At 32.7% G+C, this 71,138-nt stretch overlaps 5 protein-coding genes across 14 annotated transcripts; 3 read left to right on the forward strand and 2 right to left on the reverse strand.

Annotated features, from left to right (window-relative positions):
- The first annotated feature begins 1,565 nt into the window (after positions 1-1,565).
- On the forward strand, positions 1,566-10,361 carry LOC108203119 (chaperone protein dnaJ GFA2, mitochondrial). The gene is made up of 18 exons (XM_017371868.2): positions 1,566-1,793; positions 2,140-2,233; positions 2,335-2,409; positions 3,294-3,379; positions 3,492-3,575; positions 3,670-3,708; positions 5,066-5,176; positions 5,311-5,361; positions 5,442-5,529; positions 5,627-5,691; positions 5,765-5,839; positions 6,821-6,893; positions 7,962-8,053; positions 8,168-8,239; positions 9,028-9,084; positions 9,167-9,215; positions 9,486-9,552; positions 9,891-10,361. Exons 1-18 carry the CDS (start codon positions 1,704-1,706, stop codon positions 9,997-9,999), a joined length of 1,377 nt encoding a protein of 458 aa, XP_017227357.1. The 5' UTR covers positions 1,566-1,703; the 3' UTR covers positions 10,000-10,361.
- Positions 10,362-14,197: 3,836 nt separating this feature from the next.
- Positions 14,198-15,039, reverse strand: LOC108202991 (probable protein phosphatase 2C 49; the record flags this gene model as incomplete). The annotated part of the gene is made up of 1 exon (XM_017371665.2): positions 14,198-15,039. A coding segment is annotated over one exon (612 nt), but the record flags the coding sequence as incomplete, so codon positions are not given.
- Positions 15,040-18,219: 3,180 nt separating this feature from the next.
- Positions 18,220-22,504, forward strand: LOC108202990 (shaggy-related protein kinase alpha). 2 transcript variants are annotated; one of them, XM_017371664.2, is made up of 13 exons: positions 18,220-18,490; positions 19,370-19,540; positions 19,649-19,741; positions 19,834-19,893; positions 20,029-20,301; positions 20,545-20,619; positions 20,880-20,936; positions 21,019-21,159; positions 21,252-21,302; positions 21,555-21,650; positions 21,731-21,814; positions 22,040-22,142; positions 22,236-22,504. In XM_017371664.2, exons 2-13 carry the CDS (start codon positions 19,427-19,429, stop codon positions 22,316-22,318), a joined length of 1,230 nt encoding a protein of 409 aa, XP_017227153.1. In that variant the 5' UTR covers positions 18,220-18,490; positions 19,370-19,426; the 3' UTR covers positions 22,319-22,504. The 2 variants fall into 2 exon arrangements, with proteins under 2 accessions (XP_017227153.1, XP_063940797.1); XM_064084727.1 differs by lacking the exon at positions 18,220-18,490 and having other exon boundaries at positions 19,400-19,540; positions 19,821-19,893.
- Positions 22,505-23,201: 697 nt separating this feature from the next.
- Positions 23,202-37,028, forward strand: LOC108202403 (polygalacturonase At1g48100-like). Of its 9 annotated transcripts, none has more exons than XR_010287214.1 (6): positions 23,371-26,327; positions 26,429-26,569; positions 26,654-26,690; positions 35,301-35,812; positions 36,469-36,541; positions 36,717-37,028. XR_010287214.1 is itself a non-coding variant. In XM_064083954.1 (4 exons), exons 2-4 carry the CDS (start codon positions 26,454-26,456, stop codon positions 35,867-35,869), a joined length of 282 nt encoding a protein of 93 aa, XP_063940024.1. In that variant the 5' UTR covers positions 23,371-26,327; positions 26,429-26,453; the 3' UTR covers positions 35,870-37,028. The 9 variants fall into 9 exon arrangements, 1 of the variants encoding a protein (XP_063940024.1); XR_010287215.1 differs by having other exon boundaries at positions 35,301-35,359; positions 35,741-35,812; positions 36,469-37,028; XR_010287210.1 differs by adding an exon at positions 23,202-23,359 and having other exon boundaries at positions 23,564-26,327; positions 35,301-37,028.
- A 1,641-nt stretch (positions 37,029-38,669) lies between these two features.
- Positions 38,670-52,407, reverse strand: LOC108202453 (clustered mitochondria protein). Its single transcript, XM_017370838.2, has 29 exons — positions 52,256-52,407; positions 50,666-50,932; positions 49,719-49,783; positions 49,303-49,492; positions 48,456-48,596; positions 48,223-48,379; positions 47,906-48,099; positions 47,719-47,820; positions 46,958-47,093; positions 46,745-46,873; positions 45,934-46,303; positions 45,586-45,690; positions 45,271-45,389; positions 44,839-44,947; positions 44,523-44,717; positions 44,260-44,391; positions 44,005-44,175; positions 43,755-43,841; positions 43,042-43,176; positions 42,688-42,825; positions 42,539-42,607; positions 41,500-41,658; positions 41,257-41,313; positions 41,104-41,144; positions 40,531-40,650; positions 40,117-40,426; positions 39,922-40,029; positions 39,758-39,829; positions 38,670-39,477 (listed from the first exon to the last, which is right to left on the reverse strand). Exons 2-29 carry the CDS (start codon positions 50,922-50,924, stop codon positions 39,016-39,018), a joined length of 4,332 nt encoding a protein of 1,443 aa, XP_017226327.2. The 5' UTR covers positions 50,925-50,932; positions 52,256-52,407; the 3' UTR covers positions 38,670-39,015.
- Positions 52,408-71,138: the final 18,731 nt, after the last annotated feature.

Below are 71,138 nucleotides of genomic sequence, written 5' to 3' on the forward strand. Positions count from 1 at the left end.
TAAATGCATGGAACTAAATTTTAAGATATAATTAACTAAATATCCAAGATTAACTTTTATATTTTTTATTAGATTATAATTATTTTTGAATAATGTTGAAATGTTTTCTCTTTTAATAAATTTTATTTATGTGAATATTATTGTTGGCAAAAAAATATTTTTAATTTTTTTTATATCACCAACTTTTTTAAATTTTTTACTTTTGAATCTTTTTAAAAGGATAATTCCGAGGGATGCCAAAAAAGTTGAGGAGGAGGGAAGATGTAGATGTAGAAGCAGCCAACAACAGGGTACAAATCTTCAAAGATTCAATAGTAGAAGGCATTTGCAAAATTAAAAAAGTTAGTAATATAAAAAAATTAAAAATATTTTTTTGCCAACAATAATATTCACATAAATAAATTTTATTAAAAGAGAAAACATTTCAATATAATTCAAAAATAATTATAATCTAATAAAAAATATAAAAGTTAATCTTGGATGTTCAGTTAATTATATCTTAATATTTAGTTCCATGCATTTATTTAGATAATTATATTATAAAACTAATTTAATAAAAAGATTGCATACTTTATTTCCATATAAATTTTAAATGATGTGGCCTGCCACATGTCAAACCCTACCGCCAATCTGTCATTCCGTCTAAACTTCCGTTACTTTTTTTAACGGCAGTGATGAGTTTGATACCATTAAGCGAGTTTAGTGAGTCACTTGAGACCCCGTGGAGATCAGTGATGAAGTTGATACCATTTGTCGATTTCAGTGATGAGTTTGATAATTAACTCCTTAAAAAACAAACTTATACCTTATCTCGTGTGAATTTATCTAAGTTAAAATAAAATTTCAAATTAACAATCAAAAGGATACTCTATGTTCAAAATAAATTCAAATATAAAAATAACTAGATATAAATAGTTAATTATAATAATACTTTTATTACAAGTTAGATTATTCATCAAAAATCAACTTGTTTTCTGTTTATTTCTAAAGATCTACCTAATCAGAATAAAATAAAAATTTCTAACATAATACATCGATTCCTGATTCGGAGGGAACTCAAAGGATGTATTCATTTATAAAATCCGGTTGTATTCAATTCATATTTTAAAAATTTATCACACGTTATTTAATTGAAATTTAAAAATATGTTACGCTTAAAAAGTCAAATGATATTTTATTGTGATTATTAAAAATATATTTAAATTTGTTGATAATTAAATGCTAATTATTTTTTTGAACTTCATATAATGATTAGTTTTGTGGGATTGTCGGCACATTCTAAGTTTTTTGAGATTTCACGGATATTCATGAAATTTGAAAGTATTGTACTTAAATTCTAAATAATATATATCAACTGTGTGATATTTTATCTAAAATATGAATAAAATCCAAATTATATATAATTTATTAAAATTCATAAATTATGTATAATTTATTAAAACCTTAATTAAATATACTTCTGATTTTTTTTAATATTTTACATGATTATGTGTTTTTTTATAAAATTGGCGGAACACAAAAACAGAAAAGGAAAACCAAGAATATGATAAAGGTACTAGTAGCTTCCAATCAAACGGGAGTCTCTCCATTGTTAAAGCCAAAAAAATTATATACACACAAAATCCTGTATCTATAAATCGACTCCTGCGAGTTGAATAAAATCAGGGTTTTTCTAGGGTTTTTAAAATCTTGTGCCCCCAAAAATGGCTTCTTCCAATGGCGTGAAGCTTCTCCGATTGCTCTCTCGTCACTCTCTCCGCTCAAGATTGCTCCACGATCCTTCCTCAATCGCCGTAATTTTTAGACCCTTTTCTTGATTTTTTTTAATTCCTAATTTAAGATGTTTCTGTGTTAAAGTTTTGATTTTCACCTATCTTTATTGTGTATTTATGTGAAAGTTTGGATTCTTACTCATCTTTGTTGTGTATCTGTGTGAAAGTTTGCATTTGTACTCATCTTTATTGTGTATATACTGAATATAAGGATGTGTGATAGTGTGTGAGTGTGAAAGTTTTGATTCTTACTAATCTTTATCATGTGTGTGATTTTGGTTGCCTGTTTTCTTGCGTAATTGTGTGTATGTGCGTAGAAGTATGAATTTTTTGTTTTAGGGGTGATTCTTTATTTGTGTGTTTACAGATATATGAGTCGTTTCTGAAAGGGGCTACTAGAAACTTTGGTACAGTGATTGGCGGGCACTCCAGGAATGTTACTAATTCACACATCATCAATGGTAGTTAATGTGATTTTGATTTGACTGTATTGTTTTGTACTATTTATGTGTTGTTTACTGAAAAGTTGTATTTTTTCATTGTCATTTTTTTTGTAAAATAGTTGGTCATACGAACTGTTTGAGTCTTGGAGTAGTGAAAGCCAATCTTGGGGGATTGAGATCAATTCATGGAACAAGTAAGTTACTTTTGTTTCCCATTTTATGGTATTTGTCTTTAAGATCACACAGGATGGAAGTAAGATCACACCGGATCAATTTATCAGAATGGTTTTTTAAAGATGCATACTCCCCTTGCAAGACTGTCCAATATGTGCAAAAAGTCATAACCTCTGTAACAATCAGTAACATTTTCTTTGGTTGAAATGGTAATTAGCACAAAACATACATTTAACTTTACTTTAGTAAAGTCTGGATTTGCCTTCATAAAGCTTGAAGCTTGATCTCAAAGTTGTTATAGATATTAACATTTTAAGATAATGGTCTAAAATCTAACTTAATTAATAAGAGATTCACAATGAACCTGATTTCCTGTAGACGAGGAGAAGCGTGATGCACAATTCTATAAATTTTGAACAACTTCATCCTGTTATATCTGGGACGAGGCCAATATATCATTACGTAAAATATGTCATAATAAAGCCTAATAGTAAAATATCTGGAAAACTGAAGCATTTATGATGCTATGTATTTCTTAATTGGTAATTTTGGACCTTGCTAAAAGTGTTTAGGAAAAAACAAAGAACTGTAAAATCTGAAAAAGAATGCAGGGGATATCTGCTTGTGTGTATGTGTGACCACACGTGTCTGAAGTTTTGGGCGTAGATGAGGGTTATAAATAGCATGAGGATCGATAGCATTATAACTTAAAAAAGAGCTTGAAATTTATGTTAAAAGTCGAGTCCTAGGTTCTCTTCCGATAAAGAATCTGACATCAGACCCTAATAAATATTATGAGTCCTAGTTTTGTTTCCAACTGGAACACTTGTATCTTTGACTTGGGAGAGTGTGCATTTTTTAAACTTCTATAGGACTATTATTAATATATGTCATGTTTTATCAGCATCGATGGCATCAAAAGATTTTTATGAGACACTTGGTGTGACAAAGAATGCAACGCCATCTGATATCAAGAAAGCTTACTATGGAGTATGTATCTCAGTATTTATTACTACTTTCCTTGTCTTGTGCCCTCGTATGCTCACCTATATTATATCTTCTGCCTACTTACTGAAATCTTTGAACTGAAATTATTATCCAGCAAGCAAAGAAGTTACATCCAGATACAAACAAAGATGATCCTGAAGCTGAAAAGAAATTTCAGGAAGTCCAGAAAGCATATGAGGTTAGGTTACTTTGTAAGTTGATTTGGACAAGAATTAGTGAATAAATATGATGTTAATATGACCAAATTCACTATATATGATTTTTTATGACAGGTTCTGAAAGATGAAGATAAACGCGCACAATATGATCAGGTGTCAAATTTGTTAGTTTTAGTAATTAAGGCCATATTTTTTGCTTATGAGGGCATTGAATGTATTTATTTGGTAGTAGTGATGATTATTTTGCCAAAAATGAAAATTTGATTACAATAAGATTATTTACTGAAGATTTAGTGTTGATATTTTACATATAGCTTTTAAATATATTATGTTTCCAACAGTGCACTGAAGTAAGTTATATATAACTCCACACATTCACACATAGAATCTGTTTTTATTTGTATAGCATTCAAGAATTAGGTCTAGTGCTTGGATTGATTTATTTGGTCTAAATAATTAAAATTGTGGGAAAATAGGGAGAGTTGGAAAGTGCTTTTCCAGAGATTGTTAACTCTGTACCTGATTGTAGAGTCAGCCTAAAGTGTTTCCATATTTAGAACTTATCTTATTATGTGGCTTTGAATGTGCAAACCCAATTTTACTACTGCTCAACAAACACACGTCTTCATATACTCTATCTCTGTTTTTTTGTTTTGTTTTTCTTATGCTTCCAAGTAGAATTATTCTCTATTTAATTTTTTTATCAGCTGTTTGATGTCTTTCTTTCTGCCTTAGCTCTTGCATTATGCATTGTTGTGACAATGGTTTCATGTCCTATGCTCTTATATCTGAATAGTGAATCTTGATGTTCATTAAAATGTCTGCAATTGCTCAGTACCTTAAATATTGCTTCCTTTTCCTTGGGTTCTTATCTCTTCGAAACACATGAACATATATAGGTAGTAGTACTTAATCTTTGGGTTGGTTAGGCGATGAAATAAAATATTGGATCAAACATGTTTATATGTTCATTCATATAATTTTAAGTTTAAAATCATCTAGTTCTCAATTGTGTAAAATATTGCATAAGCCCTGAAATTCCGTTCCTTCATTCTGGTATCAACTCCACTATACAGCCCTCTCTGGCATTAGTGACTGCCACTATTTTTCTGTGCAGGCATAATGCTTAAGTAGTTGATGCTATTTTGCTGAAGAGACTAGTTGACTATATGTATATATATAGCAGCATGAAGTATTTGTGTGAAACTATTTGCTATACAATGTGTGTGTATCTTCATTCATCTGAGATTTTGTGTAATATATGTGTGTGCTTGTTTGTGTATAGACAAATTTGCTACCTACAATGATTTTTGTTGTTCACAACTAACTTAGCAAGCAATTCTCGTTGTTCTATTAGCAGTAAATTAAATTTTTTTTGGGTGGTCTTATGTGAAAGGGTTTACTTACCATTGTAAATGAATTCTCTGTTAAAATCCTATATATTTGATTTAAATGTGATTTCTGGGCGGTTTTATTTGAACCATGACCACTAATATGATCAATATTGTAGCTTGGTCATGAAAATTATATAAGATTTGGTGAGGGTGGTGGTGGTGACCCAGATCAAGGAGGTTGGGGCCAAGGATTCCCATTCGGCGGTAGTCCATTTGGTGCTGAGGATGTAAGTACATATTCCCATATTGGTATTCACTTCAATTATTTGTTGTTCATCTGTTCCGAAAATAATATTCCTCATGAACTAACTAAATACTTTATTGGCCAATTGTCAAATTATAACCTGCAAATGGAAATCAGATCTTCAGTAAAATATTCGGCAACAGAGACTTTGGCGGCAGGGATGTTAAGGTTTGACTTTTTCTCTCAGCTTTTTAGGTCTTTTAATCATTGATATGATTATAGTACTTAAAATTTTATTGGTGTCCTAGGTTTCGCTTGAACTATCATTTATGGAAGCAGTACAGGGTTGCACAAAAACTGTTTTGTTCCAAACAGAGTTGCCTTGTGACGCTTGCGGTACATTTTTTGTCGCTTCTCATTCTCTTAGCCAGTATACTACATTTATGGCATACAATCTGATCTTTCTTGCTAACATTGTTGTGGCTTAAATTAGGCGGGTCTGGCGTTCCTCCAGGAACCAAACCCGAGACATGTCGGCGGTGTAGAGGGGCGGGGATGGTAAGCTTCCTTCTAGAATGGTTCCTTGTCCATGTCTTATGTTTGTAACATGTCTTGACTGTTTCATATGCAGACAAATCAGCAAAGTGGTCCATTCAGGATCCAGGTTACTTGTAGTCAGTGTGGTGGGAGTGGCAAATATGTGAAGGTATAATCCAATGCTTTGTAAATTATGCATACTTGGTCCTTTTTCTTTTTGTATATGTGCAACATTGGTACGTTTTAATTGTATTCTCTACTGGTAACTACTACTTTGTAGTACGAATATGCAGTTTTTACTTGCCTAATCATTTAGTAGAAAGGGTTGTAAGCAACATTTTTTTTTTAAAGATTCAGCTGAGGTTAATTTTGAAATAAGTACAATGCTTCATGTTTGAGCTTTTAATTCTATAGACTATATATTGATCTAACAGTTGACACTTCTAGGCGAACACCATATAAGTTGATAAATAATATAGGCTGTGAATGTCCTTCTAAAGTATATGTACCTTTGGCATAATCGGCCAGCGACCATTGTGTTAAATATTTGGGACCAATGAAAGCTGCAAACCACTTGTTTGTATTCGGATACTTATGTCACCTGTTCCCTGTCTTGTAATTTAGTAGTTAGTTTTTTGTTTTGTCAATTATGTTATTTCTTCTTGTTAATCTATGTGTGTGTGTGTGTGTGTGTGTGTGTAGGCAATTACTCAAATACAAACTAAAATACAAACAAAGAGAAACCATCTCTAAATGACCTCATCCACCCTCTATATGTCATCTCCCACCTAGGGCCCACCCTTGCCCCCACTCAATCCACCCCGAGCCACAAGAGCGTCGCCAAGGCTCCGGACAGGTCTTGGATAGGCTCCAGACAGCCCTTAGAGCCAAAACTTGGCCCCATCATGATCCCACTAGGCCCCACCCCGACCCTACTAGGCCCCACTTAGGACCCATCTAGGCCCACCTCGGGGTCCATCCTTGGCCCCAAAACCCTTCTCATTCTGCGTAGTTGCATTGGTTTGTATTTGGTTTGTATTTTAGTGGTTTGTATTGAAGTAGGACTTTATATATATATATATAATGTCTCATTATCAAGGCTGAGTAGATGATGGGGACTGACATCTTACATGCATTGGGCATTATGCAGAGCTTATGCAAATCTTGCAATGGTCAGCGAGTGGTGAGAGGACCAAAGTCTGTCAAATTGGATATCATGCCGGGTATGTTAGGAAGTTGTGAAAAATGAACTCATTATGTGTATTTCCCTGTTTGATTACATAATTTGGAATCCAATTTGTACTTTTTCATTCTGTAACCGATTCCTTTGGAATACTATTATGTGTTGTGGAAAGAACGTAAAAATCTTCACTCTATTAATTTTGTATTTGATTCCATTAGGCTACCACGTTGTGTCGTGGAAAGAGCACTACCGTAAACTATAATGAACAATATTTGAAGCAAGAAATAATTCTGTCTATAATGAAACAATATATTCAGCAAGAAATAATTTTGTCTTGATATTGATAAAAGAAAACGGAGCCCCATATAAGGCCCACTATGTCTTTAAAAAAATTATCGTAGGAGGCTATATATTACCATTACCTATCATTTAGATGCATATCAGACTGCTACACTCATGTGACTTGTTGGATTATTTTTACTGGTATTAGCTCTTTCTTGGTTTCTCAACTCCATGAATTCCACACACTTCTCTAGATTGTGCCTAATGTGGTCCTTCTAACAGTGGGAGACTGCATTTAGCTATATATATTATTATATTTTCTCCTCCCGCGTCTACATGTTCTTTTTGAATAAATTACTCATATTATGAAAATGTTAGTTATATAAATTTTTCCTATATCTACCGTTACTTATTACATAGAAAATTGAGAACTCACATAAATTTGTTTCAAGAGAAGGGCAGGACATGTATTAAGTGACAAATTTTATTTTGAAAAGAGACATGTAAAAGGGGAATGAGATCTAGTGGTCATTGTCTGTTAAAAGTGTGCAGTGTGACTGTTTTCTCTTGCCTTAATTAATTGTGGTCATCATTTCATTTTCTTCATCTGATTTTGTGTAGAACTTGTATAGTTTCTTTGTTTCTTATAAATAAGTCGAATCATTGAAGGCAATAAGAGCACATTACAGATTAAATAATGATGGTGATTTATTACCTGTCTGGACTCTTTGGCATAGGTTCCTTTGCAGGAAAATATAAAGAAGACTTAGCTTAAATTAGTTCAATACATGCAAAAGAATTAATATTAGTGGGTTTGCATTAACAGGAGTAGATGAAAGTGAAACCATGAAAGTAGCCAGAAGTGGTGGAGCGGATCCTGATGGTAATCAACATGGTGATCTCTATGTTACGTTTAAGGTATTTTCGATAATTTCTTGTCTTCATTGGTGACATCTACTTTAATGATATGCCATTTTGCCACTTTTTGTAGTTTAAATTCTGATAAACTCTAATTCTTATTGTGAACTCTAGGTCCGAGAAGACCCTATCTTCAGAAGAGAAGGTCCTGACATTCATGTTGATGCCATTTTAAGTATTACTCAGGTATTTACTATTCCATTTTCTTTGTTTGACATTCTTGCAACGGTGGGCAACACATAACTTAGTACCTTTACCCTTATCAAGGTATTGACTATTTATGTATGAAGTTCTCATTAAAGTTTTTGTAGGAAATTAGTATGAATACATTATTATTTGGATACTTACAATGAATAATGATTTGAGAAAAAAGAAACAATTTAGTGATTCTGCAACTTAAAGTTAAATGAATGTAGCCAAATGATTATGACTTCAAACAAAAAAGTTTATTTACTGGAATGTTGATATTACACTGACGGGGGATGCTAAAGAGTTATATGCATTTAAGTATTTATTTAATATTTTGATCAATCAGACAATTTTGTGCTATATACTGTATATTAGAGAAATGCAGATATTAAAATATTTAATACTTGTAAAAGAATCTTTAGAGGTTTTTTTGTTAAAAAAAATATTTGCAGGTTCCATGAATAAATTCTATGTCATCTCTTACATCTAGAACTCTAGTTTGCTCGATCATTCTGGACAAAATCGTTGGAAGAATATGATTGGAGAAAGATAATCCAATGCAAAGATAGCTTTAGATAATTAAGTTGATAACTAAGTATTTCAACCTCTAGCTGATGCAGGTCCATTGAAAAAACCGAGTGACTGGACTGCTTGGATTTATTTATAAATGTATTAATGTGTCAGGCCTATAACCTATTGTTGTTGTAGGTGTTTTGTTTTATGACTTATATTGTTTTAGGGTATCAATATTTAAGTGACTTCGTTTTCTGTTTACTGTTATGAAGGCTATCTTGGGTGGAACGATCCAGGTTCCTACTCTAACAGGAGATGTTGTTCTTAAGGTTTGTTAGAGCTATACTAATAATTTAGACTACTAATTGCTGCACTGAAGTGGCTTGACCAATTCCTGTTTTCTATTCACAGGTTCGTCCTGGAACTCAACCTGGTCAGAAGGTTGTTTTGAAAAAGAAAGGTAACATATGTTCACTTGTATGTTTAGATCTCGAACAAACCATAATAGTGTTGAACCTTAGTTATGTATGTCTGATGTGTATGTGTTCTATACCCAATATGCAGAATAATGAACCCTAGATGGATCGTAGTCATTAAATAAAAATGATATATTCAGTATATTGAACCTTAGTCGTTCCAAATTGATCCAAACCCTAGTTATAATATTAGTTAGTCTCTGCATTTGTTCTGTAACTTTCTGACTTAAATGTTTTTGAATATATTTCTGCAGGGATCAAAACAAGAAACTCTTTCTCATTCGGAGATCAGTTTGTGCATTTCAATGTCACCATCCCGATGTACGTTCTTATGCTCTCTCTTTTAGTTTGTAGTAGAGGGTAGTTTGTGATCCCAAGTCCCCGACTGCCTGCCTATCTCTTCCCCCATTTTAAATAATCAAGGAAAGTGAATTGCCTTTTGAGGTGAATTCTGTATGTCTTTGTATACATTTGATGGGTCATGGATGATATTGGTAAGAATCCACATACATGTATAGGGAAACAGCAGTAAGTTGGTTTATAGCATCTTGCCTCGGTATTTCAAGCCGCAAGGGCTTTCACCTAGCTATGTGCTTGAAAGAATATAAAAATATGGCATTACAAAAGACTCAGTGAATTTTGTTTTATATTGTTTTTAGGAATTTGACCCAGAGGCAGCGTGAATTGATTGAGGAGTTCTCAAAAGAAGAGCATGGAGAAGATGATAAAAGGGATGAGAAAAGGAATGCAGCTGGCGCATCAGGTTAACAAAGCTTTATATATCTTGCTCTGCTTCATTATACTACCTAGCCGAAGCAGAAGTAAAAGCAATTTTTTGGGGATATCGGAAGCAAATATATTCCTCACACCCAACATGGAGAGTTTTGTAGGAGTAAGATTCATGCATTGTAACCTTTTCCTTCTGTTCTGAGAGGTATGTGTAATGACTTTTATTAATCAAAAGATAATTTATATAAATTGCTAGTACCGGAGAATGGCAAGTCTTATATAATAGGTGATTCTGTACATAAACTAGTGTTAAGCTTTATTGTAACACGAATAACTGAGGTCACATTTAAGGACTCAATGCCATTCCTTTCTATTACGGTAAGCCATTGGTCTGTTTGTTCTATCAGAATACCATTTGCTTGACCTCAGAATGACCTCACGTTTGTTTCAAGTTGAATTGAACCATCCGATCAAGAACTAGGAATGCACATAATAAATCTGCATTTGAAGGGTGTCTGTCGATCCAGGGGCTTGTTTCTAGTCCCATACTTTTGTAGAAATACTGGTCGGATAATGTAGATGCAGCATAATAGGTGAGCAGATTGTACATATATATTACAGCGGATTAGCAATTTCTGATACTGTATGACACTACCTACTCTGAGTTTGTTGGAAATGTCTTCTTTACAAAGGAGAATAACATCTAAGGTTATCAATCTATATGAACTTTGCAGTATACACTCGTACTATTTGCTCTGCTGCACCTTGGAAAGCAATATAATCCACAATAACTGTGGATGATCAGGGAAAGTATAAACTAAACGTGTCAATGCTTCCACAGCGGATACATCAAGGCAAAAACTCTAGTTACACTTGCACATTATAACCGGTATATTCGAGCGGCTAACTAACAATTTAATGTTTAAGAGTGCAGTTAAAAATCGCTGGTTAAAAATGTATTATAGAAATTAGATAATTGATTGCTGGTTAAAAGTGTATTATAGAAATTAGATAATTTTTTTTTTGTCAGGATAGAATTTAGATAATTGTTTGGTAATTTTTTTTTTTGATATTTGTGTATTTTGAATTATAATATAAAAATTAATGTTCGGTAAAACATGGAGAGTTTTGACAGTTTTACACAAAAGTTGAAAAAAGTATTTTTTTTTCCAGAAATATGAGTTAATCTGCTTTTCTTAAAAACACTTTATGAGCTAAAAACTGTCGTTCTGAAATAGTTTTTTTTCTGATGAACACGAATTTTTATTGAATTAAGACTCACCATAAAATATTCTTAATATCAACAGGAACATCTCTACTGTCGACTACTCGACTTGGATATGAATGCGACTTATGAATGCGACTCTCGAGCTAATGTCTGAGTAGTTATATTTGTAGACCGCTTAATAAAAAACGATGTTGTGTTTATCTCTCTTAACAGATCTCGACATTCCTACACTATCATGTCAAAAGGGAACTGTATACGAATCTTACTTCTGATGGCATGTATCATCAGTACTTGATATGAATATGACTCTCGAGCTAATGTCTGAGTACTTGATACGAATATTTAAAAATTAAAATTAAATAAAAATTTAAAATTATATACCTTTTAAAAATATGATGATTGCTTTTTTTAAATGTTAGGAATATGAGAAAAGGGTTTAATATGTTTCATTTAGTGCAATAAACATGTGAAACATGCTAATTTAATTATTTACGATTATTCAATTTATTATTTATATTTTTATTATATTTTGATTATCTAATGCACAATAATTAAGAAAAATACAATATTGATGAAATGAATATAAATTCTATATCGCACATATAAAATTAAGTAAAATGTTAATATGCATAATTAATAATTCATAATATTACAGTATATATACTATACATTTAATTTATAATATATATATATATATATATATATATATAAAATATTTTGTGTCAGATTATTTTCGGGTTTTGAATTCGGATCGGGAAACATCTTACGTTAAGATATCCAAATGTGTTCAATATTAAAAAAGGACATACTTCCTTGGAATATTTTAAACTTTCCCCCCCTAAAACTTAGCAAACATAATAATTGGATACATTATAAAAATAAAAGAAATTAGCAAAAATACTGTTTTTCTAAATTTTTTTAAATTTTTATTGTTTTCTGAAAATATTTGCAAAAATACTTGTAAATTATCCGACTTATGATCCGATTCGATTCGAAACCGATAAAATTAAATGAATTATGATATGGATTTAGTTAGATCCGATCCAAATCCGATCCGTTAACAGGTTTAAGCCTGGCTCACAATCTCTCGCATTCAAGATAGATAGGGTTTTCTTTTCTCTCTTGTTTTGAGAGTCGACTCCCGTATTAGGGTTCCAGCCGTCAAATCTTCACTTCCAGTTCCAGATCTTCATCTTCTCATCAATTAACCTCTTCGCTCTCTCATCCCATCTATTATTTTACTAGTTTTTCAATAAAACCAAGATCTAATCTTGTTGAGTACCTTTTATCATGGTTGTTAGTGTGTGCCCATCCTTTTGGGATGTCAGTGTGTGCCCATCATTTTTGGATGTCAGTGTAATATATTTTGGTATTCTTATGTGTCTTGATATGTCTTTCGATTATCATTCTGAAAAGAAATTATACGATGTTTTGGGTGGGAGATCTGTAAGACTTGCATCGATCTTGGAACGATGGTGGATACCGCAAGAGCTCACCTTTCACCATAAATATTTGTTCATGTTTTGGGGACGTTTAGTGCTCTAGGATCAGTTGATTTGACTGATAGTTCTGAGCATTGAGTTACAGATGATGCTTATGTGAAGTTCAATTACAATGCTACTAGTTTCATAACTGATATAGGTTGGATTGCTCGAGATATCATTGTAATACTTTTTAGATCAAACAATATGAATATTCTATGTGTTAAGCGATCTGAAAACAAAATAAATATTTGTTTAGTTCGTTTTTTGTTTCACAATTAGATTGTAGTTGAGGGTTTGTCCCGGTTGGGTTTGCGTTTCGTATTAATAAAATCATTTGTTTGTCCAGAAAAAAAGCCCGGCTGTTAGTTTAAACATTTGCCCCAATCATAGATGTACACTTAAAATTCTTTTCTATACAAAATTGCAAAAAGAGTTGACATAAAAATAGAATTGATGTGAGAATTGCTTTAATTATTATTAACAGTTGTAATTGTTAGAATACAATATGATCTTGCTAAGCCGTCCGTCCTCCTAACACCTCTAGGTTTCAGAAAAATTGGTCACTTAATAGTAATAAATTTATAACTAAAAATAGCCTAAATTCTGACATCTTCAATGACAGAGTTACATAAAAATAAATGTAGCATACTTTAATTCGTATCGTTCACCAAAACCTCGTGCTCTGAGTTTTATTCAACTTGGACTTTTTTGAATTCTTGAGTTAAGTAGATACTCCTTCCGTTTCAAATTAGATGTTCACTTTAAAAAAAACATACAGTTTAAGAAAAGTGGTTGTTCACAAATTAATTGTATTAAATGATCAAAATATATGGAGTAAGATTGATCTAGGAAATATAAACAGGAGATATGTGGAGTAGAATTGACTTTGGAAATATGATTTTGTATTGAAAGTTGAAGTGGACAAGTAATTTGAAACAAATTTTTTTTTTTGAAAGTGGACATATAAATTGAAACGGAGAGAGTATATAACTGCAGATCCAAGAGCCCTCTTTTTTCATATTTCAGCAACCCCATCAAATTCAATGTCTAAGCCAAGGTAAGTACTATGTGTTTCGATATGTCGATTTAGTTAAAAAAATTTGCATTTTATTTGCAGGTTGGAGGGCAAGGTAGCACTTGTCACCGGTGGCAGGTGCAGCTAGTGGAATCGGTGAGCAGACGGTTGGATTATTGGCTGAAAATGGAGCTCATGTGGTTATTGTAGACGATGTTGAAGATGATGAACTAGGCCATCAAGTTGTTGCATTCCGAAAAGGTGAATTATCATGATTGTGATGTTAGAGATGAAGAACAAGTGGTGCAACATTTTTCACTTTGGCAGCAGAGTAGTAGCCTGAACTGATGCGCATTTTACTAGCTAGTAGATACCACAGATATACGTTATGAAAAAGATAGTTCAATATTTGTATTAGATTCCTATCACTATCCCAGTAGATCCAGTTTCTCTTTTCTCATTCTCTACTAACAAATTCAAGAATAACCATCAAATATAAGTAGCTAAACGTCAAATAAAATTAGAATCAGAAAACATAATAGTACACAACAGATCTTAATAATATTGATCGAGTACACCACCACCGCAAGCTCGCCAATTTATGTACAACCACCCTCAAATAATATCGCTAACACTACAACATTCCCTACAAAACTGCCAGCTCACAACTGCTGCTTCTGCTAATAATGAAGCAATCAGAAACAGCACAAAATACATTTGGAACGAGTTCGACTGAAAATTCACTGATTGACACCGCCATCCAACAAGTTCCTTAAGCTACAGAGGGCTTCTGCAGAAAGGCTACAACATTTTAATCTTCTCTGAGGTGTTGGTGATGCTTCCCTGTGATCGAGGGAAGTAAAACAAACAATGATCACAGTGAGATTATCAAAAGTGTTAAGACGCAGAGCCTCCATGACCAGGTCTCTAGCACACTGCCCGGGGTCATCATGACGCCTCAAGCCCCGGCGCACAAGGCTGATTGCCTGCTGACTTGACATTACATCCCAAATTCCATCACAAGCTATAATGAGGAACTCATCATCCTCGGTCAGAACAATCTGCCGGACATCTGGCTCTGCAATGAGAGGCGACGGGTTGCCCCGTGACAATTTCAGGTCCCAATCACCCAAAGCCCGAGTTACTGATAGTACGCCATTGAGATAACCATCATCAATAAACCCGCCCAGCTCTTCAACTCGTTTCCTTTCTGATGCATAACTTGGTCTGTGGTCCTGAGACATGTCAATAGCCTCCCCTTTTCGGCACAGAACTGCTCTACAATCTCCAGCATTGGCAACCAATAGACGACTGCAGAAGAGGGAATTAGTGTTATATTCTGATATAGCAAGTCACTGTTGGTCAAAGTCAGGTTAGAGAGAGAGCGTACAATGAAGGACATGACATGGACAAATGGTCTCATGCATAGGCAAATCATTAATTTTTTTTTAAAAAATAAGCTATTATGAAACAATGAGCCTAGAAATTTTGGTTAATGTATTTACTGAAAGAGACATGTCTTGCAGGTATTACCTTCATGTCTACGTTAAGAGACACAAGTCAAAATATTAAGCTTTTGATTCTAATCACGATTAGAATCAGCTTATTCTTACTGAGAAAAAAATGATAAATCAACTTCCGATTTTTAAGCCTGAGCGGATGCTAGGAAAATATTGCATAATCTCAGCTTCTGGAGATTTCATAACCTATAAGGTAAGGATTTTTGTCAAGTTATCCACATTAAAATCAGTTAAATCTCTTACAAAGTATAATTGCAAGAAAGAAAACAATAAAGCACCTAGAGTGATAGCTAAACAAACCAACAGTTTTCCTATTGACACAATACGAAGCTTTCACAATTTGGAGAGTAATCCTAAACTGGGATAGGAGTAGCGATTCCAGGATGGACATATACCCCTCAACATTATTATTGATATTCATATTCAATCACGTGTATAATTGCATTAACTCTGGATATATCATAACTAGGAGAAGGAAACTAGAAGCAAAATTTGCAATTATCCATCATTTCAAGCGAGGGACTACCACTGGAATATTATGCTTTCTTCGACTCATTAGGCACCGATTATGCTCTTTAAAGCAACACTACAGTAAGATTAATGTAGAAATACCAAGGCATAAGTTTGTTCTGGTAACAACACCTTAATTTATTTACTTTTTATTTTTGAGAAAAGACCATAATTATTTATTAATTCTATCAAACAATAAATTTGCATTTATTCAGAATTTACTACACATATCCCAAAGATAATAAAGCGCCTCAAACACTCCCACCAAGCACACCAATACTGGATCTCCAGCTGCCCCCCCCCCCCCCCCGCCCCCCCCCCTCAAATCCTACACTTGACAGCTACTTACCCCGCTCTCAAATCCTACACTTGACAGCTACTTAAATGTGATATCTCACAAGACCTCATCCTATAACCTTATCCCACACTTGACATCTACTTGAATGTGAAATTTCATCCGACCTCATCGTGTAACTCCAAAAACCATTCGACCTTCTTGAGCAATAAAAGTATTACTTAAAAATGAAGAACCTAAAGATTTAATCCATTTAAGCACCCAGATAGTCATATTCCTTGAATAAGAATACCCAACATAATTTTAAAGAAAAGTCACAAAAAGAAATATGAAAAAGGTCATGTAGAGGTAAATGCAGTTAGCAAACAATTATAGAATGTTAAAAAAATTAGGTTTGTGTTTTTTACTACATTGCAAATATTAAAACCGGTAACTTCAACAAGAAACAATGACGGCTTGATATGAACACCTATAGAGAAGAAGGAGCCACTAATATCTACCGTATGTAAGATAAAACCAAAGACTCCATTTTTATCGATTGAACAATTTATGAGTGAATCCTATAGTATCACAAAACATTTGCAAATCACTTAGAAGAGACAAAAACAGAAAAACGAACCGTGACGACACACAGACACAAACTTCAAAGACAAAGCCAAACAGCACTCAAGAATATAACACTGTATTTACCCCATCTACTAACTACAAGTTTTAAGGTTTGGAGAAAGTTGATAACTTAAGGAATTCATGTAATGCAGGTATTTGTAGGAAGTTCAGCCCTCATCGCCCTGACATTCTCAAATTATATTTTTGAACCCTAGCATTGAGCTACTCCTTGGAACCACATACTGGAATGGGCTTCTAGTTGAGGTGCATATCAACATATGCAGATAACAAATATTAAACCCCCACCCCTCCCCTAAATTTTGGGAGACTTGGTCAACTAAAGCTGCATGAGACATCTGGTCAGTATCCAAGCTCTCGATTTATTATTTTTTTCATAATTTTTTTTTGCTGAACTATCAATTATCCAAGGTCTCAATTGCTACCACAAAAGTGCGTCAAATTTTTCTCGCAACTTCACACAAATATCTACAGTTTTATTTTATGTTATTTTTTTTTAAAGAAGAAAATCTCTCACACAATCCAACACTTGGATACAAATATAAAAATTAATGTTATCGATAAAGAGAATCCTGCAAATCGTATTTTTAATAATGAAAACTTCTCTTTCAAAAAAAAAAATAATGAAAACTTCAAGTTCTTTTAGAAATTATACAAAAATTTATTTTTCAAATAAGAAAAGTCTACACTTAATAAAGGATCAAATATGATTAACTAATAATATTAGTATTCTAAAAATCCCTGATTTAATCGATTAATCCTCGATTAATCCTCTACAATGTATCTCGCCAATTCAATTTTTAAAATCCGATTCTCATAAATTTTTCTCTATTGGAGTATATATATAATTTATTAAAATTAAAATACTATTTTCTTTTAAATATGAGTAATAATAGAATTTATGATATAATAAATATGTATTTGGTAATAAATATCTATAATCACAAGAATATATTAAATTATATTTTATTATTAAAATATATTCGATTTTCACTCTCATTAATCCTTATGATTAATCCTAATTTTCGATTTATCTTAAATCGGTATCCAATCAATTAGTTTCAAATTTCAATTTTTATGATTTTTATAACCCGGATAAACCAGTAAGCCATTCAGATCATCCACACCCTCTTGTTAATGACTAATCAATCAATCGAAAATTAAACAAAAATGATTAGTTTGTGTATTAATCAATATCTTAAAATCATAAAATAAATATTATTTATTCATTTAATGTATTAATTTACACAAATATGAATTGATTAGAATAAGCCCGAGTGATAAAGATATATCTCTGTCGTCCTAGGTGGATCCTCGCTAGTCTCAAAATTTATTTGAATATAGATACTCTTTTTCTTTTTGAGTAAAATATAGATATTTTTTGTAAGGTTATAAATCAACTTCCCGTCAGAAAAAAAAAGTTATAAATCAACTTAGTCAAAAATAAATAAATTCAGAGGCCCAGATAAAAAAGCTTTAAAATTCCGGTGGGAAAGTATCTTGCATAAAATAAACTGACAATTAAGTCGGCAATTTTTTAAATCCATAATAATCAATCGTAAAAAAATAAACGGTCAAAAAGCAGAGACTAATGAATGATTTTTGAGAACACATGCACAGATATGGTACCTATTTGTAATAAAAAAACACATGAAAATGTTTGAGTTCTTTCTTTGACTGCTATCAAACCAAAGCAGCAAAATACAGAAAACAAACAACAAATCCAAAGTAGACTCCTGGTCCCCCAATCTCAGTAACCCATCATGCTCAGCTAGTTAAACCCCAAGTTTGGGCTTTTATTGTTATGATCAGATGTTTTAATTACAAGCCCTCCACTCATTTTGATTCTTTTTGGTAAATTTCTGATCTTTTCTTGGTTTTTGTTGTAAAGATTGGATTTTTATCAAGTTTTAATTTTGTGTGGATCTTGGTTTTGTGATATATGTTTGTGTATGTGTATTTGGTGGATCTTTGTTGTTTTAGGGTTGTCTTGAATTTGTTTCTGCTTGTGGGTTTTTAATCAGATTGCAATTTGTTTATAAGATTATGTTTGAGGGTTGTGTTATCACCTTAAGTGGACTGTGTGTGAGTGAATTTGAAAAAATTGATTATAAGGTTGATTTGTTGTTCTTTTTTCTAGCTTTTGGGGGTGTTACTAATGAGAATAGTTGATTTAAGAGGGTATGCATTAGGGTCTGGATTGAATTACTTGATTGTAAATTTGAGTGTGTACAAATGTGGTAGTCTTAAGTATAATCAATTGGAGATGATAGTGAACTTTGCTATGGCACTTGTGACTGCAAGTGCCTGTGGAATATTCATGCTAATACCGTGTATGAGGTGCAAACTTATTCCTTAGTATGTGTTAGCTGTGAACAGCTTTTGGAACAAGACATATCATTGTACTTGATGGTTTTTTGCTTATAAATCAGTATATATACACTTGTGGAATACTTGGAAAGAATTCTTGTTCCATTTATTCTTGCTGCTTGTTTATAACTAGGGATAGTATTGCGGTTGCTCTTTATTTTTTTACATTAGGGGACAAGTGCTTATCAAGTTGAAAAGCTTCTAGCGGGTGGCATTAATATCGTGATAGGGGTATATGGGTTTTGCTACTCATTCTAGATAAGGCAGATGTAGTCTTTGTCTTATTCTTCTATTATGATTGTGTAGATAAACCAACGTATGCTAATTGTAGGTCATATTAAATTGTTGATTTTGCTTTTGCAGTCAAGGTAGGATTTTTGAAGCACCCCGTGTTTTTAATCAGTTTGAGCGTAACAGCCAATGGCTTCAGTTAGTGTAGTTCCCACATTGGGAACAAAAGAACCTAGTGAAAACAGTGCTGGTGTTGATAGGCTTCCCGAAGAGATGAATGACATGAAAATTAGGGATGACAAGGTACATGCCGGGCTGTATATATGTGTGTGTGCACATATGATATCCTTCCATTGTTGTTCTAGTATTTAATGCTCAGTTAATATATATTGATCTTAACTACTGGTCCAGGAAATGGAACCAGCCATAGTTGATGGTAATGGGACGGAGACTGGGCACATTATCGTGACAACTATTGGTGGTAGAAATGGCCAACCAAAGCAGGTAACTCTTGACATCTTATAATTTAGGCACGCTACCATGTCAAATTATATTTGTTGTGCTGTAATTTGAATTTGTTCAGTGTGCTGATCCAGACAATTAGCTATATGGCTGAGCGAGTTGTTGGGCAAGGATCATTTGGAGTAGTTTTTCAGGTCTGTTTCCACTTTCCAGTGTTGACTTAGTTTCACGGTCATTTCCTTTCAAAGAGGGATGCCCATTGATTGTAATCTAAATTTTTAGTTCAGTTACCTTTTTAAATTGATACAAACAACATTTGGTTGTTTCAGGCAAAATGTCTAGAGACTGGTGAAGCGGTTGCAATCAAAAAGGTTCTTCAGGACAAGAGGTACAAAAACCGGGAGTTGCAAACCATGCGTGTTCTCGATCACCCAAATGTTGTCTCGCTTAAGCATTGCTTCTTTTCAACGACGGAAAAGGAAGAGCTCTATCTTAACCTGGTATTAGAGTTCGTCCCAGAGACTGTTCACCGGGTGATCAGACACTACAACAAGATGAATCAAAGAATGCCTATGATTTACGTGAAACTTTATAGTTACCAGGTATGCTTTATACAGCATCAACATAATAATTTACCCTCCTTCCCCTCCACTCAAGCATGTAGACACATTCCATAATAATAAACAATTTCCCCTCCCTAAATGCTTAATCAAGTATCTCGTTGATGTAAAATTCCATCTGTTCGCTTTTATGGTAAATATGTAGTTCTTTAATAATTAATACTATCCTTTTGCTTATAATTTTAATAAATCTCTGGATTAATCTATACATAATGTTTTGGGCAGATTTTGAGAGCACTGGCTTACATTCATGGCAGTATTGGAGTATGTCACAGAGACATTAAACCGCAAAACTTGCTGGTAAATTTACTGAAATATTACCTTTGATCAACACAAAATATTTGTCTATTATCTAGCCTCATCAACCAGTAGTTATATTACCCCCATAATGGCCTACTCAATGGGTACCCAAATGAACAGCTTATAGTGAATGTAATCTAAGCATACCTTATATTTGCTGCATCATGTAATGAGGACAGTGAACAGTGGACATCGATGTTTAAGTTTAATATGGAATATTTAAGCTAATATTGAATTTAATAATGGAATTTTCATCCCAGGTAAACCCACATACTCACCAAGTAAAATTATGCGACTTTGGAAGTGCAAAAGTTCTGGTTAGTATTGATACATCCTGCTATGATAGATCAATTCACTTATCCAAAGTAACTTTTATTAATATTGAGTCAAATTGTGCAGGTAAAAGGAGAGCCAAACATTTCTTACATCTGTTCTAGATACTACCGTGCCCCGGAACTTATATTTGGTGCAACGGAATACACTACTGCCATAGACATCTGGTCTGCTGGGTGTGTTTTGGCCGAATTGCTGCTTGGACAGGTAAATATAGCTTAACAATATATATTTTGTCTTTGCTGATCTGAGAACCTTGTAATCTATTTGCTTATCTAAACACTTATTGGTGATCTCAGCCCCTCTTTCCTGGTGAGAGTGGAGTGGACCAGCTTGTGGAAATTATCAAGGTTAGTTTCACCTGCAAGTATATAGATATGTCATGACTTGCTTTCCTCGCACGTGTCAAAAATTTACATATGGGATTATCTTGGCTTATTGTCATTTTACTACAAGTAGACCTAAACAAATCATTTTATGATCTCCGGTGCCGTCCATATTCTATATTAACTCATGAACTTCTTCCTTTACATATTATATATACCTGATGAGGAGGCTGGTTCATCTGTCGAGAAAGGACCTGAATACATCTATTAATGCAGGTTTTGGGTACACCTACTAGGGAGGAAATCAAATGCATGAATCCCAACTATACAGAATTCAAATTTCCACAGATAAAAGCTCATCCATGGCACAAGGTAAGAATGAGTCAATTTATTGACAGTTTGGATTTTCAGTTTTTATGTGTGTGATGTTCATTAGTAGTGTTGGGGCACAGATATTCCATAAGCGCATGCCTCCAGAAGCCGTGGATCTTGTGTCACGTCTGTTACAGTATTCTCCGAATCTTAGAAGTTCAGCTGTAAGCACACTATCCAACTTGTACATGTTTCTCTTTACAAAAAGATTACCTGCACTTGGTTTTCCTATTGCCCAGCTATTATTACACTGTGTTTGTCCAAGAACAACCTGATGAAAACTCTTTCCTTGACTATTTCTTCTATTTTGAAAATGATGAGGAAACCCTATTTATCTTTACAAGTCGACATCTTTGCCTTATTATGTACATTGTCTTGCTCCATTGCAGTTGGATGCTTTGATGCATCCCTTTTTTGATGAGCTTCGAGACCCAAACACCCGCCTACCAAATGGGCGATTTCTTCCTCCGCTGTTCAACTTCAAGTCTCATGGTAAGGTTCTGTCAAGACTATTACATTTGCTCCTTTTTTATTGCATGTTGTAACTGATTTTTTTTTTTTTCTTTTTGCTACTACTATTTTTAGAGATAAAGAAGGTGCCAACTGAGATGCTGGGAAAGCTGATTCCTGAACATGCGAGAAAGCAGTGTGCATCCATCAGTGCATGAGTATTCTTCAGTATCTATGTATTTATGTACTCTAGTTGTAGGCAAAACTAAAAGTTTATGCTCAATATGCTATCATGTGGGGGTATACTGACCCTTGCGTGTAGTTCATGACATAGTTGTAATAGTTAATCGTATGCAAAGCTTAATATGTTTTTAATTAGAACTAGAGATGGTTTTGGAGTTGCATCGTGTTATCTTTTATGCGCCTCTTTTCTTGCTATCTTGCTGTTTGTTCCATTGGCCAATCAGTGTATATGGCTAGATGTGATCAATCCGTTCTGTTAAAGAGTTGTGTGCTTTTATATGCTGGGGGTGGTGTGTATGGCTCTGAAGTGTTTAGGAAACGTTAATGGCAATGTGAGTGGAGAACATGATTACTTTTTATGGGTTCGGGAGAGAACTCATAGAACTCTTATCTTATTTCTAGTCTCTATGTATTATCTTTCAAAATTATTTTTGATTACACACAACGATGAAAAAACATGAAAAAAACATGCATTTAGATTTAGATCCTAAAAATCTATTTAAAATTTAGGGTTTTGCGGCAGAAATTTAGTGGGTCTATGGTCTATTTTAAGGATTGGTTAGCGTTACCCTACTTTTTACATGGCTGAAAAACTTTATACTCCCTCCATCCCAAATTAGATGACTCTTTTGAGAAAAAAAATTTATCCCAAAATACTTGAGTCTCCCTCTTTTCAATGCATATTTATCATCAATCTTTCATCCTTACCTTTTTTTATTTATCATTTCCAATGTTACATCTTACTAAAACTATCGAAAGTCAACGCAATAAATAAGGACATAGATGGAAAAAAGATGAATCATTTATTACTCCTTAATATGTGTGAAATGAGCAAAAAGCTCATCTAAATTGGGATGGAGGGAGTACACCCTCCATTTCTCTAAACTCAGAGCGCCTAGCCCTAGATTTCATCTCTTCGTCAACAATGAAGCTCGTCAGGTTTTTGATGAAATTGAACAACGAGACTGTCTCCATTGAGCTTAAGAATGGGACTATTGTTCACGGTACTATCACAGGTGAATCTCCCTCCCCCCCCTCTCTCTCTCTCCCCCTCCCTCCATATATATATAATATATGTGAACAAGAAGTTATTGAATTGAATCGAACATTAATTTGAATAAAGTGTCTGAACTCTGAGCGTGTAGCTTTTTACTTTATAGTGAATTAAAAGTCCATATGTTCTTCATTTTTCTTACACATAAACTCTCTCTCTGGACAAGAAAAAAACCACCGACCGTCAAATCGTCAATGATCTTGAATTTGCCGTCCACACTTCGATCCCTCCCGTAAAATACACATAAGTTACAAAAGGCTTTTCCGATCCGAGACGATGTTTGATTATTGGTGTCCAGATTCTTGCGGCACTGGAGCGTGTTTCTGAGAGAGAAAGATTTGTTCGTGATCACCCCGTTGCACTTTGTTTCTTTGTTACTCTGCATTTCTTCCCTAGATTCACTCCCCTCTCTCATTCCTTTACATTATATTCACGCACTAAAAACACTTTCAGTTTCACATTTCAACTTGCGGTTATATCCTCCACCAACTGCCCTCCTTTCTTCCCCTCAATTCTACACTTGTCACATATATATTGCATGCCAGCAGTTTTCCCGATTAAGATACTTGAAGCCGCAGAAGTTAATTATCATTTGGCAACTAGAGATCATAAATTCTTTGGCCTCCATACGGGCTCAGATCATTTATTGATAGATGAATTAGCGGCAAAGAGGTTTTAGGTGTTTTGGCGTTCTGCTTTGATGCAACGGCTCGGATCATTTACGGACAGATGCATTCTTGATAGAGGTAAGTCCCATGTGTTCAAAATCATGGGCCAAGGTACTATCTATTTATATTTCACACAAAATTATGTCTTGCACATATTTTACCCTCCCAGACCCTGCTCTAAGCGGGATATACTGGGTTTGTTTGGTTTGGCTTGGAGTACACCCCATGAGCAGTTCTGTTTTTCTTTTACTTTTCGGTTCAAATACCCTTGAAATGGGACGGTTGCAAGATCATATAGGACATGTATTGAGGAAATTATATAGGTCCTGCAATTTACAAGAAGACGGCAGGTTTGTTTGACTATTAACAATTTTGTGGAATTTTGGATGCCATCTCTTCATGAGTTATGTTTTATGAAGATCAATGTTTACTTGAGGACCGTATCAAAATATTGCAGTATTTTGAATATGATATTTTAAATTTAATTATCGTTAACTTTTGTGATTTTAATTTCAACAATTCACCTTTTTTCTTCATGACAAAATTTAGAATAAAATTTTATGATGATAACATATTTGTTTTACAAAAATATTATTTTTGAACCACACCTCATGGAGATTAGGTAATTAGTTACTCCTATCATTTATGATCGGTTCCATTTAGCTAAGAATAGGAATTAGGAGGGTGTAAAGACGAATATAATATGTAACTTAATATTTTGACGCATTATTCACTTGAGGGTTTTGTATTTGTAAAAATTGTCAATTTTGCATTGTAATTAGATACGTGGTAACAAACATCAAAATCGGAGATCATTTAAATTACTGAATTAGGGTAGTAGTATCCATCGGATGATTTCTAATACACTCACACCGCCATAGGTTCGAATTCTCCATATCCTATAAAGGAAGCGAAGGAGATACCGCTACACCAAGAAGTGTCGGGTAGACATCAGTCACATCACAATAGAATTTTGCACCGACTTGGTTCAGTTTTATGCAACATATCGATGTCAACATATTTAGATATGAACCAGAGCAGGATACAAAAAAAGGATTCAGTATCTCCAGAACTCCACTGACTATATTTAACTTGTATATTTGCAAAGATATGAACACTTATTGCAGGGGTGTACGCGGTTCGGATCAGATCGGTTTTAGGATCAAAGTCGAACCAAACCGTAAATAGCGGTTTTAGAAAATCTACAACCACAACCGCATTTGCGGTTGCGATTAACCACATAATTTCAACCGCGGTTTAGCGATTATGCGGATCGGTTTGCATCATTTTATTCTAGTGTCCCCCAACACCAAACTACAGTAATTCTTACATGATCTTCCCTGCAAAGGGCAATAAATATTATGGTTATAGTAAGAGTGAATATGTAAGAATCTAAAGACATGTTTATAATTTTTATTAGCATGCAGTACTAGGATTAAGGTAGCCGAGCACCGGATTTGAAGGAGTCTTACAATTTATATTAGTTATTACTCATTAGTCGGACACTTTACATTTTATATTTCTGAATGTTAACTCATTCAGTAAATTTATTAATATTTGCTAATTAGGAGCAGAGAATGTTTATAAAGACTAAAGAGTAATGGGGAAAGAATACATTTTGTAGTGTTACTGTTACACCATTCTCCTTTTTGGACATTCTGTTTTAACTTTCAAGCCAGCTTCCACCTTGTCAAAAGACATGATGAAAGAATTTAGCTCATGTTGATTTGCATAACCTAACTTGAAAGTCCCTCGGACAAATATTAGTAGTTTTTATAGTTTGCGAGAAGAATGTGTAAATATGAAATCAGTCTCTATTAATATAACTAAACAAAGGTCAATTAAAACTAAATATGAGTCCACACTTCATTTTCTCTAATCACTATCGATAGTTCCAAACAACTTGTCTATTTTAATAATGGCATCTATGCGCATATATAGCAATGCTGCTTTCATTTCTCGCATTCAATTTTGCCAAGCCAAATATCATTATCATAAAAAACGCAAACATTCGCCTCCAATATCCCAAATTTCTCAGCCTCCATCTGGTGCACCAGCACCAGGACCATCTAATGAACCTCCAAGTAAAATTGGTGCTGTCGCAGATGGCATGACTGATGACACTGAGGCATTTAAGACAGCTTGGGACACCGCTTGCCAATTTGAATACGGGGTTATTCTTGTTCCTAATGGTTACTCTTTTATGATTCAGTCCACAATTTTCACTGGCTTCTGTAAGCTAAGGGCGGTCTAGTTTTCCAGGTATGCATTGTTTTCTTTTTTAATCACTAGTCCTGCTTGTGACAGCTTTGGGACTTTTATATTGAAACTTAATTTTTTTTTTGTTTTTACCAAATTAAAAGGTTGATGGCACACTAATGCCACCAGATGGACCTGAATAGCAAACATCAATGGCTGGTGTTTTACAGAATCGACGAGATGTCTTTGCAAGGTGGTGGTGTGATTAATGGAAGAGGAGAAAAATTCCCTGCAAGCCTCACAGGGTATGTCAGTATCTCTTTTGATTCATCAAATTGCAAATTCAGAAGATAAAAATTGATATATGGACAATGTAAACTGTTATGCAGGGACCTAACATTGCCAGGACCATGCGACAGCCCAGTTGTAAGTAGAAAATTTTGACTCTTAAGCTATGGTATCTTATCTCCGTATTAAACTTGTAAAATAGGCAGGCTATCAGGTTCTTCATGAGCAACAATTTGACAGTGCAAGGACTTAAAATAATAGACAGCCCTCAGTTTAACTTGAGATTTAATAAATGCACCAATGTCCATGTAGAATCAATTCACATTACAGCTCCAGCTTTAAGTCCTATAGATTGTATATAGTTTGCATCAATGTATTAATCATGTAATTTTTTTTTTTTCCTTTTTTTCAAATTATACCAATCATGATTTCCTGTTATATATGAGCATGTAATCTTTGAAGAAGGATATTATTATTAAATCCTTCCATCATTATGAGTGTGACTTACATATTAATAAGAACTTCTCTTTATACTTTAAATGTTACACTTATGCGTTAGTCTATATATCCTACAAGTGATCCTGCACTCATCAAACAATGGCCATATATCCAGCAATATATATCTTTCACCTGAAAAGAATTGAACGATCCTAATACATTGTACATATGTGAAAATTATAATAAATTTCATTCCGTAAGTTAAGTACTGTCAGATGAACAAGTACATTGATCTTTGCACGATCTCGAGTATACTTGACTCCTAACAATACTCTACTACTTCTAATAAATCTCCTAAAATAAGATAGACTCAATACCTCCTACAAACTCTCTAGAATTCCAACAATCATCCAACTACTTCAATCTAGAATTAATCCTCAAAGTAAATAACTAAACAAATCTATACTATACTATTAAAGCCGAAACATTAAAAGTTTGGTCGGTCGGTACGCGGGCTTTTATACGGACTTTTATAATTAGCGGGCTTCAAACAAAATTAATGGGCTAAGTTTGGTGGATCGGTACGCGGGCTTTTATACGGACTTTTGTAATTAGTGGGCTTCAAACAAAATATAAACAAATCAAAACATAAAACAAATATACGACCTATTTGACTATACCAAAACTAAAGTCAAACCTTAAAAAATATTATACTATTAAAACTGAAACATTAAAAATTTGGTCGATCAGAACACGGGCTTTTATACGGACTTTTATAATTAGCGGGTTTCAAACAAAATTAGTGGATTTCAAACAAAATGTAAACATATCAAAACATAAAAAAAATATAAGAGCAAAATATAAAACAAATATAAGACATATTTGACTTACCAAAAACTAAAGACAAACCTTAAAAAAATACATATGCATCTATATTTACTATATTATTAAAGCCGAAACATTGAAAGTTTGGTCAGTCGGTACTTGGGCCATAATACGGGTCTATCTATATACCAATTATTCTTTTTAAGTAAAATATGTCATCTTTTTTTATATTTTCTAACTAAAAAAACTCCATCATTTAAAATAACATCGAAAAATATAGTAATTACCTTTTTAACTAAAACACATTATCTTTTTTATATATACTAACTAAAAAACGGATTTTCTACAATTAACACGGACTACATATATATAAAAATATAATATTATTATATATAATTATTAATAAATAACTTGTGATATTTTTCAACCAAACACATTAACATTATTTTTAAGTACTCTAATGGACTCACTTTAAAAGTAATATTATAAATCTATAATATACTATTATACTGTTAAATCATGACAATTTCAGTTAGTCGGTCGGTCGGTCGAGTTCGGTGAGCCAGTTGGTATTCGTCCCATGAACCTCATTAATTTATAACATATTATAATATATTTTTTATTATCTATTAAACCAAAATATTAAAAATTACGTTAGTATGATGTGTCGGTATTTGGTTTTACGAGTCTTTTTAACTTATAATATGTTCCATATTATATTATAAATTATCAATAACGAAATATTAGAAGATTGATTGGTTGATTTATATATGATTTTATAGATCTTCTTAAATTATAAGATGAAAAAAAAACATTCTCAGTAAAATATACATGTTCAACCTAATTTTTTATTAGCCGTTTGACGGAATTAACTATTAAGAATTTATCAGCTGTTAAATAAAAAATTTATAAAATAATAGTATTCTATTATAATTTTATTCTCACAATAATATTAATTTAAGTTAAAATATATACGATAAGATAGCAAATATTATAACCGCCCGTGCATGGCACGGGTTATAAGCTAGTAATAATAATAACTAAATTTAAGATTATTCCAACAATCACCCCCATAATCTTAAATTTACTTAACAGAATTTATGAAGCACTTCTCTTCATTTGTGATGCACTTCTCACCACCAACAATTTGTTGATGCACTTCTCATCAACAACAAATTCACTGGAGCTCTTCTCTCCCAGTGCACATAATCACCCATAACTCTAAAGTAGAGGTTCTGCCTCCATCAGTTGTGCCATGATTTCTTCATCACCTTGAAATCTACAATTCTTTGCCAAGTGCCCATATCTTTTGCATTTGAAGCATTGTGGCTTTCCTTTGTTCCAGCAGTCCTTTTCTTCGTGACCGATGTTATGAGGGGTACTTCAATTTTTCCACCATTTTCTTCCTCCCTCATTAATCTCCTTTGATCTATGGCACTAAGAGCATTGACTAATTCCACTAGGGTTATTTTGGATAGGTCTTTAGAATCTTCAAGTGAAGATATTTTAGACTCATATTTTTCAGGAACACTCACCAGAATTTTATCAACAACCCTCTCGCTAGCAAATGTTTCACCAAACAACCTTATTTGATTAACAATGCTCATAAGCTTACTCACATATTCCTTAATAGTTTCGTTCCCCTTCATTCACTGCATCTCGAATTCTCGTTTGAGATTCAAAACTTGCATCAACTTTGTTTTAGCATTTCCTTCAAACTCTTCCTTTGACGTGCTCCATGCCTCGTTTGGTGACTCGCAAGTCATGATACTTATAAAGATTCCATCCGACACCGCCGAATGAATACATGAGAGTGCCTTTGCTTCTCTTGCCGCTTCCTCGTCACATTTTTTGATTTGAGCTGCGGTTGGATTTTGTGGAAGAAGAGTTAATTCAACATCACTTTCAATTGTTTTCCACAGACTCATAGCTTTCAAATATGATTTCATTTTGATAGCCCATGAATTATAGTGATCTCCTTTGAATGTAGGTATCGAAAGAGAAAAATTATTTGACGTCATTTGAAAAAAAATACAAAGATTGCTTATCTATATATATTTTTTCATAACTTCACAAGCCCTTTAAACCTAGCTCTGATGCCAAGTGTAGAATATAAAACTGATTCTTATTAATTCTTGTTCCTCTAAAAAAGAGATTACATGCTATATTTAAAACAAACGTACTTGACTCCTAACAATACTCTACTACTTCTAATAAATCTCCTAAAATAAGATAGACTCAATACCTCCTACAAACTCTCTAGAACTCCAACAATCATCCAACTACTTCAATCTAGAATTAATCCTCAAAATAAATAACTAAACAAATAATAATAATAACTAAATTTAAGATTATTCCAACAGGTACTACGGTATGTAAACAACTAAAGATCCATTACTATAGGTAAGTACACTACATAACTTAAATTTCAAATATTGGTCTCTCGTACTCCAAACACTGATTATTAAGAACTCTGTCACTTATTATTGATACTACTATAAAAATATCAATTTCGTGATTCACAACAATGCATGTTGATAGGAATCGGCAAACAACTTATTGTATACTTTGACAACCATCACTACTTTCTCCCGAGGATAAATATATCGATCATCAACAGAAAAAGAGAAGGCAACAAGTTGTTACTTCAAATTAAGCACAAATTAAATACTTTAAAGTCCGCAATCTCCTCCCATCCGATCGATAGTGACTTCACAGTGATGGCAAAGAAAACAATAAGTGAACTCTATTATAAAATTTATCTCGAATATTAAACCAATTATCAGTAGATTTGCATTTTTTAGTCTAAAAAAAATATTAAATACAAATCGATATAAATTTTCAGATTGACGAACCAATATTAAATGACAAATCACACGGTGCTAAACGGGTAAAAAAATCTTAATACAATATAGATCTCTTATTGTCCCATATATTCTTTTAAAAGAAATCGTGATTGAAAGTACAATTATACAAATAATAAAATAATATAGATCTCTTATTGTTGGATATATCTTTTTAAAGGAATCATGAATACAAATACAATTATACAGATAATAAAATTGTGATTATTATTATTATTATTAGATAGGTGTTGATCAAAAGAGTTATTGGATACCTGGATGGTCAATGTTATAAACTCCAACTTTGTTTAAACATGATAAGAAAAAAGAGAATTATTATTTTCAGAATTGTTATTTATTTATTTGTAATATATTATAGATTGAGGGAAATGTAATATATATGACTGTATTTGATAGTGCACTCAATTAGATATAAGCATTGCTAAGTCTCACAATATCCAACAGATATTGTCGCCATAACAAAAACATACATAATCCAAACAAAATACCAACTGAAAATGTCAGAAAAGATAATATATATAAATGTAGAAGATGATATAGTGATGTCAAGGCCCCTATTAACATGTTGGAGGAGATGTTATCGTGAGGTTAGTCTATTCGCAACAGTGGTGGATCCAGCTCCGAAAGTAAGAGAGGTCATATATAATATTTTGTAACGATGATTAATTAGAATGAACCTAGGAAAAAAATAATATTCATATCATATAAATTTTTACCGTTGCACAACATAAATAAGTCATGTCCACTTTGATCAGAATGGTGGATACCAAAATGATAACATAGAAAATAAAAACAATTAATATTCAGATTATGTAATTTTTTACCGTTACACTACATTATGTAAAATTAAAAACAAAAATTTAAGGGGATCGACTGACCCTCTATCCACCCTAATTCGCAAACAAAATTTTAAGGGCATCGACTGACCCTCTATCCACCCTGATTCGCAAGTTGCTTAGTGGATGAAGGAAAATTCCAAACTCAATATGCTTGAAATCGGGTGTGTTCTCCTTGATGGCAATCCTGATGCGAGATCCAAAGCATCTCTCTGCTTCCCATTCGCATAACCTGAGTGGAAGTTGAGGCAAGAACTTATAGTTTTTCATGTAGCAGAGCATAGCTTCCGAGAGCTAACGAAGGAACCATGGCAAGATAAGTAGGATCGAGTACCTTCTCCTCCCCTCCATAAATATTATGCTTAGCAAATTCGTGACATTGTAATTCTACAGCTCCAGAATCACTGTTCGACTTGGGAATTGGAGGGGACCGGAAAGTGTCTCGAACAGGCTGATATGCATCATGCGAACCCATCACTGTTGTCTTAATTTTCGCATATATCTGAGGGCTTATAGGCTGTCCGACTTGGGAATTGGAGGGGACCGGAAAATGTCTCGAACAGGCCGGTATGCATCATGCGAACCCATTATAGGCTTCTTGCTAAATCTAACAACATTGCCTTCAATTAAATTGAAGAACCAGACTCCATGAATCCGAGGTTTTGGTGTTAAGCCCCTGATTCCGGTGATAACAATTTCTTTTCCCTGAGGAATCTGATCTGAAAGTACAAATTTAATAAAAATTTGTCAGTGAATTTCAACACATATTAGTATTTTAAGAATTGTAAAATGTCCTTCTAAATTTTATAAGATACAAATGTTCTTCTAAATTTTGTCTCTCACATTTTATATTGTAAGTTAGGAACGGATCTTGGGCTAAGTTAGACTGGACCTAACCCAAGTCAAAATCTTTCATTCGATTTAACATATAAGCCTCGCTTAGGTCTTGTCCCTATTTAAATATGTATAAGCTTGTCAGTTATATAGTCTAAGTCTCTTGTACATTCCACAACACAACAATATAGATTTTGAAAAAATAAAAATAACTAGCAGAAGAATAAGAACTCCCAAATAAAAAATTAGATAAGTAGAAAAAGAAAAAGAACTCCTAATAGAAAATCTGGCAACTAATACTCCAATCTTTCAAATTTCAAAAAAGTAATTTTCGAAATTTCATCTTCCTTAATCTCCATTGATTCGTGAACACGATTAAGTTAAATAAACAATTTTACTTTTTCAATACTTTTAGTAGCTTGATAATTCCTCATATAATTACAAAGTGTATCTTAAACAAAAGAGTTGATGAATTTCAATGTATGGGAAAAACAAAACCAAAATTATTAGTGAGAGTTTTTCTTATACTCTCTGTGCTAATTAATTCTGACACTAAAATATAATATAAACTACGTGTATTTTTAATATTATCAACAATTTATCATTTTTAATTTGAACTCCACCTACTCTATAAAACAAATATATAAATACCTGAGAAAATAAGTTGGTTGAATGGAAGTCCCTTCTTCACGAAATTCGACGGGAATACTGTTAAGAAAGTAAAATGCCTCTAATTTTAGTTCATGGAAAAATTTAATTAGCAATAACCATCTATTGATCCTTAAATTAGAGGCCCACTTTGAAACAAATTCTTCAAGCACTAGTTTCCCCCTCAATTCTTTACATTGAAGTTGGGCACGGAGATTAAGAAATATGTATAAAGTAGTGGAAAAGAGAAAGAAAAGTGGGTGAAGTGGTGAGACCCATTGATATTTAATATATAAAAAGAAGATAGTGGAGTAAAAGTAGTGTGAAAAGGAAGAAAAAGTGGGAAAGTGGTGGGGCTCGTTAGCTATTTTAGGAAAGTTTTGTAATGTAAAGAAATGAGTGGGACGTCCAAAAGAAGAAACCGTAAAGAATTTAGAGGGACAGAGGGAGTAATATAGTAATTAACTTTTCTAGTTAAACTAACGAGTGATGGGACTGAAATGCATCACCTAATCCATGGGGTGTGACCATGGTGAAAATGTAGCTCCTCGAGCAGTGAGAATCACATTGACCTCTGTTGAAAAAATAATCGAAAAACAAATCACGTATTAAATTTAATGGGAAATCAAAGACATACGACTCCAGACAAGGTCAGTCAAATGGTTATATATACAAGATTATCACAAACTAACTAGTGTGATTATAGAAAGGGAAGGAATAGTATCTAACATCATCTCATCAGCACAAACTACATTTTGCACATTTTCATTGGTCATTTGAAGAAAATACAATCTCCGATAATTTAACATTAAAATATTTTATACCAAAAGATTTTTTTTTAAATATATCATAAAACTTTATTTTATACTTAAGATGCGAGATAATAAAAAAATAAATAAATAAACAAAGCGGAGAGAATATTATTTTTAATTATGAAAAGAAAATTTAAAAATAATACAATAAATTATACAGTAAAAACACTTAAAATGAATGTCTAGCCTCAAAAGTCAAAACTAATTCCCGTATCAGACAGAACTATACAGTATAAATATTATTTATAAATTATAATACATATATAAATATATATATATATGTACATATATACACGTGTGTTTTAAGATAATATATACATATATTTATATTAATATATCATGAACCGTAACTAAGTAATATATATAGAATTTAGATTATAGTTTGGTATAGGTCGGAGGATACTTTAATTAGGTTCAATTCTTTTTACATACCTTAGATTTCATCCAAAAGAGTAGTGTGAAATATACTATCAAAATCATAGACTCGCAGCCTTGGACTCTTTCATCGATCTAATACCGTAAAGATACAAAGAGATAACATTTAATATTATAAAATAATTTTTAAAGATTTAATACGTAATTTTTTTTTTCTTTTTCTCATTTCTTGCGGTTTTATAACCGAAACCGAACCGACTAAAACCAAACCGAGGTTTTTGAAACCGAAACCGATCCGACGGTTCGGTTGCGGTTTCGGTTTTTAATTTTAAAAACCAAAAATTTGCGGTTTCGGTTCCGATTTTATCTTAAAACCGCCCCAAACCGAACCACGCTTACCCCCAAATATACTTTGACAAATTGGTTGCTGATACTAAAAAATCAGTAACAGTTATTTAACTACTAGCTCATCAACACCAGTAAATAAGAGAGAGTATCCTCATACTCTATTAGCTCTTTCTTGGTTTCCCAACTCCATGCTCTCCAGGCACTTCTCTAGATTGTGTCCAAGTCCTTTTAACAGTGGGAGACGGTATTTAGCTATATACATTATTATATTTCCAATTGCTTCTACGTGTTCTTTTTGAAAAAATTACTCATATTATGAAAATGTTATATACTTTTTTCGTTATATGTACCCTTAATTATTAAATTTAAAATTGAGAGTACATATAAATTTGTTTCGAAAGAAGAGCAGGACATATATTATTTTGAAAGAAGACATGTAAAAAGGGAATGAGTGAGTCTAGCGGTCATCGTCTTTTAAAAGTGTGCAGTGTAACTGATTTCTCTTCTTAATTTATTGTGGTCATCATTTTCATTTTCATTTCCTTCATCTGATTTTGTGAAGAACATGTATTGATTCTTTGTTTCTTATAAATAAGTCAAAAAAATTGAAGGCAATAAGACCACATTACAAATTAAATAATTATTGTAATTTGTTACCTGTCTGGACTCTTTGGCATAGGTTCATTTGCAGCGATATATAAAGAAGACTTAGCTTGAATTACTTCAGGATGTGCAAAAGAATTAATATTAGTGGGTTTGCATTAACAGGAGTAGATGAAAGTGAAACCATGAAAGTTTTGCCAGAAGTGGTGGAGCGGATCCTGATGGTAATCAACATGGTGATCTTTGGGGCCGTTTGGGTTAGCTTAAAAGAAGTGACTTCTTGCTTATAGTAAAGAAGTGGAGTAGAAGTGAGAAGTAAATAAGTTAATAAAGTGTTTGGAAAAGAAGCAGAAGCTGTGAAAGAGAAGCTAGCATTCTCAGCTTCTTAAAAGTGCTTCTACTTCTTTGCACAAACGGGTCAAGAGAAGCAGAAGCCAGAAGTAGCTTCTGCTTCTCTTGGCCAAACAGGCCCTTTATGTTACGTTTAACGTATTCTCGATAATTTCTTGTCTTCATTGGTGATATCTACTTTTCCTCATATGCCATTTGGCCATTTTTTGTAGTTTAAATTCTGATAAACTCTAATTTTATTGTGAATACTCTAGGTCCGAGAAGACCCTATCTTCAGAAGAGAGGGTCCTGACATTCATGTTGTTGCCATTTTAAGTATTACTCGGGTATTTACTATTCAATTTTCTTTGTTCGACGTTCTTGCAACCCTGGGCAACACATGACTTAGTACCTTTACCCTTGTCAAACTATTGACTATTTATGTATGAATCGAAGTTCTTACTAGAGTTTTTGTAGGAAATGAGCTAGTATGAATACATTATTATTTGGATACTTACAATGAATAATGATCTGAGAAAAAAGAAACAATTTAGTGATTCTGCAAATTAAAGTTGAATGAATGTAGCCAAATGATTAAAATGTATGGTTCCTGATTTATGACTCAAAACAAAAAAGTATATTTACTGAAATAGTTGATATTAAACTAACGGTGGATGCTAAAGAGTTGTATGCATTTAAGTATTTGTTTAATATTTTGATCAGTTAAAAAAATTTGTGCAGAATATATACTGTATATTAGAGAAATGTAGATATTAAGATATGTAATACTTGTAAAAGAACCTTTAGAGGCTTTTTTTTTTAATTAAAACAAAATATTTGCAGGTTCCATGAATAAATTTTATGTCATTGCTTCCATGTAGAACCCTAGTTTACTTTATCATTCTGGACACATTTGTAGGAAGAATATGATTGGATACAGAGAATCCGATGCAAAGATAGCTTTGGATAATTAAAATGATAACTAAATATTTTCAACTTCTAGCCGATGCAGGTCAATTGAAGAAACCGAGTGACTGGACTGCTTGGATTTATTTATAATGTATAAATGGATATTGGTAAGAATCCACATAGATGCAAAGGAAACAGCAGTAAATTGGTTTATAGCATCTTGCCTCAGTATTTCAAGCTGCAAGGGCTTTTACCTAGCTCGGTGCTTCAAAGAATATAAATATGTGGCATCATAAAGACTCTGTGAATTTTGTTTTGATATTTTTTTGGAATTTGACCCAGAGGCAGCGTGAATTGATTGAGGAGTTCTCAAAAGAAGAGCATGGAGAAGATGATAAAAGGGATGAGAAAAGGAATGCAGCTGGCGCATCAGGTTAACAAAGCTTTATATAATTCCTCTGCTTCATTATAGTACCTAGCCGAAGCAGAAGTAAAAGCAATTTTTTGGGGATATCGGAGGCAAATATATTCCTCACACCCAACATGGAGAGTTTTGTAGGAGTAAGATTCATGCATTGTAACCTTTTCCTTCTGTTCTGAGAGGTATGTGTAATGACTTTTATTAATCAAAAGATAATTTATATAAATTGCTAGTACCAGAGAATGGCAAGTCTTATATGATAGGTGATTCTGTACATAAACAAGTGTTAAGCTTTACTGTAACACGAATAACTTAGGTCACATTTAAGGACTCAATGCCCTTCCTTTCTATTACGGTAAGCCATTGGTCTGTTTGTTCCATCAGAATACCATTTGCTTGACCTCAATAGTTTGTTGATCAGATTTTTTGTTGAATTGACTATTGTTTGTTTCAAGTTGAATTGAAGCATCCGATGAAGAACTATGAGTGCAAATAATAAATCTGCATTTTGAAGGGTGTCTGTTGAATCCAGGGGGCTTGTTTCTAATTTGGCCCTTTACTTTAGTGGACATACTGGTCGGATATCGTAGATGCAGCATAACAGGTGAGCAGATACAATCTGTATGTCACTCTGACTCGTCTATTTATGTTGTTGTACCCGTGTTGGATAATCAGACAGTACACTTGTTTTGTGTCTGATCTTTTGACTAAAGTGGGGACTCTTTGACCAATTTAAAAATCAAATGAGTCATATTAATATTTCAAAAATAAATAAATATGAAATATGAGTCAAACTTATAATTCAAAAGAAATATGTGATAAAAGTACATGAGATGCGTGATTTGCAAAATCTTTTACAAAATTAGTTCTAATTTGAGTTCATTGTTATTTGTTTTAAGATGTATAATTTGTCATACTTATTTATTAGTATATTATGATGTCACTCTATCCGTGTCTAAACATAGGACATTGTTTCGGTGTTCTTAATTTTATTGTCTAGTCCGAAACTCGGATATGTGTTTTGTTCGACATTCCGTATCCGAATTCGAGAAACACAACATAAATCTTAGACCGGATTAGTGATTTTTGATACTGTATGACAGACACTATACTACTCCGAGTTTGTTGGAAATGTCTTCTTTACGAAGGAGAGAATAACATATAGGGATATCAATGTATATGAACTTTGCAGTATACATTCATACCAGGGAAAGTATAAACTAAACCGGTCAATGCTTCCACAGCCTACACATTAAGAGCCCGCTCATAACTTAACGTGAGAAATTTAAACCATGATCAGTTTTTATTGAATTAAACCTATGTATGTGTAAATTTCTATGATCAATTTATATTGAATTAAACCTAATCAATCACTTTACTCAAGAAAAAAAAAACCTAATCAATCATGTTCTGCCTTTTTCAATTGAATTAAACCTATATTTGTGTAAATTTCTATGATCAATTTTTTGTTTTTTATTATTATTTGTCATCTCATTGTCAAGTTCACGTCAACCCCAATTAAATTCATGTAATATAATTTAATAAAAAAACATTTATTTTGATTTTTCAAATACGAGAAACATTACATGAACACAAAGTCAACGAATACGAAATTAGGAGTACGGGGTTCTAGACATTTGAGCCACATTTATGGGAATTCCGAGCTTTATTCTCATGTAATATTATTTAGTTAAAAAGAAATTTATCTTGGAATGAAAAATTAATCATCAAGCGTGCAACTCAGACTTGATTTCTACCAAACAGTTGACTGATTCTATACTCCGGGGGATTCCAGAAAGGAGCCCCCAAAATCATATGCAGAGAACAGAAATTGTTAAAACCTTATTGCGGCCATAAAAAAACACAGAATAATCTTGGCTAAAGTACAACATTTTTCGTACATATTCCATCGAAATAATGATAAGGTAGGAAACATCTGAGATTCACGACTCAATTATTCTCAAAAACAAATACCTACTTGATGTTTCTATTTTGCCTAAATAAACAACTCTGGCAGTATTCCAGCTCAAATGGTAAACTAATGATTTATTAAATGAGTCGAAATACAAAAAATTAGCATAACTACTATACTCTTTTATAAAGCACGTTTGTACTTTGCAGTCATAATCAGCAGACAAAATCATGTTCACTTACTGAAACCCAAGATTTAAGCAGTGGCAAAAAGTCCTTCCGCCCATTAAGCACTTGACACCCAAAAAATCAGGCGGCTACCTTGGCTTTGGACTTCTTTTTCTCTGGACCCAATGCAGAGATGCCCGCGCCTAAGCCGGCTGGTGTTTCAGCTCGTTTCTCTACTTTAACTTCTCCGTCCTGGGCATTTCCAGATCCTCTTGGAGGATGACCATTCACCTTTTTAGCTTTGTCTGCTTCCTCTGGTTTTGGAACGTTTGGGGTCAACCCCGGGTTAATTAGGTTGTATATCTCTGGCAACTGTGATAAGGTTTGGACAGGAACTGAAACACCGTGAGGGCGTATTAGAAGGCCTCTTGCAGCAGCTTTCTTCCTGGCTTCTGCAGCTGCACGAGCAGCTCTTTCATCAACTCCCCTCCCCCGAGGGAAGGCCTCACCAACCACTGATGCGTTCAAGTTTTTGTTGACAGAACCGCTAGCATAATTAGATGCAGTCGCAGCTTGAAATGCATGTATCAAATCAGGATGGGCCTACCAAACAGTTTAAAGATATATTAGATCACATAGCATGCTGCATCACTATAAGTGGGAAAACAATGTGGCAAAGTTATATCTCCTACAATGCAATGCGAGACACTGTAACAGTTATTTAACTACTAGCTCTTCAACACCAGTAAATAAGAGAGAGTATCCTTTTGAAAAGTCGTCCCGTATGGAGGGGTGGTTTGATATTTGACATATTCCACAGTGTGTATTAAGAGAAATCTACAAACCACTAATAGGATATTGGATGTGAGGTGACTATAAGTACCTTCAAAATGTCAATAGCTTTTTGAGTAGACGCTGCATTTAGTGTCTGACCTTTCTGCTTCTGTGCAGTCATCTGTCATAATATTCACAATGAAGAGCAGAAGAAAACAATCAAGGGATAAAAAAAACCTGGTGGTACTGTAGACATACAGAGAAATACTTTACCTGTACTTCTCGCATTTTGAATGTATTCATCCAATTCTGGGAATCCCGTGATCTGGAGTCCTCCTCTCCGAGTTGTTTGACAAGTATATCATATGTCTTCTTCTCATGCTGTCATACCAGAGAACTTCCTTTTGTTAACTAGCCAGCGATATTATTATTTATAGAAAGAACGAGATAAGTGTACCGAATACATGCCTGGTGGGAGAGCTTAAAGGCACCCATACAGTTGAACGCAATTGCCAGAGCATGATAGCACACAGCCGTTTGAATATGTTCCTCGCCCAAAAGCCTCTCATTTTTCTTCAAAGCTTCTTGCAAATAACGAAGGGCTGTCTGCATCTTTCCAGTATCTTGATACATCATTGCAACATTTATAAATGTGGCAGCCACATCAGGGTGATCAGGCCCTGATGACAAACTTAATAGGAGTAATGCACGGGACATGTGCCTCAGAGCAAGTTCTGTTTGATTAAGACCATGGTAGAAGAGAGCCATATTGCCATAACTGCAATTAAAGATCCATATTAAGTGTTTATAGGTTTCCAATCTTCATCTCTGTCAACAGAAGATATCAACTACTAAGGTACTAAAACAATAATATTCTTTCACCTGTGAGCAGTATCAGGATGGTCTAGACCAAGACACCTTTCATTTATGATAAGTTCCCGATGCTGCTGCATTATCGCACCAGCCATATCACCGGCATGATACAGAACCATGGCAAGGTATCTGAAAACCAGAAACTTGCAATCTTGAATTTTGAACAATAAATTAGTTTGAAAAGTTTAGAGGCAGGCAACAGAGGAACACTAGCTTTGGATTAGAAAATATTGGAATAACTAGAGTTAAATAGATATCTGGAAAAATTGACAAAAATCAAGGACTACTATTGAGGAAAACAAAATTAGACGATACTGTCAAGTGTCAACAAATTGTAAGCAAGATGAAGATTTAGGATAAAAGCTAATTTGTGATTCCTGTTACAAACACATGTGAACAGCAACATATCAAAAGAAGAAATGTAATCAAAGTGGCCTGGCAAGTGATTTGAAGCACAGACCCAAAGATGTAACCAGCTACGCAACACTTGGATCAAAGAACATATTACTTCTTAAAAAGAAATATAATTCAAAGAAATGGCAGGATCTCATGCAAATTATATAATCAGTATCATGAGCATACCGACAGCAGTTAGCAACCTCCCTATGCATTGGACCGGTAACCTGCAATGAATTACATACAAGATATTGTAACCAAACAAATAAACAAAGTTTGTTTATTTAACAAACACATCCATATCCATAAAATTAACAAAACAGAGAATATAGGCTTTACCTGCTGAAGTATCGTGAATGCTTCTGAAAATAGACTGTAAGCTTCACCTAGCATCCCCTGTGATAAAATAACAATGCTATTGGTCATAACAATTATATCCGTAACAAACTGGTATGATATTCGTATTCCTGACATCATTTTTCTTAAACTTCGATCAACTCAGTTCATCATTTCCTTGCAAAGCATGGTTTTTTAATTAATATTTATTTTAGGATCTCATTTATACTAGTAATCAGCTCAAACCTCAGCCAACTGAATCTTCCCAGTTTCCACAAGATCCTTAGCAACTGAACACACAGGAATTGAATGCTTAACCACAGGTTGAAGATTTATTATATCTGAGGGACTGAAAGGAAGTGCTGCGGCAAGGTCATATTTGCGCGACGTAACTGCTAGACCAACCTGTTTGTAGCACGAAAATGTAATCACAAAAGTTAGGTAGGCCATTTACACTTAAAATATAACTAACTGATCGCTTCCAAGATATTAATCAGAAACAAGCTAAATCATTCTTTACTAAAATGAAAGAAGTGAATTTATAATGGAATTTGAAAATAAAGATAAAAGTAGGAGCTCCAAAACGTAATTAGAGCCCTGTTAAGGTCAGTTCAACTAGGCTGTGTAGAAGTCTCCCTCAAGTCGGAAGTTCTAAAAAAATGATCACATGTCGTTTATAGACTTTTACACAAAACAGCAGTTAAATAGAAATCCTTACTGCTTCTAATTAGAACAAGAGTGACAGTAACTTGAAGAACAACAGGTTAATCAAATTGAATGAAAACAAAAGAATACGAAATTACATACTATAATATACATTAGGGGAAAAAGAATTAGATTACATTAAGAAATTGCTTAATCAAAAAACTCTGTACTGTAATCATTTACTCGGTCCAAGTTTAAGGATGTTCAGATGGTGAGATAATTTGATTCTGTATTCATTCTCAGTCAATTTTAAGTTTTATACTAGTGGTGCGTTGTTTTACACATGTTTAAATATATGTGTGTGTGTGTGTGTGTGTGTGTGTGTGTGTGTGTGTGTGTGTATTATGTTTTTGTTATGAATTAAATAAAACATAGCACTAAGATATATCAAACCATACTTGTTTGCTAATTTTGTATAATACAAATGGTTAGGACATAATGTGACAAGGCATTCCAATAGAAGAGTTTTCTAATGGGGCCTTTAAAACTTTACTCCAAGCCCATGAGAATCAATCTCCAACCGAAAAACAGATTACGGTTTTAAGATAGGATATTGAGATGCATTGTTAAGTATGATTACCTTCTGGCAAAAGTTCCGTATAACTGAAATTTTCTTTACACGAGATCTTGCATCCTCAGGCAAGTCAAACTGCAGAGATAATAGGTCTTTACAATTTAAGAATGAATAACTAAGACTGAGCTGCATACAATTTACACTGTTAATGGTACCTGGTATTTGACTTTTGCAAACTCTAGAATGTCGGACCACAAGCTATCAGAGGTTACACTAGTGTAAGGCATGGGTTTTCTTTCGGCAGATACCCCTTGTTTCAGTCTTCCATGCCCCCTAGTAGATTTTCCTGAAGCCTGATGGACCAAATGAAACTGCGTAGTTAGTACTATGTGTTACAGTATCCAGCATGGATTGATGCTTTTACAGAAACAAGAATTCAATGTGTGCCAAGTAGAAAATATCTTTGTGTATGTACTCTATCATATTACCATAACAAACTATAGTTTGTTACTTCAGGTAATTAGAAGTAAAACAGGTGTCAGGTATTCAATAGATCAGAACTTGGTTACCTTATTCGGCGTTCGTGCTTTAGTACCACTAGCAACACCTTTTCCAGATATAGGTTGACAATTTCCAAACAGACAGTTAAGAAAGCGTGCCATTGCAGGCCCGAGTTCATGATCTTCTGAATTTCTCATAAAATCCTACAGTTGAAACAAATCATGTTAATAAATTGGTAAATAAAATTGATTGTAGTAATTTATGGTAGCACCGGATCTAATATGTATATACATGACCTTTTTTGAGGAGATATATGTTGAATGCTGATTATATTATAGCACAAAAAGATCATAAAGTATAGGGATACCAAGGAATGAAAAGCACAGTCACAAGGAGCGAAACCTAATTCTTTCATTCACATTCTGGATCCGTAATATGTATTCAAAAAACTCGATAGGAAATAAAATCACGACTCTTAAGCAATTAAAACACATTTTTATTATTTTTCTTGCCAATATGCAATTTAGAATACTATTGAAGACCAATCAACAAATTAAACAAACGCAATCAACCAGACTGCAACACATGTTCACTTTGCCACTGGTTTCTAATAAAAAAAACAAGTGAAATGATAATTAATGCAAAGAAGTATACTGCTGTAGTCACATGTCAAACACACAGAACATGTACATGTAGCTGCATATGCCATTTCAAAAATCTATTCAAGAAGCATGTAGTTAATATTAGGATATCAAATTATGTTCTAGTGAACTCGTACTACCTTGAATATGTGCTTGGCAGACCTCACCACAATCTCGTTCAAGCAAAGATCCCACAAGTGAGGCAAATGTTTAGCCCCATCCGCAACCTGGAGCAGTACAAAAACTTTAACAAACATCACAGAGTATCTTTATGCAGTTTCACGGTCTTACAAATGGTATAATGCAATTCAAGTACAAAAACATATCTACTTGTCTAAACATGTATAGTCTGAACATAAAGCCACTAAGAATGGAGAGTATTGAACCAACTTTTCCAATGTAGCGAACATTAATTCCATGAGCATGGAGTGCATCAGTTAATGTCTGCCCATCCATCGGTGAAACCTCAAGTGAGCAAAGATCTTTATTGAATTTCGGAAGGACCACATCTTTAAGGTACAAACTAACTTTCCTCACGCTTTCTTCATCTGCCTGTATTTCCTGGTATCACGAATATGAACATAGTAGAAGAATGAGGATGATACACAGATCACTTAACACATATCAAAGTGATTGATAAATAACCTCTTGGCTCCCAGCTAACTTAAATTCAGTAAAAACGTTGGGATTGAAAAGAATTTCCGTGCACGATTTTGTTCCGGCATCATGCCCAGAGCCACATTCCTCAGCAGCCACCTTTTCACCTTCAGGTATATTCTGTGGGAAGCAGTAACAGGATATTTAAAAAAAATGACAGTAATTTCTATTAACTAATGAAATACATATTGTTATTATACAGTTCAGAACAGAAAAAAGATTTGTGTGGCTAAATTGCCAAAAAAGGCAACCTGGGTCTCGGCATCTGCGACCCCAGCATCCAGCTTTCCTTCTACCTGAGCTTCGCCATCTTCAACTTTGGAAGGCTCGGAAACGGCAGGCTTTTCTTCTACCTGAGCTTCGCCATCTTCAACTTTGGAAGGCTCGGAAACGGCGGTGGAATCCTCAAGTTTAGCCTTAGACTTTGATTGCTCTATTTCTTTAGCCTTAAAATATAAAAGTTAAATAAAATCAGGGCCGGAATTAAATAAAAGATGCATTGTTACCCAAAGTCCGGTTTTAAATTATAAAATATGTGTATAGGGGAGTTTCAAGAAGGTATTTTACTTGGCAATAGGCAGCAATTAATTCAGGTCTTAGAACACAAAATCTGGAACCAGGTCCTGTATAATTTGCATCACGAGGAGTGACTCTCATCAAGTCCAATAGATAATGCCTGAAAATACCAAAAAAATTATAATAATTTGTGCACCAAAGGTTATATTCAACAAAGCTATTTGTAACTGCTTCATATGAAAGCTGCATGTCAAGTGCTCCTGCAACTTTTATAGAATTAAGAATTTGACAGCAAATATCTCCATCACAGATGTTTGTTCAGGTTTAACTTGCCAATATAGGAAACAAAGGTCAATTTATTTCATGAAAATATCACACCAATCATAGGTAAGACCAAACCAGCCATGGATTTAATTAGAGAGGGAGAACACTGCAGGTACACAACACTAAAATCAGAGATAGCAAATCAGAGACGGCATTTACCTATCATCACTACCAACAATGCCTTTGCATTCCACTGGAGCAGCTAATTTGAAAACAGATCCAGATCCATCAAGTACAGTATGCTCCTTTATATGGAGGCGCTTTGAAGCCTCAAGAACCTACATTATACCAACTTAGACTAAAGATTTTGCAATATAAAGGTCAAACAATATAAATATCGATCAGTTGTGATGATTTACATTATTGCTATAAAAAAGGTGACTTTCATACTATCAGTGGGGTACAAGCTTTATGTGTCACTATAACAAATTTATCTAACAGTGTAAACTCAACATTAATCTCCTTGTTTCTCACCTTGGAATGAAATTCTTCATTCCAGCATATTTTCTTTCCATTGTCAACAGAACCATACAAGAGTGAGTCAGACTTATCGCCTTGAAGAATGCCAGGTAGTACACTCTAGAAGCGAAAATAAAGAAATCAAATTTAGATATATGGATACAGACTAGATAATAACCTTACAAAACACAAACAACAACAAATCAAGGTGAAAAAAAAATTGACAGCCTCTTCATGACACTAAGATAGTCAGAGAGCATGAAAGAGTACTAAAAATGGATAAAAAAACAAATGCCAACTGAAAGTTTCAACCTCAAATGCAGAAAGAATAGACAAAACAAGTGACCCGGATTAAGTACAGACCTGTGCTACAACTCTGTGACCTCTATAATCTATTATGGCCATAGCAAGATTATAAAGACCAGGAACATCAGCTTCTTGATATGACTTGGTGCCTTTCAGATCATTATTTGCTGATGCATAAGTCGCTTGCTCGCTTTCAGCCAACTGTGCCTCAACAGCTACCTCTGGAATAACATCTTCCCGATTTTCACCACTTGATTTATCTCCGTTAATTGTGATAGATCCATCTGACATATTGTCAACCGTCCCAGTCATCTGTGACTGACTTGTTTTCTCACTCTTCAAATTATTATCCAAAGATTGTTTCCGGGGAAGATGCTCTATGTCCGCATCAACAGCGAAACTGAAGAATATATTGTTGTGAACGTACCTAAAGAACAGGCGCACCTTCTAATAAGCATCAACAAGCATCTTACTTTTTAACACAAGGAACCAATCTGAGTATATAAAGAGTAAATTATAAGCTCCAAATAATAACTGTGTTACTGTGATGGATGAATATAATGGTTATAATACACTGACAATGGATGTCTCTATTTTAATATGACATGTTATGCTGGCAATAAAGGCATCACGGGAGATTGTTAATATTTATGATGTATCCAAAGGCTAGTATAGTCCATATCAGATCCTGTCTTGCAGTAATATGTGAAAATATCTAACTTCAAATACATTTGCCTCCGAAACTAAACAGTACTGGCACGAGGATGCAGTGAAACCAAAGACCACGAGGCCACTCCTTAAAACTTCAGTTTCACAACCTCTTGTGGCTGGTTTAGAAATAATAAATAGGCAGGTACAGAGGACTAACATGTGAAAGCACTCGGGATCTGTGGGATTTATTGGTGGAATGCATCTGCTGATGACCCCGATAGCCCCACTTGTAGCAGCATCAACAAAGTCTGAAGTCACTTTGTAGAGAGCCCTATCCCTCAAAATCCTGTAAAATGCTCTTGACCATCATGGAAGTGTCCAAATCTAAATTAAAGAATAAACATATAACTGAAAGAGGCATTTAGATTACCTCTCCTGAGGAGTTGAATGAGGAAATTCCCAACAAGACTGCAATTCTTCGTTCCAGTCTCGTTGCATTCCAATCAACTCACTTCCAAATGACAGTGTAAGTGCATTCTCTGCTCTAGCTGCATCACGCTTGTGATCTACAATTGCAACAAGAAAAGAAAGATAACAGTAAGCAAAGCATTAAACACATCAAACGGCAGCATCAAACTTATGAAATGGAATAGGCATGGTTCGACCTAAAAATGATGACCATAATACAAAATGTTCAGTTTTCATGGTCATATTTTTTTGTCATGGTTAAAGATACTGCATTATTCCCGCATTATCATCATCAAAACTTCCACGATGCTTTAAAACAGGTTTACCCATTTTTAGTGTCCACTTCTCTTGTTCTGTTTACTTCCACCGAACCTTTACCACTTCAAATTATAGTAATTTCTTTTACATCATTTTACTAATTAGTTACTACCTCTTTTAACTCAAATAGAAAGATGATTGGACTTATAGGCATACTGCCAACTTTGTCAGCAACACCCATAACCTCACCACTGACTAGAACACCAGAAGCAAAGAATACTAATCAAACATATATTAGATATCACAGTAGGGACTACAGAGTATACACCAAGATAAGATAACCAACTGAAAACATACACGGGGTAACAGTTTTCATAAATGCATCTCCTTGATTTTTGCCATGTGCATGTGAAGTAGAACACAAAAGAATATGCATAAAGAATAGGTTCCATCATGTTGCCTTACCAGGAACAGGGTACAATCCTAGCCAGGAATTAGGAGGCAAAAGGGACTGGACATTTTCAAAAGGATGCGCAGAGCCCTTCCGCTTCAGTATTTCATCGAAAGCTTATTTCAAAAGAAAAATTATGAGCACAGAAATTACAAAGATGTCGATTATAACTATGAGTTTAATAGACAACATAACTGATACCTGTCTTAAACTTGGCACTAATTTTTTGCATCAGCTCAACAAGAGTAGTCGACTCCGAAGCATTTTTACTTGGTTTTGGGTCAAGCCTATCCCCTGAGCTAGAATTAACATAAAATGTTCTTGTGTTACCAGTAATGCAGTATGTATTCCCTTCCAGTGTCACCACATCCAGGTAAATCAAATCCCCGACAAGCCTGAAGTTATCAAAATAAGTTCCAACGTCATACGACTTCTTACAAGAGCAAAAACAATGTGATAAATTTGAGAAAAGTTACCAAAAAAAAACTCATATATTAATGTTATTAACATAAGCGAACCTTCGATAGCTTGGAGGAGGATTAAATGAAGAGAAAACAATACTTTCCACACATTTGATCTCTTTGGAAGGAGACGACAACAAGTTGGCAAGTGAATCAGATACATCCTCCATAAAACCCAAACTCTCAAGTTCTGATACTTCAGCTTTGTTTGATTCTGTATATAAAGCTAAATTCTAAGGCCCCTTGGGGAACATCAAACATTTTATATATTATCAAGGAAATTTACAGACCTCCAGCACTTGCAGGTGCATTTTTTGCCGCCTCATGTTGTAAAGCAAGTGAAGTTGATAACGAGGAGTGCAGAGTTGAAAGAGAAAGAAGTTCTCTAGTACGGTGAACGTGAGCCCTAATGGATCTATCATCATACAGTGCTGCAGAAGTTCAATCAAGTTCAAAATTAACACAAGAGACATCATCACTATATGGCTTTAACATGGCTGCCGAAAACGGAAAATCAACAAACAAAAGTGCCTTGTTAACATGTGTGTGGTCGAATCTTGCTTTTTACAGTTCACTTTATTTTTTATTACTTTTTTTTTTGGTAAACAACCTTTACAAGAATTATATCCAAAGACAACAAGACACAATAAAAAGAAGAAATTGTAGTACTTTTAATTCACTTATTGTACTCTTCTTTATGTGATCCTTAGTTTAATTATTCTTACCGACTCCTCATATTTAGTAGTGTTTTGCGTTTAAATACTTATATATATATATATATATATATATATATATATATATATATATATATATACACATATACATACAGGCCGGCTATAGTTTTAAAGAGTCAAGTGATATATATATACACAAATTCGTGCATGTTAAGAAAATTTTCTAAGGCTGCCACAGGCAATATTGCTCGGACCCAGACCAATGGCCTACTTGATAACATGCTAAGAACAACCCTGATGACTGACACCCTGAATTCAACTCTCATGAAATTCCTGCTTCAGCCATTACTTTATAGACATATTCAAGAATAAGCGCTTCATGAACCATTCTGATTGCTTGCATTTATGTGGAAAACCTTATGCCCTTACGTCAAATAACCAATAAGAGAATTCATTTACATACCAGCAACCATCTCCAAGGAACATCCGCCTGAAGTAACATCGGCAACTTCAGATATTTCATGGTAGTCTTCCAGATGATGAACGGTACCATCCTTAGCATGAAACAACAAGTCGTAACATGTAACAAAACAGGTCTCGGGAGCATCGAGAAGGAACAGTCTTACATCCATCACAGAATCGCCAGGGCTCAACTGTAAGCTCAAACCATTACAAATGCATAAGACATAGGAAGATTACACACTACAGTCTAAGCACCTCAAGAAAGTGCAAACTTGATAATTAATATTTTTAACTTTATTACTAAGGATAAAAGCAAGATTGCAACAACAAAAGCCAATACAAAGTATCAATGATATTGTAAATCTAAACATGGAGACATATAGTCGAGCAATTTAACAGAAAGGTGAGGCAGCATACTTGTAGGTCCAGCTTCTTCTCTCTGCCTTGTGTCTTGACCGGCACAGTATATAATTGACTCTCACCTGCACAAGAAAGAATATGTAAACATTACCTCTGCTTATATCGGCTTCTAGTTTATGTATGGTATTAAAATTCTAGACTGGGGAGCCACAAAATCCTATTCTATTCAATTTGAGTGTTAGTTTTTACTTAATTGACAATTAAAATTAACAAAGATAATGATCAGAATATAAACTGATTTGTTAGTCACTAAAATAATTTCTGCAGGCAAACAGTGAAAGAACCCCTGCTTCAACAAATTCATCCTCGCATAGCATAAGACTACTTTTATCCCAACAAAATACTGTATTTCAAAAGAAAACACATAGTTGAGAGTAAATCAAGTAGAAAGGAGATAACATCTGAACCAGGAACAGAGGTATACATTGAATTCTGACATTTGGTTTAGGACGGTGACTCCATTAGTTTGGTAAACCTACATGTTGCATTGAAGTAAAACATATATATATATTGATTTACATACATGCATCCCCTATGCCATGTAAAATAAAAAGGGTGACAAAGTGAAGGATTGGAGGAATGGGATGTGGAAGACTAATGAACACAAGTCATGTCAATAATAATTAAGTATTCAGTGAACAGGACATATCAACTATTAAGGGCCCAATTGATGTGCTTCATTAGACTATATTAACAGTGGAACATGGTTTGCCTGCCAGCTCTAACACTAAACAGTAATTTCAGAACTTTGTCACTTACAGCAGTAAAGATTTAATATTTGATATAACAATATCTATATTGAATCCTCAAAACTAGTCAAATAAAAATTGTGTAACATAAGCTACCATTTCAGTGTTTATACTGGGTGATAATTAATTAGATGTTTTAAATGAATTTAAGAATGTGCACTGATGCAAATTAACTAAGAGAGGAAGTAACTTTACCTTGCTTTTCCGGGTTTTCTGCATTCTGATCATTTGACTCCTTGACCTCATGCTCAGTTGTATTCACTTCACTCACAGTGACCCCTCCATTCTCAACAGCTTTTAATAATTCTGTAGATGACTTATCGTTCCCAATAGGATCTGCTGAAACAACAGGTTCTGTAAACTTATCGCTCCCAGTAACCTCTGCTGAAACAGCAGGTTCTACAGGATGGTGTGATCCTTTCTTGTTCCTTCCTTTATTTGATTTCCCAGCCATATCAACCCCTTCATAAATGTGCGAGAAATACAGACAACAAATTAATCCAAACCCACAAAAAACGCATCTTTTGTTTATCAACCAGTTGTACTACTAGAGCTATTGCTACAGATATATACATATATCATCATAAAAATATATCCTTTTTTTGTATCTTACCAATCATTTATATAATAATTATTACTTCATCTATATGCATACACACAACATCAATTTCCATACTCCGCCCCAAATGCATAACTGGATCATCCCTTCTATCAAGAGGAAGCTAATATAAGCAACCAAACATAATTTTTCAGTTAAAAAGAAAGTATCTCACTAATGGTTCACATAAATATCATTTTGCATACATATTCATTATATACATCAATAGAGACATCATTACATTTAACTTAACAATGTCACATAATACATCACAAAGAGAATTGTTCACTTCAATCTTACCAATCTCAACACAAAAATTAATACTTTATCTGCATACATACACATATAACATCATATTCCATGCTCCCGCTAAACCCAAAACTAGCCCACCCCTTTAATCAAAGGGAAGCCAATACAAGCAAAATGTAAATTTTCAATTCAAAAAAAAAAAGTACCTTTACCTGTATCTTACCAATGATCCACATTAAAAACAATATTTTGCATGCATATTTATTATTACATGCACCATAAGAGAGTTCTTTACTTCCCACTGACCAAGGGTCACATTAAAATCACAACTCTGAACATATAATACCTCAAAAAAGAATTCTTTATTTCTACCTAACCAATTTTCACAAAAATCATCAATTAATCTACATACATAAATCATCAAATTACACTCCCAAAATGTAACCACTTCAATAAAACCCAAATGTAATTTTTCAACTCGAAAGACAGTATCCTTATTTATCTTACCAATGGCTCAGATAAACATCAAACATCTAGCATACGTAGTTATTTACCTCTTACTTGCCAACAGTCAAATAAAAATCATAACTTTAAAATGTAATGACATGAAACATCAAAGAGAAGTCCTTATTTACTCCCTCCGTCCCAAAATCATTACTTTATACCCAAGAGAGTAATGGGTCACACAAAAAATCATTACTTTGTACACATACATCAAAAAGAGCTCTTCACCTCAATTTGACCAATGGGTCACATAAAAACCATTACTTTACACACAGACACATACATACAAACCCCTCCTCTCTAAAATCCCATCTGGGTCACCCAAAAAATCAAATAAAACAAACCCAAAACATCAACCCACCAAATTCAACAGACCCAAGTTCCAAAAACAACAAAATTGACAAGAAGAAATCACATGAGAAAACAAGAAATACCTGGTAATTAAGTAAGTGGAGTGAGGAGTTGAATTGTGAAGCTAGAGAAGAAAGAACATAGATGAGAGCTGATGGTGAAGAGTTGTTGAAAGTGAGGAGAGGACAGAGAGGAGAGTACAGGGGTTAACAATAGAGACGGCTGAAGGATTTTTGCTTGGCACAGAATTAGGTTTTATATATATACACACAATCATGTATTTTGTTTCCAAATGATTACTCCGCATTTCACAAATTCATTTACCTTCTAATATTTATTGATTAATTGATATTTATGATTTAATAGTTTAATGTCTTCATGCAGGTAAAGATCTTTTTAATTTAAATGTTAATATATTTTATAAAATTCTATATAATTTATATTTTGTAATTTAATGACATTTTTATCATTGAGTATATATATTTTAGTTATGTTTAAACATAAATAAATTATTATAAATGAAAATATATATTACAGTACGATACTAATTTATAGTAAAAAAATTAAAATTATGTAAGAAAAGGATGAAGATAGATAGTTGAAGCAATTGTATTGATAAAACCTTTCTACATAATCTTGAAGTTTCTTTTATTTTAATAAATAAATTTGATATCAACTATCAAATATATATAAGTCTTGCAAATATGATATGAATAACGCACTGTACTATGAGTATTATAATCCACGATTTTAGATCTCGTCCATCTTTTATATATACTAGCTTATAGCCCGTGCAAGGCACCGGAGCTTTTTAATTATTTATAAACTTTTTAAATATATTTTAGGTGTGAAAAATTAAATTTATAAATAATAAATTAAAATAATATGTATCATGCCAAAGTATTAAATTCTTTCTATCAAATTTTAAATTATTTTAAGTAGAATATGTGACGCCAACTCCTATTAGATTATATTTATAAATGTATTTTATATTAGAATTATTATACTGTGATTAAAATATTTTTCTAAATATTTTTATGGTTCGAGATTAAAATTGATAAACACAATTTGTTTTGAATTAAGAATATGAATCATAAACATGCAATAAGATAGTAGAATTTGTTTTGGATTAAGAAAACGTTTTTGTATTCGTTCCTCAAATAAATCGGGCATATTAATTTTAAAATATATTAGATAAAAATAATTTTGTGACGGTGTGATTTATACGATTGTACAATTAAAGTTGGTAGGAAACATTTATTTTGGATTAAAAAAAACCAAAAAGGCACGAAAGACAGAATTTGTTTTGGATTTAGAAAAAGAATTATAAACATGCAAGTAGATATCAGTTTCCTTATGGAACATAATTTAATTTTGTTTTAATCTAACAGTGCTTATTTGTTTAATATACGATCCAACGGATGATAAGCTTTTGGACCATGCGACCAAATTATCTCCCTTACGCTTATTATATATACTAGCTTATAGCCCGTGCAAGGCACGGGAGCTTTTTAATTATTTATAAATCTCTTAAATATATTTTAAATGGTGTGAAGAAATTTAATTTATAAATAATAAATAATTTTCAATAAAATAAAATTCGAAATTATAATTTGTTTGTAAGTTAGAACTGTGGTAAATACATCATCACAGTCATTAATGGCTTCAAATAAACTATTGTAATGAAGCCATTCCTTTTCTCGTATGTACCCTGCCAAAGTATTAAATTCTTTCTATCAAATTTTAATATATTTTGAGTGAAATACGTTATTGCCAACTTTTATTAGATTATATTTATAAATGTATTTTATATTAGAATTATTATAGTGTGATTTAAATAGCCCGCAAGGGTTGGTTTAGCTGGTTAAAGAGAGGATATGTATCCTCTTGGTCACAGGTTCGACTCCCAAAGGGTGGATTAACGCTATTGCGTGATCCGAAGGGTAGCGGTTGCGGGATCCCAGGTTAAAAAAAATATATAATGTGATTTAAATATTTTTCAAAAAATTTATATGGTTCTAAATTAAAATTGATAAACATAATTTGTTTTTGAATTAAGAAAAGGATTCATAAACATGCAATAAGAAGGTAGAATCTATTTTGGATTAAGAAAAAAATTTTGTATTTGCTAATCACATAAATCCGGCTTATTAATTTTAAAATATATTATAAAAAAATTGTGACGGTGAGATTTATATGATTCTACGAATAAAACTGGTAGGAAATATTTATTTGGGATTAAAAAAATCATATACACGTGAAAGACAGAATTTGTTTTGGATTTAGAAAAGGAATTATAAATATGCAAGGTGATATCAGTTGTCTTGTAGAACAGAAGTTAATTTTCCAATCTAACGGTGCTTATTTGTTCAATATAAGATCCAACGGATGATAAGCTTTTAGACCAGAGGACCATGCGACCAAATTATCTCCCTTACGCTTATTATATATAAGTATATAAAGTATATAACTAGCCTTTAACCCGTGCGAAGCATAGGGGACTATATAATTCTTAATTTATTATTTTTAATTTTAATTTTAATTTTAATATTATCTTAAAAATAATATATATCTATACAATACTATTAAAACCGAAACATTAAAAGTTTGGTCGGTCGGTACTTGGGCCAAAACACGGGCCTATCGATATAACTCATTATTCTTTTTAACTTTGGGCTAAAATCTATATTATACTATTAAAACCGAAACATTGGAAGTTTGGCCGGTCGATATTTGAGCCGAAATACGGGCCTATCTATATAACTAATTATTATTTTTAATTTTGGGGCAACTTGGGCCAAAACACGGGCATATCTATATAACTAATTATTCTTTTTAACTTTGGGCTAAAATCTATACTATAGTATTAAAGCCGAAACATTGAAAGTTTGGTCGTTCGATATTTGGGCCGAAATACGGGTCTATCTATATAACCAACTATTCTTTTTAACTTTGGGGCAAAATACAGACCTATCTATATTATTAATTATTTTTTTTACTAAAATATGTTATCTTTTTTATATTTTCCAACTAAAAAAACTCAATTTCTAAAATAACATCGAGCAATATAGTAACGGTCTTTCTAATGTGTGCCCAAGGGCACACAATAAACACTAAATTCTATAAAAATGGTTTATTTTGATTGGTGGAGTTGATGTGAATGCAGGGGGCCATCATCATTTATTGTTCATCCACCAATCAAAAAAAGCTATTTTTATTGGAGTTAGGGACTATTGTGTGCCCTTGGGCACACCATAGAAAATCCCATATAGTAATTATCTTTTTAACTAAAACACATTATCTTTTTTAAGATTTACTATACCAATAAGCCGAAACATTGAAAGTTTGGTCGGTCGGTACTTGGGTCGGAATACGGTCTATCTATGACTAATTATTCTTTTTAACTTTGGGACGAAATACATGCCTATCTATATAACTACTTATTATTTTTAACGAAAATATGTTTTCTTTTATATGTATATTTTTAATTTGTTAGGTCTATATACACGTAGATGAATTGTATCGAAATACAATAAACCGCATTCGGGGTTTCTTTTTTTTCAAGAAAGTTTATCATCTAACTGAAAGTCATGCAAGCATAACTCTAGACGTATAGACAATAAAGCTTATGTTACTTTTAAATACTCTGCTGATCTCAATTTAAAAGTTATATACAAATCTGTATTATACTATATAGTATTGTATTTTTTTTTTTTGGAAATATTATTGTATTGTTAAAACAGTAACATGAAAAGTTCAGTTGGTCGGTCGAGTTTGATAAACCGGTTCATATTTGATCCATGGATCTCTTAATTTATAACATATTATAATATTTTTTATTTTTTATTAAATCAAAAACTAAAAATTAGGTTAGTATTATGGATCGGTATATGAGTTTGTTTACGCTTCCGTTTAACTTATAATATGTTTTATACTATTCCGGTCATGTTTTATGATTTTAATTTAAGTATTGGTTCTCTTTGAGCGCGAACCTATACTGTATTATTAATTATTAATAACTAAATATTAAAAGGTTGACTGGGTTATTTGTATCTGGGTTCATGAGTCTCCTTAAATTATAACATATATGAAAAAATATAATATATCTCATTAAAATTTATATATTTGACTTAATTTTAAATTAGCCATTTGACGGATTTAACTATTAAAAATTTATTCAGCTGTTAAATAAAAGTTTTATTTTATCTCATTATTCTATCATAATTTTAATTTTAATAAAATTAATTAAATCTAAAACATAGATAATAAAATAATAAATATTATAACCGCCCGTGCATTGCACGGGTTTTAAGCTAGTTATATTTAAACGGATAATGATAAAATTTTTGTAGTATTTAAAATTGTTTAACAATCTTGATATGTTGTAAACTTCTAGTTCTATAGAAAGAGTACCAAACTAAACAAACATAACCAAACCAAAAATTTGTATAGTATAGATATATATATTGAATTTATTACATATAAAAAAATTGTTTTTTACAAGTTCACAGAATTTTATGTACTAACTTGTACTTCCTCTATCCAACTAGTTTTTATGCCGTTTTATTCATTATTTATCATACATTTTAAAATAATAACTTTTATAAAATTTAGTTTTAAAAATTTTATTTTCAACAAAAAATTAAATATTTAAGTTTTATATAAAAAAATTATAATAATCTATAAAAATATATTGTATTTCTAAAGTTTCTTAAAATGCTTGTCATATCTTGTGTCAAACATATACAACTGACCAGGCAAAGAGAATACGCATCAAGGAATAAATATTATATATAACATAATATGCAAACAAAGAAAACAAAACACCATGAATTCTTTTTCTCATGGACTTTTAACAACTAAATATCTTCTCTTTCTTCGACTTATTATTTTAAATAATGATAATAATATTCCATATATACTTGACTGTATAATTTTTTAATTAACACAATTTATAATAAATAAAATGTCATTTTAAAACTTTTAGTTAGTATTAATTTTTTATTGACAAATACTCCGTCCAATTTAAACACTAATCATCGCTCCGATTATCAATATACTTAAATCATGAATATAGTTAAATAAAGGAGTAAGAAGTGAGTTCCGTTCAATTTTTAAATTTTTTTAAAAATTTTTGAATTATAAATATCAAAATAAAATTGTCATGTTTCGAATATATTGTAATCATGTTTCTAATTAATTAGAAGATTATATTGAAAATAAAATTACCTTTTTTGGTTTCAAGTTTAATGAAAAAAATATTAAAATAGTAAAAAATTAATATTAGAAGAACATTGATCGGAGCGGAGCCTAAATAAACTAATTTTAATCATGTAAATTATTATTTAAAATTATCTAATTATTGAATTGTCTTTGATGAAAATTTGTCGAAATTCAGGAGAGCAGCGTTGATATCACCATCGAACAACATTTTGACTTCGACAAGTATGAACTCATGCATGGTACTTATGACCCGGCAACCTGCCTTCAAAATCATCCGTTATGGTTTCTTCGTAGTTGAAGGAACAAATCTTGGGCATGTGTTCTTTTTTGTCATTTTATGTGGAAGATAGGGTGTTTACGTAGATCTAGAAGTAATTTCATTGATTGCATGTCTCCATCTATTGTACCCAAATTTTGGTATGGAATATTATAGGCCCACAATCTAATGTAAGCACAATTCATTAAGAGATGATGATTTTTAAATTGATAATGAAACATTTTTATGCTAATAGAATAGGCTAAACAAGGAGGTTCTTGACTGACAAGGAACTTTTATGGAGGACAAAATGATGATCATATCTAGGAAGCTCTTCGAATGGCTGTGAAAGCTCATCAGTGAAACTCTGTGAAGACAGCTCAGAGGTATGCATATTTGGTGAAGTTGTACGGAGGTTTTTGATGGCTTGAGAACCTATTTAGATTCAATATGGAGGTGTCATCTTAGCAGTTCCCGGGATAAATGTATGAGGTTATATATGAAGCTCTACATTGTCATTTGGGAGGTCCATTAGTTCTGCAGGGAGATATGAAGTTCGCAGCACATTGCTTCTCGTTGAGAGAAGAAGTTGTTGGCAAACTTCTAATAGAAGAAGGACTTAACTTCATAATCTTTAAGAACACGGTTCTAAATGTATTCTAACCCTTATCTACTACTGATTTGAGGATAATAACGAGGAATTAAGGATATATTTGAAGACTAGAGGCTAGATTCATCAAGGATTCTGAGGTTCATGGTTCTAGCTTCGCAAGGATTCTTATGAGAGATATCTAGCAGTAATTGAAGGATATACTGACGCAGAGTGGGTATCTAGTAAGAATCCATTAAAGTCCATGAGTGGCTATTAGTAGGAAGGGCAATATGTTGGAAATCCTCAAAACAAAAGCTGAATTTATGGCATTTGACAAATGCAGACAAGAGGTGGAATACTTACCCCAATTTTTAGAGGATGTTCCGAGATGGCCAAGACATATGACTACAATAGGCATACACTGTAATAGTTAGTCATCTATTAGTAGAGCACAGAACACGATGTATAATGGTTGGTCTCATCATATACAACAATGACATAGTTCCATAAGACAATTTATATCAATTGAAATGATCACTATTGACTATAAACCATCAGAGGATAATGTTACAGTATTTACAGATCCGCTAACCAAAGGGTTATCAAGAAAATTGGTTGAAAAATCATTAAGAGGGATGTGTCTTAAACCTATAGCTTAACGGCATCATGGTGGACACCCACCCTTGCTGAATGAAGATACCAAGAACTTGGTTCAAATGGGCTAAAACTAAATTATCATGATGACCAAATCAATATGGAGGTAACCCTAGGCCTGTATCTATGATGTGGAAACACTGAGATCCATTACGATACGAGGATAAGCTTAAGCTTTTAATGATTTTTGACGAATACATGGAGTTCAAAGTTTTGAATGCATGAAATTCGATTAAGCAAATGCGGGTTACTCTCTAAGATAAAGATTACCTATGTGTGAGAGAAATGTGGCCGCTTCAAAAGAGAATCGTGAGGCGCGATTCTTTACAACTCTTGCCGAACCAGGACGATGTTTCATGTTCATAATGGACATAATCATGAGAGATGAAACGAGTCAGAAAAGATATTATGATAATTATGTCATCGTTTACACAAACAGTCGAATAGTTCAAGGACAAGCACGTCTACTGTCTACCAATAAAGTTGACATGCTTCATCGAACGAGGTTTCAAGGAGCATATTCTACCCATTATATGCTATTCTTAATCAAAAAAATTATCACCAAGTGAAATCAAGTGTCTGTCTATTTGTCTGGTGTGTACTACTAAGATCACCAATCTGACCCATACGGGGAATTGTTGGAAAATATGGGTATAATTCCCACACTGGCAAGTCATATTTTGAGCATTATGACTGGGAGATGTGTGAGATAAGATGATCCAAAGATACTACCTTAATAGTGGAAATTTTAATTTTTCATTGTGCTTGGGCTCAAAGATTATGATCTAAATTAATTTGATTTTGTTTTAGACTAATTTATATGATGTATATCTTGATATAAATTAATCTATTATGTTTCAGATTATTTATGAAATAGAATAACTCGAAACTTTTGCACCGATTTCATAATTAATGATATTTAATTATGGAAAGACTAACACACAAGTCTCTATGCGCGCGCGCACACACACAAATATATATATATATATATATATATATATATATATATAGGTCGTTAGGGTTAATTATCTCACAAATACCGAGCCGTCATACCTTTCCCATGTCCTCCATCCTCTGGTGATAATTCTCTTGCTCAGTCTCTAACTAGTTGCCGTTCTTTTACAAACGCATTGTAATCCATTTTATCCTATGAGGCATTCGTTCAACACATACAATGAGGGTACGAATACGCTTTAAAGATACAGTTTTGCATTGGACTCGAATTTATTCATCTTTTTTATTATCTATCTCCTCTAATTTAGTAATTTATTCTATTATTACGTATACATACACGATCACAACTTTTATAATATTCTTGTTTTTCCGCACACTGCCTACTCCCTCTGTTTTGAAATGTTAGTCGTTTAAGATGTTAGCACAGATATTAAGAAAACTTATACTAGGATGAAAATGTATATATTATGGAAGTCATATCCACTAATGCCCTTACATAACTTCATGTGTAAAATTATGTGGTTATTGCTGCTGAATCGGGAACCTACTACATCAATTTTGAATGATTTTTATTGCCTTGTTTAATAAATTGAATGATTTCTACTGCCCTGTTTAAATTCTTTTTCAAAGTTCTTTCCCCTACTTTTAACTAAATTTTGAATAAAAATTTAAAATTTCATTTCCCTCCAACTAAACTCTATATACTGTAAACAATGTTGAGATTCTCAGTACTCAAAAAAAAAATTAAAGAGCGTAAAGGTAAAGTGAAAAGTTATGAGTACTATTGATTTAAATCTTCCTCCAGATGACATGCTTCAGAATTCATAAAGTAATATGCATTCAAGTACTCTTTTTAATGTAAAACATTTATTTATTTATTTTCTTTTTGTCGAAATTTTTGTGTGAAGTAGGATATTTTAATTTGCAAGTAACCATTTAAAATAGTCTTATATTGCACCTTTGATAATGAAATCATTCGTTACTATGCGGGACAATTTGTGTTTATAAAGGTGACTCAAGAAAATTTTAAAGAAAATGACATAGACTTTTTTTTGGAAATTGACATAGACTTGAATTCACTTCCATTTTTTTAGGGTACTTTAATTTCATTTAAATTTTTAAAATTTAATTTTACTATATCATACAACAAGTATTATTTAATTGTAAGTGAAATTGCTAATGACTTTCTCGTATATGAATGAAAGTTTAGAAAAATAAATTAATTAAAATGAATGATTATTTTACATGCATTTTGGTTTATATGTAAGTGTGGTGGAGGAACACATGAACAAGATACTGTTAGTATTGGTGTCCTAGAGACAATGCTATTATGTTTGAATGTAACCTATTATGGATTATGTTTTATTGATTATTGAATAAATATTTATTATGTTCTTTATTTACTGCGTGATAAATTTATAGCATAATAAATGTCCTTGGAATATGATATGTAATTCTATATCTCTAAGTGCGTGACTTAGAAATGAGATTATGAGAATAGTATCGATATTCCTAAAGGTCCCTAGTCGAGCATTATTATTAAGGGACAATAGTAATGCATTGAGACTAGTGTGTTTGTTGACTGATGATCACATCTCATTGATCATAAGTATAGTGATACTAAAGTCAAGAACACAAGTGCATGTATTAACACATGGCACTGGAATGACCCACCCTGAGATTTTACATGTTAATAAGTGTCATTAGAAATTCTCACTGTGATAATGATGTAATGATCCTCTGACTTGATATCATTATATTTCTATATGAGAATTAATATACTTTGGTTGCATTAAAAGTTACCCTTGACCAGGTGATGATAAAATGTATATTGGGCATATTATGAATCATATGAGAAATATGAATGATCTAGAAAGGATTTAACCCTCCTATTTTAGGAGTGATATTATTGGCCTCTTGATTGAGTGAGACTATGAAATGCATGGCCGTGCTCAAATATTGATTTGTTTAATAGTCTACTCACTGATCAAGGAAATTCGGATTAAACGTTGAAGAGGATGACACAATGCATGCCTCGAGTTTGATATATAATATAAGGTTAAAAGGATTATATCACATTGTACATTATTCACAAAAGGTTTAATTGAATCACCAATTATTATTATTACTTGGGTAGCAATGATGTATTACTAGATGCCGCTCATTGTTTATAATTTTATTATGGGATATTAAAATTATTGCCAACGTAATAATAACCTAAAGGGTCACACACTTAGAACGTTTAAAGGAGTTTTAATTTAAATTCCGAATTTAAATTAAATAATTAAATTCGAAATAAATTGTTTAGTTGAGCCGGTCTTAATTAAATAATCAGGATTTCGAATTTAATATTAAAACCTAAATCGGATTGGATTTGGAGAAGCCCAAAACTGATTAGGGTTAGGCCCATCTCTCTCCTTCCCCTATAAATACATAATGATGTATTTGTTTTAGGGTTATGAGTTATAAATTCGTTTTATAAACCCTAGCAGCTCTACATCAGGAGAGGCTAGAGAGAGAGAGAGAGGCTGACTTCGGCTAGTGTCGGCTCCGGTGATCATTAGGCGATCAGGCGTTCGTGTGGACTGTTTAGAGACGCGATCCTTAGACCGAGGGCTGCGTGGTGATTGCTTATTCTGGACCTCCATCTTTCGCTAACGTAAAGCTTTAATGAGGTATTATTTCGTATCTCCATAATCAGCCATGCATTATAGATGGATCCTGCGGTTAGGGTTTCGGAAATTTTTGATTTTACTTTACTTTTCGCTGCGTTTTATTGCCCCGAATCCCAACAGATACATGTTTACAAAATTATTTGAATGAATACTTACTTTTTCAATAATCAGCCATTTTATTTTTATTTCTTTGGCTGACAATTTTGTAAAGAAAAATTAGATAAATGATAATGTCTTCCAATTTAGTTTTGTTGTCATGTACTGTTACAGGTGCACATGAGGAGGTTATAGACCATGGAGAATTTACATGTAATCATATCGAATTGAATGCACATACATTTTCTGAGAGTAATTTTGTTTCATATTTTAATGTCTGGATCTTTGTCACAAATTTTTAAATTTTGTAAGTTACTGGTTAAATTAATTTTGTTAATAAATTGTCTATTTAAATTTTTTTTGCAAATTCTATTTTTAATTTTAGTTACATAAAGCATACTTAATCTTGATGTAATTTTTTTTATTACAGGTGAAAATCTAGTAATGCAGGAAGAGGACATAACTAGTGAATATTTCCATTCGCAGGGTAATAATTTCTTGGGTGTATTATTTCTTAATCATCCCCCCCCCCAAATTTTTTTTTTTGACTAGGCAAATATTTATCGACTTGAATTTTTTAATTTGTAGATGAAGAAATACAACCAAAAAGGATTAAAATATTATCTAACGAACAAAGAAATGCAATTTATCTTGCCCTTTTATGGAGGAGCGTGGATTGAAAGCTTAAGATAAATACCAGCAGAGAAGTTGCTACATTGTTTTTCATATCTATGCGTACAGTTCAACGTGTTTGGAAACGATCAAAAGAAAGTATGATGAATGGGGTGACCAATGTATCCCATAAAAGAACAAAAAATTGTGGTCACAAACAAATACATATTGATTTGGATTATTTTCGGAGCATTCCTTTACAAGAGAGAAAAACTATTTGAGATGAAGCTAACGCTCTAAACGTTATCGCATCAGTTCTAAGGAGAAATCTAAAATTAGGTGATATAAGGCGTCGTCACTTCAATGCAATCAAACCATTTTTAAGTGAGGAAAATAAAAAAGATAGACTATAATTTTGTTTAGCCATGCTTGACAAAGAAAGTTTGCCTCATGATCCCAAATTTCTTGACATGTACAATGTCGTTCACATAGATGAAAAGTGGTTTGACTGCGGATGAATAAGAGCCTCATCGTACTTGCAAAAGTAAAAATTTTGTTATCAAAGTCATGTTTCTCGCTACTATATCTCGTCCACGATTTGATGTTCAAGGCAATGTTATATTTTCCGGAAAAATTGACATCTACCCGTTTATCACCAAAGAGGCTGCAAAGAGGAGTAGTGTGAATCGAGTTGCAGGTACACTTGAGACAAAGACCATGACTTCTGTTAAAAGAGATACATTTAGATCATATTTGATTAAAATCGTGATACGTGACATTCGAGCAAAATGACCACGTGAGGACATGCATAAACTTATTTGTATCCAGCAAGATAACGCAAAAACTCATGTAGATCCAAAAAGATATAGAGTTTTGCCAAGCTGCCCAACTATAGTGGTTTTGATATTCAGTTAATGTTTCAACCACCAAACTCTCCGGATATGCATGTTTTAGACCTTGGTTTTTTTAGAGCACCTCAATCTTTGAGGTATAAAAAGGTGGCAAAAACAATAGATGATCTGATGAATGCAGTGGAGGAAGCATTTGAAAATTATCCAGTTGAAAAGTTGAATAACATATTCTTAACTTTACATTTATGCATGATGTAGACTATGAAAGTGAAAGGTAGTAATGCTTACAAGCTTCCACACATTGGTAAAGATGCTTTTGAGAGACGTTGAGAGCTATCCATTCAAATATAATGTGATTCAGGTCTTGTTAATGCAGTTTATGAATTTTTAAATGGAGTGTAATAGTAGGAATTATCTAGCCTTAGGTTCATTCTAAAATTTGTGGTTTTTATCCTACTGCTGTGGGAAATCTACCAGTTCCTTGAACTATGAGATTTAGTGTATTTTTTTGTTGTTTGATAAAGTTACAAGCTTTTGTGTTTGTGTTGTTTGTTAATTTACTCTGTTTATAAGAATTTTTGTCAATAAAAATAATTTTAATAAAAATTTCACACACAAATATAAATACACATATTTATTTAACTTTACATATTTATTTATTTATCTTCAAAACTTTTTACTTTTTAATTTTTGTAAGAACTTTCTAAAAATCTTAGAGTTATGTTAAAAAATAATTTTAAATTTGTGTTAGATTATTTCACATCAATAAAATCTATATTACTCTAATTATATCTTCTTTTATAATATTAATAATGAATAAAAAGAAGAATCAAAACCAACCAAATGAAAAATGTAATGCGTGAACGGAAAAAAATCTACAATATAAACACAAAATTTACTAAATGAAAATTTTCATTTCAAAATTAGCATTACACACCACCACCAATATTTAACAATATCAAACACTTAAATAATACATCTTTCAAATAGTTGTACATGCATTTTATTCCCGCGGAGGCTTATTCAATTCAATATCACGGTTTGCTTTCTTTTTCTTGTTATCTCCATCATTCATGAAAGCATTTTCTTCTTCCTTTTTGAGATGATGAGGTTCATGCAAATGAAATTGTTTGACAAGAGGAAAATGTATTTCTAACATACATATTACCTCTTCACACAGACCTTTTATTATATGACTTGTTTCAATTTCTTTTTCTTCTCCTTTATCTATATAAGTTTCTTTCTTGACTTCTATAATTGGGAGTTTTTCTTCATCTTTCTTTTTTGAGACTGTACGTTGAAACTCATTGTGTGGGATAATATAGATAAAATAATTGGAAGATGATACATTAACCTTAACAATCCTGTGCTTTCAAAGTACAAGAACAGGGTAGGTGAAAAGTTTAATTTTCTATGTAATTGTTGAGTTTTTCAACATGCACGGGATTAACAAAATTAAGGGTAAGATAGGAAAATTTTCATTAGTGTATTTTGAAAATATGAGAACGACTAATTTTAAAAGACATCTGAACTTTTCTAGAACGACTAACATATCAAAAGAGAGGGAGTATTTTACACTGCTACATCTAAAAGTCAAAAAATATCTAGGATGAACAAAAGTAGCAGGAACATGTATATAAATAATATAAAGTCTTTACTTTCTATTTTATTAGTCTTTGCTAAAGACTAATAGAGGTAAGAATTGCTCTTGGAAGTGTATTGCCAGGATAATGGACATGTTTATGCGCAAACTTTCCGTCATGATGAGTCTCGCCGGATACGCCATGGTCAGCTTCTCTCTTTAATTTTATTTTCTTTGCAATTTATTCAGAAAGGTCCTCTATCTTTCTCTGTCTCTCAGTTGTATGCTATCTTCTCTTTTTATTACAGAAGCTTTAATTATCCATATGAGCATATGTATCTGTATGTTGATGTCTTTTCTAGTTATGTTTGATTTTGATTCTGTCTTGACTTTGCTTTTATTTTCCAAACATGTTTATGAATTTATACTAGTTAATTCGTCAGATCTGATTGTTAGTTTGTTTATGGTTCATATTCATGTTTATATTTGTTATTGGATATGGTTTATTGGATGACAAGTTGAAATCTGTGCTTATGAAGATGATTTACTGTTTTGATATGTGTATATACAGATTGATTTCAAATTTTTTTTTTTTACTTTATGTTTGATGTTTACTCGTATGTAAGCATGTTTGATCACTACTCTACAAATCATCTTTCAAATCTTAATTTCAAGTCGAGGCATGGTTCCAAACACCACCGGGGCCGATTTCTTCTACGTCTTATATGATCTCAACAAAGGTGGTGGTCGATGAGGATGGAGGTGACGGCGACTGTTCTGGGATCAGAATGGGATCTGTGAGTCAGTTCCAGAATGGGAGCGTTAATTGTGCCTTAATTGAGGGTGTTAATTGTGCCTTAATTGAGGGTGTTAATTGTGCCTTAATTGAGGCTTAATTGTCTCACTTATGATTATCATGAGTGCGAGACTATTTTGACCATTTATGTGCCAATTAGTTGGCTTCAATTATGTACCACTTTGTTGGTTTGTTAATAATTGTTATGTTATATATATATTGGTATATTATCTTTTTTCTTTAGTGTCTTACCAAAGATCCACCTTTGGTTGCGACTTTATTCAATTTCCTTTTCACTTCTTAAATGATATACACATAATTTTATTGATTATTAATTATTGGATATATTATCCTTTATATATATATATATATATATATATATATATATATATATATATATATATATGGGTGGGTTCTGGTAAAACTTATAAACTTTTTGCGTTCAATGCATATATAATTTGAGTTCAACATTTTTTAACATGTTTTGTTGACATCGATTAAAATTGTGTTGGAGAAGTACATAAACTAATTTTTGAATGTAAGAATTAAGTTAACCGTATTATATAACTAATATTTATGTTTCTAAACCCCACCCAAACCCCAGAGATATAATTTAAGTATGTTTATAGATATATTCAACATAATGATAATTAGTGTTCTACACCCGATGTTGAACCCCAGTTACAAATGTGTTGAATGCTCGATTTATTTATGTTTTATTTTTAAAAATTGTGATTTTTTTCAAGAATTTACAACATGAATACTTTCTATAACTAAAGATTAACACGATGGGAGAATAAAAAAAAGTTTGTAAGTTTGTAGCTTAAAAAAGTTTTTATTTGATCCTATTACTATATATATATATATATATATATATATATATATATATATATATATATATATATATATATATATATATATATATATATATATATATATATATATATATATATATATATATATATATATATATATATATATATATATATATATATATATAGGGAAGTGATCAAATACAAACCAACTCTTAAATACAAACTAAAAACCAGTTTTCCTACCACTATTTATAACTACGGACATCACTAATTTATATTGCACTAATCACTGTTTTTACACAGTATATAAACAACGATTTTTACTATCAAAATTGAGAAAATCTACTTATCTAAACTATTGATAATCGATTATAGATGATCAATTTTAGTCGTAGGAAGGTTCTTGGCAGTAGGAAGCCGCAAAAGAAGTTGTATGATGGTAGTATGTAGTCGTTAGTTTTGGTAAGTTATGATGAAAAGTGTATGTGACTATTGGTGATGGTAGACAATAGTGGCAAGTCATAAAAACATCTGGTAATGGTGGTAATAGGTCCATTATTACGGTTCGGGTGAAGATGGTGGTCATATATGTTGCATATATGTGTATATATATATATCTATATTCGTGAGATATGCTACGTATAAATTATTGATATGTTATGAACAAATTAATGATTTCTGTAGTTGAAAATACTGATAAAAAACTGACCAGATTCTGATTTTTAGTTTTTAGGCTAATTTGGTTTGTATTGGAGTAGGATTATATATATAGGCAAGTGCTCAAATGAGAACCCCAATTAATATGAGATATGAGATCTAATATCAGCCACACATTTTTTCCCCCAAATTAAATCAGAACCTCACAATTATAACCCACCCATACACACAAACAACCTACTGCTCTCTCTCTCTTGGTCGTCAACTGGGGTTGTCTCCCAACACCACCTCCGGCCGCCATCACTTTCCCCAGCCGCCATCATCCTTGCCCACAGCCCAGCCCCCTACGTCCTTCTTCCCCGCTCCTTTATCTCTCATCCTCCAATCGCTTCACACCGTCGTCAAACTAGAGCATTCGGTGTTGTCGATCACAAGGCCTCCAAGTCTGTACCACATTCTCAAAGTGAGCAAAGATGCGTCGACGATGGAGGTTAAGTCGGCGAGAGGGCTTTACGATCTCTCGCGGCGTTTCAGAACGACGATTGTTTAACTATATAGTGGTGTATAGTAATCAGATTAGTGGTGGTAGTTAAGTGCTGATAGTTTGGTGCTAAAGGAAAAGCCACACATGTGTAGATGGCAGTGATGGTTAGATGGTGGTGGTGATGATACGGTGGTGGTGATTTTATTTTGTTGTAATGCTTTATTTTTAGATCTGGTGATTTGTTTTTATAATGTTGGTGGTCGGAGTTGATGAACGGAGCTGGTGATCGGATCTAGTGAGCATGAATACCGGCTGGGTGTAGTGATTTTCATTTTCTGGTGGTGATTTTTATTTTTCCGGTGGTGATTTTTGGTTTTCCAGTGATGATTTTCGGTTTGACGGTGGTGATTTTATGTTTGCCGGTGGTGATTTCCTGGTGGTCGCCGGAGGTAGTGGTGGCCGGAAATAATGGTCAGCGGTGGGGTGAGGTGGTAGGTGGTGATAAAATATTTAAATATTAAAATTAATGTGTGGTGAGAGATTGATGTAAGGTATAAAATGAATGGTTATGATTAGATCTCATATCTCACTAAAAGAGTGGTTCTCACTAGAGCATGACTCTATATATATATATATATATATATATATATGTCAGGTTCCACATAGAACCTCTTAATTTTGAAACCTTAGAACCTTCATTAAATGACAATATTTAATTCCATGATTAATGTAACTTTCCAAAATTATATAATTCAATCATATAACTTATAGGCTTGTACTGCTGCAGAATATTTGTTAAAAATCTTCAATACAAATTACTACGTCATACTGCTGCGGAATATATATTAATATAATTAAAAATGATTTTATAATACAATAATTTTGTAGGAAGATACGTCATACTGATGCGGGACATATATTAATATAATTAAAAACTATTTTACAAATTGTAGGAAACTACAAATTATGCATATACTGCTACGGAACATATATTAATATAATAGAAAATGATTTTATAATGCAATACATTTGTAGTAAAATGCAAATTACTATGTCATACTGCTGCAAAACATATACTAACATAATAGAAAACAATTTTATAATGCAATATTTTTATAGGAAAATACATATTACTACGTTATACCGCTGCGGAACATATATTAATATAGTAGAAAATTATTTTATAATGCAATATTTTTGTAGAAAAATACAAATACTGTTATAGCACGTAAATATTATACACTAATAGGATTTAATAATTATACCGATACTGCTGTAGAACATAGGAAGTATGTTATCAACTAATATAACAAGGGATTTGATTAGAAGGTAATAATTAAATTTTAATACATATAATTAGAGCATTTATTGCATTCATTAATTACCTATAATCAATTAAAAAAAGATACTAAATAACTAATATTAAATGCGACATTTGATCATAACCATTGATTTAACAATAATCTAATGATTCTATATGAGTTCTAAGTTATAATTTAAAACGGGTTCTAATTTGAACCTCACCCTATATACATATATATATAATCAGTTACTCCCTCCGTCCCAGCCATTTGTATACAAATGGTTGGGACACGGAGACCAAGAAAAAAGGATGAAAAATGAGTATATTTAGATGAAAAGTTAGTATAGTGGTGGGACCCATTTATATTTAATAATAAATTTGAGATAGTGGAGGAATATAGTGGGTGTAATAGTGTTTATATTATTATAGAATCGAGATAGTGGAAGAAGGTAGTTGGTGTGATAGTGTTTTATATTATTAAAAGTTACCATTTTTGGTATGTATACAATTGATGGGATGTCCCAAAAAGGAAACTGTATACAAATGAATGAGACAAGGGGAGTATATTTATCGACTTATATTCTTCTTGTCTTTTTGTTTATATTTCCAGGGTGCTCGGAAAAAGACGGGTTATTCTTTCGGACATTAAAGTTTTATTATCTAAATTTCTCCGGTCATCTTGCATGTCCGACGGTTAAATGATAAGTTTTCCTGAATGAAAGAATTATCTCAGTGCATTGCCGAATCATATTTGTTGAGATTCATTCTCATTATTAAAAAAAAAAAATTTAGGATGATTTTAAATGCTTACATAATTGCTATGTGCGGTAAACAAATTACTTAGAGGAAGTCCAATAGGTTACTCAAATGAGCTCCTAAACTCATATTTAGGTAATGCCTCAAAAGTGACACTCCAACACTATCCTAGTGATTACCTAAATCACCAGCACAACCTCAAATCTCCTAGCCATTACCTATCTTTAAGTAACCCCTAGTCATTACCTATTTAATATTTATGAATAAAATAATCATCTCTCTCCTTCTTTCTTTGTCTTTTTCCTACTTTTCCACTTCTCTCTCTCAAATTTATTATTAAAATAATCTTAGGAGAACAAATATAAGGATTACTATTAGAGTTGACACTAAAGGTGAATTACCCAAATCACTAAGACTCACTAGCATTCATTATTTTATATTATTAATAAGTAATGAGATACTCCCTCTGGACCGATTAGTCGTTTAGAGTTTAAATTTTTGGCCCATTATATTAGTCATTTGTCTAGAACTTATCCTTGTTTTTAACACTACCGTGTGTGGTTTTTCAACTATAATATTAATACTCCAACTTACTAGAAACAACATTAAATATTTGCATGGGAGCATGTGAACAGACTGTTTCTATTCAGCCTCTTAGTC

Source organism: Daucus carota, chromosome 9 (genome assembly GCF_001625215.2).
Source record: "Daucus carota subsp. sativus chromosome 9, DH1 v3.0, whole genome shotgun sequence".
Taxonomy (NCBI): Eukaryota; Viridiplantae; Streptophyta; class Magnoliopsida; order Apiales; family Apiaceae; genus Daucus; species Daucus carota.

What these genes read in the sequence shown, in the direction of transcription:
- LOC108203119 (XM_017371868.2), top strand. Translation starts at nt 1,704, where the DNA reads ATGGCTTCTTCCAATGGCGTGAAGCTTCTCCGATTGCTCTCTCGTCAC. An exon ending in CAAATTGGATATCATGCCGG is followed by an intron (nt 6,894 to 7,961) that starts GTATGTTAGGAA and finishes TTGCATTAACAG; the next exon opens with GAGTAGATGAAAGTGAAACC. An exon ending in GGTTGTTTTGAAAAAGAAAG is followed by an intron (nt 9,216 to 9,485) that starts GTAACATATGTT and finishes ATATTTCTGCAG; the next exon opens with GGATCAAAACAAGAAACTCT.
- LOC108202990 (XM_017371664.2), top strand. Translation starts at nt 19,427, where the DNA reads ATGGCTTCAGTTAGTGTAGTTCCCACATTGGGAACAAAAGAACCTAGT. An exon ending in TTGGAAGTGCAAAAGTTCTG is followed by an intron (nt 20,937 to 21,018) that starts GTTAGTATTGAT and finishes CAAATTGTGCAG; the next exon opens with GTAAAAGGAGAGCCAAACAT. An exon ending in CGAATCTTAGAAGTTCAGCT is followed by an intron (nt 21,815 to 22,039) that starts GTAAGCACACTA and finishes GCTCCATTGCAG; the next exon opens with TTGGATGCTTTGATGCATCC.
- LOC108202403 (XM_064083954.1), top strand. Translation starts at nt 26,454, where the DNA reads ATGGACCTGAATAGCAAACATCAATGGCTGGTGTTTTACAGAATCGAC. An exon ending in TTCCCTGCAAGCCTCACAGG is followed by an intron (nt 26,570 to 26,653) that starts GTATGTCAGTAT and finishes ACTGTTATGCAG; the next exon opens with GGACCTAACATTGCCAGGAC. An exon ending in GACCATGCGACAGCCCAGTT is followed by an intron (nt 26,691 to 35,740) that starts GTAAGTAGAAAA and finishes TGAATACTCTAG; the next exon opens with GTCCGAGAAGACCCTATCTT.
- LOC108202453 (XM_017370838.2), bottom strand. Translation starts at nt 50,924, where the DNA reads ATGGCTGGGAAATCAAATAAAGGAAGGAACAAGAAAGGATCACACCAT. An exon ending in CATTCACGATACTTCAGCAG is followed by an intron (nt 41,145 to 41,256) that starts GTAAAGCCTATA and finishes AATTCATTGCAG; the next exon opens with GTTACCGGTCCAATGCATAG. An exon ending in CCTTTAAGCTCTCCCACCAG is followed by an intron (nt 40,030 to 40,116) that starts GCATGTATTCGG and finishes CTGGTATGACAG; the next exon opens with CATGAGAAGAAGACATATGA.